Source organism: Salvelinus namaycush, chromosome 31 (assembly GCF_016432855.1).
Source record: "Salvelinus namaycush isolate Seneca chromosome 31, SaNama_1.0, whole genome shotgun sequence".
NCBI lineage: Eukaryota > Metazoa > Chordata > Actinopteri > Salmoniformes > Salmonidae > Salvelinus > Salvelinus namaycush.
The window spans coordinates 10,643,459-10,715,043 of record NC_052337.1 but is presented as its reverse complement, the minus strand read 5'-3'; the positions used below and the strand labels follow the sequence as shown (position 1 = coordinate 10,715,043).

The 71,585-nt window shown below is 42.8% G+C and overlaps 4 protein-coding genes and 2 pseudogenes across 5 annotated transcripts; 3 read left to right on the top strand and 3 right to left on the bottom strand.

The window, feature by feature from the left end:
- The first annotated feature begins 12,564 nt into the window (after nt 1-12,564).
- On the top strand, nt 12,565-15,438 carry LOC120026202 (annotated as a pseudogene).
- Nucleotides 15,439-15,808: 370 nt separating this feature from the next.
- LOC120026199 (ribosome biogenesis protein NSA2 homolog) lies at nt 15,809-17,697 on the bottom strand. The gene is made up of 3 exons (XM_038971023.1): nt 17,688-17,697; nt 16,607-16,891; nt 15,809-16,175 (listed from the first exon to the last, which is right to left on the bottom strand). Exons 1-3 carry the CDS (start codon nt 17,695-17,697, stop codon nt 16,108-16,110), a joined length of 363 nt encoding a protein of 120 aa, XP_038826951.1. The 3' UTR covers nt 15,809-16,107.
- A 6,532-nt stretch (nt 17,698-24,229) lies between these two features.
- LOC120026198 lies at nt 24,230-27,103 on the top strand (annotated as a pseudogene).
- A 370-nt stretch (nt 27,104-27,473) lies between these two features.
- LOC120025894 (ribosome biogenesis protein NSA2 homolog) lies at nt 27,474-34,768 on the bottom strand. The gene is made up of 6 exons (XM_038970609.1): nt 34,613-34,768; nt 33,925-34,112; nt 33,556-33,706; nt 33,068-33,247; nt 28,272-28,464; nt 27,474-27,840 (listed from the first exon to the last, which is right to left on the bottom strand). Exons 1-6 carry the CDS (start codon nt 34,613-34,615, stop codon nt 27,773-27,775), a joined length of 783 nt encoding a protein of 260 aa, XP_038826537.1. The 5' UTR covers nt 34,616-34,768; the 3' UTR covers nt 27,474-27,772.
- Nucleotides 34,769-38,200: 3,432 nt separating this feature from the next.
- Nucleotides 38,201-51,837, bottom strand: LOC120026090 (beta-hexosaminidase subunit beta-like). Of its 2 annotated transcripts, XM_038970892.1 has the most exons (14): nt 51,439-51,837; nt 50,792-50,943; nt 49,531-49,596; nt 47,466-47,512; nt 47,049-47,159; nt 46,790-46,891; nt 46,333-46,465; nt 45,909-46,089; nt 45,566-45,652; nt 45,307-45,379; nt 44,598-44,772; nt 40,504-40,594; nt 40,255-40,359; nt 38,201-38,612 (listed from the first exon to the last, which is right to left on the bottom strand). In XM_038970892.1, exons 1-14 carry the CDS (start codon nt 51,699-51,701, stop codon nt 38,549-38,551), a joined length of 1,650 nt encoding a protein of 549 aa, XP_038826820.1. In that variant the 5' UTR covers nt 51,702-51,837; the 3' UTR covers nt 38,201-38,548. The 2 variants fall into 2 exon arrangements, with proteins under 2 accessions (XP_038826820.1, XP_038826821.1); XM_038970893.1 differs by lacking the exons at nt 47,466-47,512; nt 51,439-51,837 and having other exon boundaries at nt 50,792-50,824.
- Nucleotides 51,838-53,979: 2,142 nt separating this feature from the next.
- Nucleotides 53,980-64,505, top strand: LOC120025712 (ectoderm-neural cortex protein 1-like). The gene is made up of 4 exons (XM_038970290.1): nt 53,980-54,377; nt 56,071-56,298; nt 56,442-58,051; nt 61,763-64,505. Exons 2-3 carry the CDS (start codon nt 56,077-56,079, stop codon nt 57,993-57,995), a joined length of 1,776 nt encoding a protein of 591 aa, XP_038826218.1. The 5' UTR covers nt 53,980-54,377; nt 56,071-56,076; the 3' UTR covers nt 57,996-58,051; nt 61,763-64,505.
- The last annotated feature ends 7,080 nt before the right edge of the window (nt 64,506-71,585 follow it).

The window sequence follows — 71,585 nt, the reverse complement described above, 5'->3', positions numbered from 1 at the left end:
GTTTGAAACCTGTGATGAAAATGGCAATTGCGGGGTTGTGGATGAAATAGAGCAAGATGTTTTGAGAGTGGAATATAACTCCGCTCACTTCGCAGGCGTGTGAGGGGTTAACTTCTTACGGCTAGGGGTTCCGCTAGGGGTTAACTTTCATACATTCACAAGTGCAATACACCAAATTAAAACTTCTTGTTAACAGACTTTTACTCAAATATAATTTTTCTGTGTGACTTTGATTTAATAGAAATTCATATGATTTATATGTTTATGGTAATGTTAAGATAATGACTAAATTATTTATATGTTTAAGGTAATGTTAAGATAATGACAAAAAATATTCCACCCTGAAACCATATAATTGTATGAAATGTATTAGAATCATAAAACTATAATCTGATGATGTGTGTAGTTTTAGTCAGAATTAGAACAAGGACCTTTTGTTCCTCTTTAGTATGTAAGCAGGGTGCAAGTGGGAAACAAATGATAAGAGGAGCTATCGACCGACAAATTGTACTACTGTGTGCCTTACAGTACATTCTGTCTCCACCCGTGGAGGGGAGAAACTGTTAGGCTTGCAGAAAATTATGAAACATGTTGCAGATTAAACAACGTATCTGTGTAGTGGAAAAACACAGACTGTCTAAGCAAGGCGTAGCTTAAGATTTGAACTTGTTTGTGTGTGTTATAAAGACTGTTTGCATTTTTTATTTTGGAGCGCTCTCGTGAATAAACATTCTGACTATTGTAGGCTGTGACTCTTGTCTGTTTCATTCAACCAGAATTGTACAAACTCTGGGTTGCAGACTGAGTAGTTTAATTGAAGTTCAGTTTAACCTCTAATTCCTCCCAATCCCGGATCCGGGAGCACCCCCATCAGTAAAAAAGCTGACTAGCATAGCCTAGCATAGCGTCACAAGTAAATACTAGCATCTAAATATCATTAAATCACAAGTCCAAGACACCAGATGAAAGATACACATCTTGTGAATCCAGCCATCATTTCTGATTTTTAAAATGTTTTACAGGGAAGACACAATATGTAAATCTATTAGCTAACCACGTTAGCAAAAGACACCACATTTTTTACTCCACCATTTTTTTCCTGCATAGGTAGCTATCACAAATTCGACCAAATAAAGATATAAATAGCCACTAACCAAGAAACAACTTCATCAGATGACAGTATGATAACATATTTATTGTATAGCATATGTTTTGTTAGAAAAATGTGCATATTTCAGGTATAAATCATAGTTTACCATTGCAGCCACCATCACAACTCTCACCAAAGTGACTAGAATAACTACAGAGAGCAACGTGAATTACCTAAATACTCATCATAAAACATTTCTGAAAAATACACAGCGTACAGCAAATGAAAGACAAACATCTTGTGAATCCAGCCAATATTTCAGATTTTTTAAGTGTTTTACAGCGAAAACACAATATAGCATTATATTAGCTTACCACAATAGCAAACCACACAACAGCATTGATTCAAGCCAAAAATAGCGATAACGTATAACCCAGCAAAATATATTAATTTTTTCACTGACCTGCTCAGAATTCTTCAGATGACAGTCCTATAACATCATATTACACAATACACATAGAGTTTGTTCGAAAATGTGCATATTTAGCGGCACAAATCGTGGTTATACAATGAGAAAAGTAGCCAAGCTGCAAAGAAAATGTCAGGAGAAATCTTGGGAGAGGCACCTATTCTAATCGATAACTAATCATAAACTTGACTAAAAAATACAGGTTGGACAGCAAATGAAAGATACATTAGTTCTTAATGCAATCGCTGTGTCACATTTTTAAAATTAACGTTACTACGACATACAGCGTGCGTTAAAGCGAGACCGCACGGAAATTAATGGCGGAATATGCATTTTACATTTTTCAACAGAACAACGAATTAACAGCATAAATAGTTCTTACTTTTTGATGTGCTTGCATCAGAATCTTGGGAAAGTTGTCCTTTGTCCAAAAGAATCGTTGCTCGGTTGTAGAATGTAGTCTTCAACGTTGCAATTAGCAGTAAACATTAGCCATGTGGGCCAGACATCACCAACTCCCTAGAACGCAACACTAATAAATATCCGAAAATCGCAATATACTGACATAAACTGATATAACTCGGTTTAAAATAACAACATTATGATGTCTTTAACAGCTATATCGAATAAAAACAGAGCCGGATATATCTAAGAGCTATAACCGGAGCTTTCTACTACGACATGCCAAGGTCCTTCCTGCGTCAGAGCGAAGTGAACAAAGACAGGACCCTCCGTTCCCAAGCTATTTATAACCTCTCAGATCTGCCTAGAGACTCCATTTCAAATCTCACTATTCGCTGACATCCAGGGGAAGGCGTATGCAGTGCATCTCAACCAATAGAAGACAGGCAAATTAATAAACTGACCTGGGAACAGCTTGCATAATTCTGCATTCTCACATCCTCATAGGAAAAATGCTCTAACTCGAGTTCTGTTTAACTCACAGATATAATTCAAACGGTTTTAGAAACTAGAGAGTGTTTTCTATCCAATAGTAATAATAATATGCATATTGTACGAGCAAGAATTGAGTACGAGGCAGTTTAATTTGGGAACGAAATTATTACAAAGTGCAAACAGCACCCCCTATTGAGAAGAAGTTTTAAGAACATTGAGAACAAAATTCTCGTAACAATTTGGTCCTTCAAGCCGGATTCCAATACCTGTCCCTGTCGTCCGAAGGTAACACGCCTTAAACCGTGCACGGGCGGGTTGTTGACCCGTAAATTAAAGACCTGTCCCCTGACATTGGGGTTCCATAACAGGCCGTTATATATCTAAGGTCGACAGAGACAGTGACGGAATCCAACCGACATTGCTTTTCCCAGCCTACAAGATAAGGTCAGTAAATCTTTATTCACAAATTTGGGGGAATATTTTAAGACATCTTGGACTTGATATTTTAAACACCTAGAATTAATCAAGGATAGGAACTTAGGTATTAACGAAATCGATAAGGGAACAGGTCCGCAAAAGATCTGAGGTACATGTGCACTACAATAAATAAAACTAGCTTAATAATTGAGGTCTGTGAGAAAAGGCCGAGAGGTTATTAAGAAGGGATATAAAATAGGTGCTGTGCGATAGGATGCTGTGCAAATAGGATAACTTAAATGGTTAATTAACATTATAAATTAACCATAGATCCGAATCAAAAGCCATACCTAAATAAAAGTTCTAAATTGAGGAGAGGCGAGGATATAAAATAGGGTTTGTGAGAACTTAAATGGTCAATTAACAAGAGTGAATTAACCATAGATCCGATTCAAAAGACAATACTGAAATAAAGTCCAAAAAGGAGAGGCGAGAGATTTGAATTAAACGAAACAAGGTAAATTAATCATAGATCCAAATTGATTTGAATTAAACGAAACGAGGTAAATTAATCATAGATCCAAATTAATTGATTTGAATTAAAATAGTCATAACATAACAAAACCAAGTTAAAATGGCAAGTAAAGGTTCTAAGGGATGTGGAGAACTCATGGGTGATGAACGATATATGGAGTTAAAAGATCAACGAAATGTAGATTATGGCCTAAAATGGAGAAAGAAATATGGGTTTGAAGGTTGCCTGGACGTGGGGAAATTGGAATCTATGATTACACAAATGCATTAGGAATGTGGAAAGGATGAGAATAAGCAGAGAGAACAAGGTTTAAACACAGCTAGGGTCTGGCCTTCAGAAGCAAGAAAGAGGGAGGAAGGAGAGAAGAAAGTCAGGAAAGTCAAGAAAAGAAAGTCATAGAGAGTCAAGAAACACCACCCTCTGCTCCTCCAGCCGGAAAAGTAAGCCGTGGGGTCAAAAACTATATCCATCTATGGTAGACCAAGCGTGGAGGGGAAATCCCGACGATGAGATGGTGGTGGTTCGGAGAAGGGTGCAGTTGCCGCCCCAGGCAGAGCCTCCCCCAGCTTATGATCAGGGTGCGGGTGGTGTAGAGCTAGAGAGAGAAATAGAGAGGGAGAGGGAGCAGGAGCTGATTGTTGCAGCATTGAGGAAAGTGGAGTTGAAAGAGCATGGGCCGAGGCTCAAACAGTAAAGGATAGAGACAGGTAGTTGAGGGGAAAATATCAGGCACATTCTCCAAGACAGAATCGATCAGGACTACTCAGGAGAACATCAGACACAGGAGAAAGAAATAGACTAAAACCAAGGAGAGAGTTTCAGTATTATAGTGGGGAAGAAGACGGTGAGGAGAGAGAAGAGCAGTATCCCCTGATAGAACTACACAATCCCCAAGCTGGGGTGGGGGATAACGAACCTACAGTTCGGGTCTACAGGCCCTGGACACAAGAGGGATATAGAGAAAGCAGTAGAAGGGATCCTGTTAGAGGAATTTAATTCCTATGAGTTCGTTAACCAATTCAATTATATCAAAGCAAACACTCTGTCCGTTTCTAAGAATTTGTAAGGTTCTTATTTGCATAAAATAGACAAAGACCAGTCTCCAAATTAATCAATAGCGTTTATTCTCGAGCGCTCTGTTTATCATTTCCGGTACATTGGTCTATATACCTCACATTTCGTCATAAACGTCCCTCCTCCTCTCAGATACAATGGCAACATAGTTCACAAGTCTTCTTCACATACATTGTCCGCCACCTATTATACAATCTACTACAAGGCCAAGGTCTCTCCCCTCCCTGGGTGGGGAGACTTCCATCCCTGTTATCAGTTTCACAGTGGTCACAAGTTGTCTGCCACAGTTCCTTGCCTACCAACAGTCCCTCTTTCTTATGGACAAACATTCTTCATCAGACAGGATATAATTCTGTTAGTTATAATTCTACGTTAAATGTATAAATCCTTTAGTCATTATTCATAAAATTCCCATAACAATCCAGACTTTGACTAAATATTATACATACGAACACACATCTATTTTTATTAGATAACAATCCACACTTTGACTAAATATTAAAAACCACACATATATTTTTATTGGAAATATCTATGGTTATCCAAAATCAACCTAATTATAACAATATATGCATTTACACTGACTGTTCTAGGGCTACATCAGAATCATAACTCTTCTTATCAGGATTTTCGTTATGATCTTCATCAAAGAAACAGTCTAAATTGCTAAACAAGGAAAACTCCTAAACATTAAAAATGGTCTCGTCCAGCATAGGCTCCTCGTATGTGAAGGAGCCGGATCCATCCGCTAGGTCTGGGGGCATGTATTCATCATTCCACTGGTCAGAGCTTGGGATCGGTCCGTATCTCACCATCTGTTGTGTCATCGATTTCTCCAGAGTCCTAGAAATGAGACCTCTCACGCACGGAATAAAGCAACAGCCGCACAAAACTAACACAGTCACACAGGTGAAGGTAGCCCACAACACAGTGATTATGACAATTTTCCATTTCCCAAACATACTGTCAAACCAATTTGTCAGAGAATTATCCACCCCCATAGTTCTCTGCCAGAGCCTTGGTCACTGATCCGTCTGGAGCTGTGTTATTTAAAAAATAAATATACAGCAATGAACCCCAATCATTCTACATACTGTTTTAGTTTCCCTTTTCTGCCAATTTACATATCGAGAGTCAGTCTATTTTCCCAGGAGGTGGCGGATAATTGGTCAGATAACGAACCTACAGTTCGGGTCTACAGGCCCTGGACACAAGAGGGATATAGAGAAAGCAGTAGTAGGGATCCCCACCCAAAGAAAGGAATGGCTGGATTTGAGAGAGATTTGAGCGGGCTAGCGTCCAGTTTCAGAATAAACACAGGGAAAATAGAGAGAGCAGTCAGAACTATTGTAGGGAAGGATTGGTTCGCTGTGCGCCTGGCTTGGGTGCCAACGGGGCAGGACAGGAATGTCATTCAGTGGACCGAGGGGCTAGGGGATCCCTTCAGAGCTAAAATTACAGAATTATGCACTAACCTGACTGAACATTATCACCGACATGCCGATTTCTCCAAGGTAACTGAATGCAGACAGGGAGATAGCGAGACAGTCAGTCAGTACCTAGAACGTTTAAAATATGTATTTAAGGCCAACAGCGGCACGCCAGAACCTCCTCTCGGGGGAGACCAAAACACCCCTTACCACCAGCAATTAAAGATAGCCTTTTTGAGAGGAATGCGCACTGAAGTTAGTAAGGAGGTAAAAAAGAACTTAGTAGGATGGGGATTGGCTACCCTGGCCGAGGTAAAAAGATATGCTGTCCACCATGAACAGCATGTGCAGACAGAAAGAAGAAAGAAAACAGGAAAGATGAGTTTCTAATGGCAGTTCTAGAAGACAGGGCCACAGGAGGAAAAGACAGAGAGGACAGGACTAGGTCAGACAGAAAGGGAACGTCAGGGGAGGGGAGGAAGGGGGGGCTAAAAGTTTACAATTGTCAGAAAAAGGGACATTTTGCTACAGATTGCGAGGCCCCATGTGAACATTGTGATAGGAAGGGACATAATCACCACGATTACAAACAGAAACCAAAGGGAAAGGGGGATAAAAAGGAAAAGAGAGAGAGGCGCCCAAAACCTGACTCAGAGGATGAAGACGATGAATCCTGAGTAGAAACTAAAACAGCCAAAATAGTCAGGGAGGATTTAGAAGACTGGTACGGTAAACATGACAGTGACCATAGTGATGATAAAATAGACATGTAGGACAGCTATATGTTAGCAAGGATGCACCGAAAGGGATTCAATCTTCTGGGGAAAAAATTATTGTTCGTTCCGCGTCTGGCCATCATTGTGTTGAGACTCTCGACACCCATAAGCCTCATACATGAAATGACTGAGGGGAAGGCGACAGTACCAGTACTCAGTATACCAGTATATCAAAGCTGTGCCCTGTTAATCTATTGGGGAGGGATGTGATGAAACTCTTGAATATAGCAGTAACACCTACAGACAAAGGTATGAAAGCCCAGGTTGTCAAGAATAACATGGTAATCTGTGGGGAAGGGGATCCATGTTACTGGTATAGTCAGGACTTAATGAGGGGAGGTTTGACCGACATACCCAAAGCATTAATGGAACTAACAGATTATGTAATATCAGGACCCACAAAAATGTCCCCAGATGACTTACACTGTACTCTGTGGTATAACAGGCAACCTGGACCCGACTCTGTATATGAGAAGGCACTTCTAAACACCACTGAATGCACAATAGGTCTAAAATGGTTTCACTATGATTCCACTCATGCGGCCGTGGAAGTGGAATTACCTGCTCCTATCCAGCAGTTTTACAGAGAAAAATGGAGCCCACATGTGTCCCTTGCTAAAGAGCCTTCCGAGAAGTGGAAGGATATGGGATATTGGGTAACAAAGGGGAAACGACTAGCAGACTGGGTCACGGGGGAGGGGGGTGTACAACATAGCCCATCCACAGACAGATACAGACGCAAATTAAACTGGAGAGCTAACAGTGCCCCAACAGTGCACATTAGTGATTGTGGGGGGGGCTTCTAAGAAGCAGAGTACCTGTTGACAGAAGAACAGGAGACAGATTTAAAAGGGATACCCGAGTATTTGTGGTCTCAGGGTCCCGCTGATGTAGGATTAATTCACTTATTTGGGACAGGGGGGCAGTATTGAGTAGCTTGGATAAAAAGGTGCCCAGAGTAAACTGCCTGCTACTCTGTCCTAAAAGCTAGAATATGCATATAATTGGTAGATTTGGATAGAAAACACTCTGCAGTTTCTAAAACTGTTTGAATAATGTCTGTGAGTATAACATAACTCATATGGCAGGCAAAAACCTGAGAAAAAATCCAACCAGGAAGTGGGAAATCTGAGGTTTGTAGTGTTTCAACTCTTTGCCTATCCAAGATACAGTGGAAATGGGGTCATGTTGCACTTCCTAATGCTTCCACTAGATGTCAACAGTAATTAGAACCTTGTTTGATGCTTCTACTATAAAGGAGGGGGGAATGAGAGGGGATTGAGTCAGAGGTCTGGCAGAGTGCCACGAGTTGGCCACGCGCATTCACATGGTAGCTTGCGTTCCATCGCATTTCTGAAGACAAAGGAATTCTCCGGTTGGAACATTATTGAAGATTTATGATAAAAACATCCTAAAGATTGATTCTATACTTAGTTTGAAATGTTTCTACAGACTGTAATATGACTTTTCGTCTGAACTTTCGCCTGGAACTGCCAGCGCGTCGTCAGTTTGGATTGTGTACTAAACGTGCGAACAAAAGGAGTTATTTGGACATAAATGATGGACTTTATCGAACAAATCAAACATTTATTGTGGAACTGGGATTCCTGGGAGTGCATTCTGATGAAGATCATCAAAGGTAAGTGAATATTTATAATGCTATTTCTAACTATGTTGACTCCACAACATGGCGGATATCTCTTTGGCTTGTTTGGGCTCTGAGCGCTGTACTCAGATTATTGCATGGTGTGCTTTTTCGGTAAAGCTTTTTTGAAATCTGACACAGCGGTTGCATTAAGGAGAAGTTTATCTAAAGTTCCATGCATAACACATGTATTTTCATCAACATTTATAATGAGTATTTCTGTAAATTGATGTGGCTCTCTGCAAAATCACTGGATGTTTTGGAAGCAAATCATTACTGAACGTAACGCGCCAATGTAAACTGAGATTTTGGGATATAAATATGAACTTTATCGAACAAAACACATGTATTGTGTAACATGTAGTCCTATGAGTGTCATCTGATGAAGATCATCAAAAGTTAGTGATTAATTTTATCTATATTTATGCTTTTTGTGACTCCTCTCTTTGGCTGGAAAAATGGCTGTGTTTTTCTGTGATTTTGCGGGGACCTAACATAATCGTTTGTGGTGCTTTCGCTGTAAAGCCTTTTTGAAATCGGACACTGTGTGGGATTAACAAGAAGTGTATCTTTAAAATGGTGTGAAATACTTGTATGCTTGAGGAATTTTAATTATGGGATTTCTGTTGTTTTGAATTTGGCGCCCTGCACTTTCACTGGCTGTTGACGAGGTGAGACGCTACCGTCCCACATACCCTAGAGAGGTTAACGCAGCAATATGTAACTTTTTGGGCGACCCGACCAAATTCATAGAAATACGTTAAAGATATGTCATTCTCATTGAAAGTTAGAACAGAGCTACCTCTTCTTAGACTATGTGCACAATTTCTTAATTTTCGGTTCTGTACATCAGTTTCAAACAGCAGAAAATACAATATTTCACAGCGGTTTAGATGGTACAATGATTGTTTACGCCAAGGTTTCCCAACCTCGGGCCTGGGCCTGCCCCAGCGTGCTCGTTTTGGTTTTTGCCCGAACACTACACAGCTGATTCAAATAACCAACTAATCATCAAGCTTTATTTGAATCAGCTGTGCAGTGCTAGGGCAAAAACCAGGACCGATTTAAGGAAACCCTGCTCTACACTATACATGCTTGTTTTGTCACAAACTGAAATTAGGCACGCTATTAGAATTTTAGTATCCAGAAAATAGTGGAGTAGTTTTTGCATAGTGCATCTTTGTCCAGTGATTTAAAAAAAAACTTTTTTTAATCGACATTTAGAAAGTTTGCATAGAAAATATACGAAATTGCGCATTAATAAATTGGCGACAGCCTGTATGCCCTTCCACTTAAATGTTTCATGTTTTAGGTAGTGGGAAGCCAGCATGGAAATAATACATTACACAAATACATAATTACTATTTGCTGTGATTCTAATGATTTCTCTTAATTTAAAGACTCAATCATGGACACTTTACTGACAGTTGTGGCTGCTTTGCGTGATTTATTGTTGTCGCTACCTTTGTGCTGTACAAATCAAATTGTATATGTCACATGCGCCGAATACAACAGGTTTAGACCTTACAGTGAAATGCTTACTTACAAGCTCTTAACCAACAATGCAGTTAAGAAAAATACCTAAAAAACAAGAAATAAAAGTAACAAATAATTTAAGAGCAGCAGTAAAATAACAATAGCGAGGCTATACAGGGGGTACTGGTACAGAGTCCATGTGAATGGGCACGGGTTAGTCGAGGTAAGTACGGTCACCATGGGGACAACGTCATCGATGCACTTATTGATGAAGCCAGTGACTGATGTGGTGTACTCCTCAATGCCATCGGAAGAATCCCGGAACATATTCCAGTCCTGTAGCTTAGCATCTGCTTCATATGACCACTTTCTTATTGACCGAGTCACTGGCGATTCCTGCTTTAAGAAGGAATCAGGAGGATAGAATTATGGTCAGATTTGCGAAATGGAGGGCGAGGAAGAGCGTTGTACGTGTCTCTGAGTGTGGAGTAAAGGTGGTCTAGAATTTTCTTCCCCCTCTGGTTGCACATTTAAAATGCTGGTAGAGATGAGGTAAAACTGATTTGAGTTTCCTTGCATTAACCTTTCTAGCCCAGGGGTCCCCCCCCCCCCCAACATTCCGCTGAAAAGGCAGTGCGCGAAATTCAAAAATATGTTTTAGAAATATTTAACTTTCACACATTAACAAGTCCAATACAGCAAATGAAAGATAAACATCTTGTGAATCCAGCCAACTTGTCCGATTTTTTAAATGTTTTACAGCGAAAACACAACATATATTTATGTTAGCTCACCACCAAATCCAAAAAACACACAGCCATTTTTCCCAGCAAAGATAGCTTTCACAAAACCCAGAAATAGAGATAAAATTAATCACTAACCTTTGAACATCTTCATCAGATGACACTCATATGACATCATGTTACACAATACATTTACGTTTCGTTCGATAATGTGCATATTTATAGCCACAAATCTTGGTTTTCATTGGTGCCATGTTCAGAAATGGCTCCAAAATATCCGGAGAAATTTTAGAGAGCCACGTCATCTAACATAAATACTCATCATAAACTTTGATGAAAGATACATGTTTTACATATAATTAAAGATACACTGGTTCTTAATGCAACCGCTGTGTCAGATTTAAAAAAAAAACTTTAGTAAAAAGCACACCATGCAATAATCTGAGACGGCGCTCAAATATAAATAACATTTCTCCGCCATGTTGGAGTCAACAGAAATACGAAATTACATCATAAATATTCCCTTACCTTTGAATATCTTCATCAGAATGCAATGCCAGGAATCCTATTTCCACAATAAATCGTTTTTTTTGTTCGACAATGTCCATTACTTATGTCATTTTAGCAACTTTATCTAGCATGTGTAGTACACGTGTCCAAACACCGGCGCATTGAAGGCAAACGTCGGATGAAAACTTCAAAAAGTTATATTACAAGTCGAATAAACTGGTCAAAATTAGTAGAGAATCAGTCTTTAGGATGTTGTTATCATATATATCCAATAACGTCCCAACCGGAGCATTTCTTCATGTCTGTATAACTCATGGCACACATGGACATCGCATGGCTAGCGTGCGTGGCCAGGAACTGGAAATCTGCCAGACCAATCACTCAAATAGCTCCCATCCAGCCCCACATCACACTAGAGGCTTCATTCCACGTTCTGTTGACATCTAGTGGAAGGCGTATGAAGTGCAAACAGATCCATAAATTACAGAGATTTGAATAGGCGATGACTTTCACATCGACCCTTTTCAGATTTTTCACATCCTGTTTGGAAGTTTGCCTGCCAAATGAGTTCTGTTATACTCACAGACATAATTCAAACGGTTTTAGAAACTTCAGAGAGTTTTCTATCAAATAGTAATAATAATATGCATATGTTATCATCTGGGACAGAGTAGGAGGCCGTTCAATTTGGGCACCAATTCATCCAAAAGTGAAAATGCTGCCCCCTATCCCAAACAGGTTTTAAAGTCCCCGGGCCACTAGGAGCGACATGCTGTGTTGTCATGTGTTACTGCCTTGCTATGTTGTTGTCTTAGGTCTCTCTTGTCGTGGTGTGTTTTTTTCCTATATATGTGTATGTATGTGTGTACTGTATATATTTCTTATCCCAGCTCCCGTCCCCGTAGGAGGCCTTTTGCCGTCATCGTAAATAAGAATTTGTTCTTAACTGACTTGCCTAGTTAAAGGTTGAATAAATGTTTGTACCATGTTGTGTTTTCATGTTTTCTTAGGTCTCTCTTTATGTAGTGTTATGGTGTCTCTTTTGTCATGTGTGTTTTGTCCTATATTTGTATTTTATTTTTAATCCCAGCCCCCGTCCCCGCAGGAGGACTTTTGCCTTCTGGTAGACCGTCATTGTAAATACGAATTTGTTAACTGACTTGCCTAGTTAAGAAAATGGATGGTGAAACTTGCCAGCCAAACAGAAAAGCAAGGCGAAGCAATTCAAGCATTCATGAAAGTCATATTGAAAAAAAGTATTTTATAAGGCGTGAAGACACAATTATTAAGTGGAACTTTATAGTTACGCGGTAACATCACGTGCCCGGCATAGTCCTACCTTCAAAATGATTCGGCAATCATTATTTATTCGAAAAACACAGTTACCATCATTGTCGAAATAAGAAAGTTAGACAGAAAAAAAATCCACCCGTTGGACAAATAAAAATGCTTTGCATTAGAAAATGTCTCATATCTGCCGTTTCCATTACACATATCATATCATGAACAATAAAACCCCTAAAGAGACCCTGGTGCTTTCTCTACATGGCTGGACTGGCACAGGGAAGAACTTTGTCAGCCAGCTGATAGCTGAAAACATCTATAAGGAGGGCATGGCCAGCCGTTTCATCCACCAGTTTGCATCTACAGTTCACTTCCCCCCATCAGAGATTGAGAACTACAAAGTAAGATATAGGACGTAAATGTATTTTGTGGCTATGCTGTAAGTTATTCTTCACAGCTCTAGTCTGTGTTTAATACTGTTGTGTTTATCCCCATTATCCAGTCAGAGCTGCAGCAGTGGATCAAAGGCAATGTCACCAACTGCCCACGCTCAATGTTCATCTTTGATGACATGGACAAGATGGACGCTGATCTGATCGACTGTATAAAGCCCTACCTGGACTACTATCAAAAACTGAACGGGGACTCCTACTGCCAAGCCATCTTCATCTTCCTCAAGTAGGGGAGACAGACCAGCAGTGTGTGTTTAAGAAATAACTTTAGTATTTTCTTCAACTAGATCTACGGTTGTGGCCAAAAGTTTTGAGAATTACAGAAATATTAATTTCCACAACGTTTGCTGCTTCAGTGTCTTTAGATATTTTTGTCAGATGTTACTATGGAATACTGAAGTATAATTACAAGCATTTCATAAGTGTCAAAGGCTTTTATTGACAATTACATGAGGTTGATGCAAAGAGTCAATATTTGCAGTATTGACCCTTCTTTTCAAGACCTCTGCAATCCGCCCTGGCATGCTGTCAATTAACTTCTGGGCCACATCCTGACTGATGGCAGCCCATTCTTTCATAATCAATGCTTGGAGTTTGTCAGAATTTATGGGTTTTTGTTTGTCCACACGCTTCTTGAGGATTGACCACAAGTTCTCAATGGGATTAAGGTCTGGGGAGTTTCCTGGCCATGGACCCAAAATATCCTTGTTTTGTTCCCCGAGCCACTTAGTTATCACTTTTGCCTTATGGCAAGGTGCTCCATCATGCTGGAAAAAGCATTGTTGGTCACCAAACTGTTCCTGGATGGTTGGGAGAAGTTGCTCTCGGAGGATGTGTTGGTACCATTCTTTATTCATGGCTGTGTTCTTAGGCAAAATTGTGAGTGAGCCCACTCCCTTGGCTGAGAAGCAACCCCACACATGAATGGTCTCAGGATGATTTACTGTTGACATGACACAGAACTGATGGTAGCGCTCACCTTGTCTTCTCCAGACAAGCTTTTTTCCGGATGCCCCAAACAATCAGAAAGGGGATTCATCAGAGAAAATGACTTTACCCAAGTAAAGCAGTCCAATCCCTGTACCTTTTGCAGAATATCAGTGTGTCCCTGATGCTTTTCCTGGAGAGAAGTAGCTTCTTTGCTGCCCTTCTTGACACCAGGCCATCCTCCAAAAGCCGTCACCTCACTGTGTGTGCAGATGCACTCACACCTGCCTGCTGCCATTCCTGATCAAGCTCTGTACTGGTGGTGCCCCGATCCCGCAGCTGAATCAACTTTAGGAGACGTTCCTGGCGCTTGCTGGACTTTCTTGGGCACCCTGAAGCATTCTTCACAACAATTGAACCACTCTCCTTTAAGTTTTTGATGATCCGATAAATTGTTTATTTAGGTGCAATCTTACTGGCAGCAATATCCTTGCCTGTGAAGCCCTTTTTGTGCAAAGCAATGATGACGGCATGTGTTTCCTTGCAGGTAACCATGGTTGGCGAGGACGAACAATGATTCCAAGCTTCCAGTCTGTTATTCGAACTCAATCAGCATGACAGAGTGATCTCCAGCCTTGTCCTTGTAAACACTCACACCGGTGTTCATGAGAAAATCACTGACATGTCAGCTGGTCCTTTTGTGGCAGGGCTGAAATGCAGTGGAAATGTTTTTGGGGATTCAGTTCATTTGCATGGCCAAGAGGGACTTAGCAATTAATTGCAATTCATCTGATCACTCTTCATAACATTCTGGAGTATATGCAAATTGCCCTCACACAAACTGAGGCAGCAGACTTTGTGAAAGTTAATATTTGTGTCATTCTCAAATTTTGGCCACAACTGTACAGGCATCCATTATCCTATCTTTCCCACAACTAAGTGACCTGTAGTGACTAGTATTTTACTTAGCTGAAAGTCAGCTGTCAATAAGACATTTAATCATACAAAATTAAAGTTATTTCTGATCCCTTAATATTTACTGTGTGTTGCTCATCTCCATAGCAACGCTGGAGGAGATAAAATAGTTCAGGTGGCCCTGGACTTCTGGAGAGCAGGGCGAGACCGAGCTGAAGGATTTGGAAACACCGCTCTCCTTGTCCGTGTTCAACAACAAGCAGAGTAAGCCAGCTGTTCACTATCACGCTTTAGATGCACTGTTGTAACTCATTCTCGTATTTAACAAATCATGCATTGAAAGATCAAATCACACGTCTGTCTAATGTTAAGATTCATCCCTTTTGTTTATAATCCTGGAATTAGAAAACAAGGCGTTTTAGACCTCAAATACAAAATTCCTGTTTTATTCTGTCCATCCTTGTTTCTTCTCCCTAACCCATCTTATTACTGTCTCGTTCTCACCTTCTCTGTAAAGGTGGGTTCTGGCACACTAGTCTGATGAGCCTGGTGGACTTCTTCGTCCCCTTCCTGCCTCTGGAGTACAAACACGTTCTGATGTGTGGCATGGTTGAGATGGCTGCCAAGGGCCTGAAGCCCAACCAGGAAGTTGCTAACCAGTATGCCAGAGAAATGATTTACTTCCCCAAAACAGAGAAGCTCTTCTCCGTAAAGGGCTGCAAGACCATCAGCAAGCTGGCCCACTACACAGCATTGCAGTTGCGGAATGAACGATCTACGAATCATAATGAGTACTAATTTATGATGAAAGGTGATTTTGTAGGTCTGATAAATTGGTCTGCAGTTCCCGACGGCAAAGAAAAAGGGAACATCTACCGCCTACTCTACTGTGGGGACTTTCTTAATGAGAACATCTCCGCCAGTCAGTGACAGAAAGTGGATGACACCTCAGGTATCCGGACATCAACGGGCTTGCCTGCTGTCAGACCTTTCTGAGGAGTGCAGGACACTTGTATAGGCTGACTTTCTCCCTTTCTCACACCATCCTTTTTCACAAGCATTGATCTTAATCAGTTTTGAAGGACACCCCCTTCTCAGAGCGCAGTCACATATGAATCTTGTTGTGAGCCAATATGCAACCAAGAAAATCAGAAAAACAAATGACAACTGTATTTGACAAACATTTTTATTCACAGTCCAGAATTTAGTTACGACACCTTGTTGCAAAATATGCCATCTGATGTTTTCTCCATCTCCAACACACGGTTTAACCACAGATGTCTGTTATTCCATGCCAGTCCCAACTCTGGCTGTATCTTACAGGCACAGTCTGTATAGAGGAGCGGTTTCCCGGACACAGATTAAGCCTAGTCCTAGACTATTAAACAAGGTCAATCTCCATAAATGCTTTAGTCCAGTACTAGGCTTAATCTGTGTCCGGGAAAACGTCCCATAGAGTTCTTCATTTTACACCAGCAGTACAGCATTAATGCAGCCGTCGTTCTCTGGGTTATTTGTCACCTGGGCGTATTTACCTGAGGAAGAAGAGACATTTTAATCCCTACATTTCAGAAATTGAATTACACTGAGATTGTATGCAGTTTTATATAGTGTTGTCAGGAGTGAGATCAATCTAATACATTGCCATCACTCACTATTCTTTACTTTGGCCACACCCGTCTTATAATCAGACATTTCTGCACCGTTTAATAAAAGTATACATTCTCCTGTAGCAATGCCGGACTACACCAACCCCCAAAATTCTGCAGCCCTCTGATTAAATAAATAACATATATAGGGCCGGGTTCCCAGACAGTCTAAGCTTAGTCGTGGACTAAGCATGTTTAATGGAGAATCTCCATGGAAAGTGCTTTTTAGTCTAGAGCTAGGCTTAAATTGGTATCCGGGAAACCGGCCCATACTGATCCAGATAAATATCCATGTGAGAGGACAGGAGCTGACTCACCCCAGATGACCTTTCCCCCCTGCGTTACCAGGCCCAGCTCGCTGACGTTGACCTCTACTACGGTTCCCTTGGTGATGACCCCCAGGGTGGTGTAGAGGGGTGACGAGGGGTTCTTCTTCACACCCAGGATGGGAAGACAGAATGTGGCCTTCAGCTCCGGGTGGGTCACATGGGCCTTTTTGAAGCGTAGACCCTGAAGAGAGGAAAGGGCAGAGGCAGGTAGGACATTTATTTCAGGGTTTTTTGCCTCTTCACTAGGAACATCATTGAAAGAAGTGGAAAACTCTGTTCAACACTGAGCCCACTGGAGGAAGTTTGCCAATGGTCCCCAAAGAGCAAAAAGGTTTAAGTCAAGTCAATTTAAGTTGTTTTACGTCATTTAGTTGAATGCACTGGTTGTAACTAAGTTGATCTAGACTGATACATTTGTAAAATGTAGTTGCTCACACAGTGATGAGGGTGTTTACACGTCAAAGTTTCAAACACTGCAACTAACTGAGAAAAGTGTCAACATGCCAAATACTGTATATTAGAGGACATACACATTAGGGCTGGGGGATACATTCAAATTAATTCTCTTTTTGCGTGATATTCCAAAATGCCTGTATCGCATAATTTAGTTTTGTATTTGTGTGTTTATATCCACTTGTTCTCATGTCTTTTTGGTCTTGTCTCGTTCGCTCCATCTGTGCACCTTTCCATTCACACCAGAGATCTGTATATAATGACGAGATGCTCATGTCTCCGCCCTAACAATGGGAGTCGTTGTCCCAAAGGCGGGAAGGCAAGTGACAAGCTTAGGATAAAAATAAGCCCATAGAAAGGTATTGGGCTTAATTTGGACAGATTTTGGCGAGAGTGAAAGCTCTGATTCGGCTCTTTCTCCCAAGCTCCTCCCCCTACCACTCAAACAGTTTCAACTTGCATTTGAGGTTTGGTCCAACAGAAATCGGTCATATGGACATTCGAAACACATGGAGACATTTTACTGTAGGAGGATAAATTAACCTTTCGAACCATACCCTGTTGATGTTTCAACTCAAATCTTGAGCAGAGCATACACTACTAAAAACAGATGTACCAATTTTCATTGTGGAAAATTAATGCTCAGTTTCACACGCATTACTGCAGCATTTTAGTCAAATAAAGATTGCTATACAGGCCGTTTAGTCGGTTTTATAAAATGTGCAATAAGCATTAAACAATTATATGGAATTGGCAACTCGTTCCCATTCTGAGAAATAAGGTAGGCCACTTAATTTCAACATGTGAACAAAGTGGACAGGCTAGCATGCTGTTCAAACAGGTGGAGACGGACAGAAGGTTGTGTTCCATAACAATTCAATTGTTTTGCCTTGTTAGCTGAATTCAGAGCTTGTGAAATTATACCTAGATCAAAGAGAGGACAGGACTAGGTCAGACAGAAAGGGAACGTCAGGGGAGGGGAGGAAGGGGGGGCTAAAAGTTTACAATTGTCAGAAAAAGGGACATTTTGCTACAGATTGCGAGGCCCCATGTGAACATTGTGATAGGAAGGGACATAATCACCACGATTACAAACAGAAACCAAAGGGAAAGGGGGATAAAAAGGAAAAGAGAGAGAGGCGCCCAAAACCTGACTCAGAGGATGAAGACGATGAATCCTGAGTAGAAACTAAAACAGCCAAAATAGTCAGGGAGGATTTAGAAGACTGGTACGGTAAACATGACAGTGACCATAGTGATGATAAAATAGACATGTAGGACAGCTATATGTTAGCAAGGATGCACCGAAAGGGATTCAATCTTCTGGGGAAAAAATTATTGTTCGTTCCGCGTCTGGCCATCATTGTGTTGAGACTCTCGACACCCATAAGCCTCATACATGAAATGACTGAGGGGAAGGCGACAGTACCAGTACTCAGTATACCAGTATATCAAAGCTGTGCCCTGTTAATCTATTGGGGAGGGATGTGATGAAACTCTTGAATATAGCAGTAACACCTACAGACAAAGGTATGAAAGCCCAGGTTGTCAAGAATAACATGGTAATCTGTGGGGAAGGGGATCCATGTTACTGGTATAGTCAGGACTTAATGAGGGGAGGTTTGACCGACATACCCAAAGCATTAATGGAACTAACAGATTATGTAATATCAGGACCCACAAAAATGTCCCCAGATGACTTACACTGTACTCTGTGGTATAACAGGCAACCTGGACCCGACTCTGTATATGAGAAGGCACTTCTAAACACCACTGAATGCACAATAGGTCTAAAATGGTTTCACTATGATTCCACTCATGCGGCCGTGGAAGTGGAATTACCTGCTCCTATCCAGCAGTTTTACAGAGAAAAATGGAGCCCACATGTGTCCCTTGCTAAAGAGCCTTCCGAGAAGTGGAAGGATATGGGATATTGGGTAACAAAGGGGAAACGACTAGCAGACTGGGTCACGGGGGAGGGGGGTGTACAACATAGCCCATCCACAGACAGATACAGACGCAAATTAAACTGGAGAGCTAACAGTGCCCCAACAGTGCACATTAGTGATTGTGGGGGGGGCTTCTAAGAAGCAGAGTACCTGTTGACAGAAGAACAGGAGACAGATTTAAAAGGGATACCCGAGTATTTGTGGTCTCAGGGTCCCGCTGATGTAGGATTAATTCACTTATTTGGGACAGGGGGGCAGTATTGAGTAGCTTGGATAAAAAGGTGCCCAGAGTAAACTGCCTGCTACTCTGTCCTAAAAGCTAGAATATGCATATAATTGGTAGATTTGGATAGAAAACACTCTGCAGTTTCTAAAACTGTTTGAATAATGTCTGTGAGTATAACATAACTCATATGGCAGGCAAAAACCTGAGAAAAAATCCAACCAGGAAGTGGGAAATCTGAGGTTTGTAGTGTTTCAACTCTTTGCCTATCCAAGATACAGTGGAAATGGGGTCATGTTGCACTTCCTAATGCTTCCACTAGATGTCAACAGTAATTAGAACCTTGTTTGATGCTTCTACTATAAAGGAGGGGGGAATGAGAGGGGATTGAGTCAGAGGTCTGGCAGAGTGCCACGAGTTGGCCACGCGCATTCACATGGTAGCTTGCGTTCCATCGCATTTCTGAAGACAAAGGAATTCTCCGGTTGGAACATTATTGAAGATTTATGATAAAAACATCCTAAAGATTGATTCTATACTTAGTTTGAAATGTTTCTACAGACTGTAATATGACTTTTCGTCTGAACTTTCGCCTGGAACTGCCAGCGCGTCGTCAGTTTGGATTGTGTACTAAACGTGCGAACAAAAGGAGTTATTTGGACATAAATGATGGACTTTATCGAACAAATCAAACATTTATTGTGGAACTGGGATTCCTGGGAGTGCATTCTGATGAAGATCATCAAAGGTAAGTGAATATTTATAATGCTATTTCTAACTATGTTGACTCCACAACATGGCGGATATCTCTTTGGCTTGTTTGGGCTCTGAGCGCTGTACTCAGATTATTGCATGGTGTGCTTTTTCGGTAAAGCTTTTTTGAAATCTGACACAGCGGTTGCATTAAGGAGAAGTTTATCTAAAGTTCCATGCATAACACATGTATTTTCATCAACATTTATAATGAGTATTTCTGTAAATTGATGTGGCTCTCTGCAAAATCACTGGATGTTTTGGAAGCAAATCATTACTGAACGTAACGCGCCAATGTAAACTGAGATTTTGGGATATAAATATGAACTTTATCGAACAAAACACATGTATTGTGTAACATGTAGTCCTATGAGTGTCATCTGATGAAGATCATCAAAAGTTAGTGATTAATTTTATCTATATTTATGCTTTTTGTGACTCCTCTCTTTGGCTGGAAAAATGGCTGTGTTTTTCTGTGATTTTGCGGGGACCTAACATAATCGTTTGTGGTGCTTTCGCTGTAAAGCCTTTTTGAAATCGGACACTGTGTGGGATTAACAAGAAGTGTATCTTTAAAATGGTGTGAAATACTTGTATGCTTGAGGAATTTTAATTATGGGATTTCTGTTGTTTTGAATTTGGCGCCCTGCACTTTCACTGGCTGTTGACGAGGTGAGACGCTACCGTCCCACATACCCTAGAGAGGTTAACGCAGCAATATGTAACTTTTTGGGCGACCCGACCAAATTCATAGAAATACGTTAAAGATATGTCATTCTCATTGAAAGTTAGAACAGAGCTACCTCTTCTTAGACTATGTGCACAATTTCTTAATTTTCGGTTCTGTACATCAGTTTCAAACAGCAGAAAATACAATATTTCACAGCGGTTTAGATGGTACAATGATTGTTTACGCCAAGGTTTCCCAACCTCGGGCCTGGGCCTGCCCCAGCGTGCTCGTTTTGGTTTTTGCCCGAACACTACACAGCTGATTCAAATAACCAACTAATCATCAAGCTTTATTTGAATCAGCTGTGCAGTGCTAGGGCAAAAACCAGGACCGATTTAAGGAAACCCTGCTCTACACTATACATGCTTGTTTTGTCACAAACTGAAATTAGGCACGCTATTAGAATTTTAGTATCCAGAAAATAGTGGAGTAGTTTTTGCATAGTGCATCTTTGTCCAGTGATTTAAAAAAAAACTTTTTTTAATCGACATTTAGAAAGTTTGCATAGAAAATATACGAAATTGCGCATTAATAAATTGGCGACAGCCTGTATGCCCTTCCACTTAAATGTTTCATGTTTTAGGTAGTGGGAAGCCAGCATGGAAATAATACATTACACAAATACATAATTACTATTTGCTGTGATTCTAATGATTTCTCTTAATTTAAAGACTCAATCATGGACACTTTACTGACAGTTGTGGCTGCTTTGCGTGATTTATTGTTGTCGCTACCTTTGTGCTGTACAAATCAAATTGTATATGTCACATGCGCCGAATACAACAGGTTTAGACCTTACAGTGAAATGCTTACTTACAAGCTCTTAACCAACAATGCAGTTAAGAAAAATACCTAAAAAACAAGAAATAAAAGTAACAAATAATTTAAGAGCAGCAGTAAAATAACAATAGCGAGGCTATACAGGGGGTACTGGTACAGAGTCCATGTGAATGGGCACGGGTTAGTCGAGGTAAGTACGGTCACCATGGGGACAACGTCATCGATGCACTTATTGATGAAGCCAGTGACTGATGTGGTGTACTCCTCAATGCCATCGGAAGAATCCCGGAACATATTCCAGTCCTGTAGCTTAGCATCTGCTTCATATGACCACTTTCTTATTGACCGAGTCACTGGCGATTCCTGCTTTAAGAAGGAATCAGGAGGATAGAATTATGGTCAGATTTGCGAAATGGAGGGCGAGGAAGAGCGTTGTACGTGTCTCTGAGTGTGGAGTAAAGGTGGTCTAGAATTTTCTTCCCCCTCTGGTTGCACATTTAAAATGCTGGTAGAGATGAGGTAAAACTGATTTGAGTTTCCTTGCATTAACCTTTCTAGCCCAGGGGTCCCCCCCCCCCCCCCAACATTCCGCTGAAAAGGCAGTGCGCGAAATTCAAAAATATGTTTTAGAAATATTTAACTTTCACACATTAACAAGTCCAATACAGCAAATGAAAGATAAACATCTTGTGAATCCAGCCAACTTGTCCGATTTTTTAAATGTTTTACAGCGAAAACACAACATATATTTATGTTAGCTCACCACCAAATCCAAAAAACACACAGCCATTTTTCCCAGCAAAGATAGCTTTCACAAAACCCAGAAATAGAGATAAAATTAATCACTAACCTTTGAACATCTTCATCAGATGACACTCATATGACATCATGTTACACAATACATTTACGTTTCGTTCGATAATGTGCATATTTATAGCCACAAATCTTGGTTTTCATTGGTGCCATGTTCAGAAATGGCTCCAAAATATCCGGAGAAATTTTAGAGAGCCACGTCATCTAACATAAATACTCATCATAAACTTTGATGAAAGATACATGTTTTACATATAATTAAAGATACACTGGTTCTTAATGCAACCGCTGTGTCAGATTTAAAAAAAAAACTTTAGTAAAAAGCACACCATGCAATAATCTGAGACGGCGCTCAAATATAAATAACATTTCTCCGCCATGTTGGAGTCAACAGAAATACGAAATTACATCATAAATATTCCCTTACCTTTGAATATCTTCATCAGAATGCAATGCCAGGAATCCTATTTCCACAATAAATCGTTTTTTTGTTCGACAATGTCCATTACTTATGTCATTTTAGCAACTTTATCTAGCATGTGTAGTACACGTGTCCAAACACCGGCGCATTGAAGGCAAACGTCGGATGAAAACTTCAAAAAGTTATATTACAAGTCGAATAAACTGGTCAAAATTAGTAGAGAATCAGTCTTTAGGATGTTGTTATCATATATATCCAATAACGTCCCAACCGGAGCATTTCTTCATGTCTGTATAACTCATGGCACACATGGACATCGCATGGCTAGCGTGCGTGGCCAGGAACTGGAAATCTGCCAGACCAATCACTCAAATAGCTCCCATCCAGCCCCACATCACACTAGAGGCTTCATTCCACGTTCTGTTGACATCTAGTGGAAGGCGTATGAAGTGCAAACAGATCCATAAATTACAGAGATTTGAATAGGCGATGACTTTCACATCGACCCTTTTCAGATTTTTCACATCCTGTTTGGAAGTTTGCCTGCCAAATGAGTTCTGTTATACTCACAGACATAATTCAAACGGTTTTAGAAACTTCAGAGAGTTTTCTATCAAATAGTAATAATAATATGCATATGTTATCATCTGGGACAGAGTAGGAGGCCGTTCAATTTGGGCACCAATTCATCCAAAAGTGAAAATGCTGCCCCCTATCCCAAACAGGTTTTAAAGTCCCCGGGCCACTAGGAGCGACATGCTGTGTTGTCATGTGTTACTGCCTTGCTATGTTGTTGTCTTAGGTCTCTCTTGTCGTGGTGTGTTTTTTTCCTATATATGTGTATGTATGTGTGTACTGTATATATTTCTTATCCCAGCTCCCGTCCCCGTAGGAGGCCTTTTGCCGTCATCGTAAATAAGAATTTGTTCTTAACTGACTTGCCTAGTTAAAGGTTGAATAAATGTTTGTACCATGTTGTGTTTTCATGTTTTCTTAGGTCTCTCTTTATGTAGTGTTATGGTGTCTCTTTTGTCATGTGTGTTTTGTCCTATATTTGTATTTTATTTTTAATCCCAGCCCCCGTCCCCGCAGGAGGACTTTTGCCTTCTGGTAGACCGTCATTGTAAATACGAATTTGTTAACTGACTTGCCTAGTTAAGAAAATGGATGGTGAAACTTGCCAGCCAAACAGAAAAGCAAGGCGAAGCAATTCAAGCATTCATGAAAGTCATATTGAAAAAAAGTATTTTATAAGGCGTGAAGACACAATTATTAAGTGGAACTTTATAGTTACGCGGTAACATCACGTGCCCGGCATAGTCCTACCTTCAAAATGATTCGGCAATCATTATTTATTCGAAAAACACAGTTACCATCATTGTCGAAATAAGAAAGTTAGACAGAAAAAAAATCCACCCGTTGGACAAATAAAAATGCTTTGCATTAGAAAATGTCTCATATCTGCCGTTTCCATTACACATATCATATCATGAACAATAAAACCCCTAAAGAGACCCTGGTGCTTTCTCTACATGGCTGGACTGGCACAGGGAAGAACTTTGTCAGCCAGCTGATAGCTGAAAACATCTATAAGGAGGGCATGGCCAGCCGTTTCATCCACCAGTTTGCATCTACAGTTCACTTCCCCCCATCAGAGATTGAGAACTACAAAGTAAGATATAGGACGTAAATGTATTTTGTGGCTATGCTGTAAGTTATTCTTCACAGCTCTAGTCTGTGTTTAATACTGTTGTGTTTATCCCCATTATCCAGTCAGAGCTGCAGCAGTGGATCAAAGGCAATGTCACCAACTGCCCACGCTCAATGTTCATCTTTGATGACATGGACAAGATGGACGCTGATCTGATCGACTGTATAAAGCCCTACCTGGACTACTATCAAAAACTGAACGGGGACTCCTACTGCCAAGCCATCTTCATCTTCCTCAAGTAGGGGAGACAGACCAGCAGTGTGTGTTTAAGAAATAACTTTAGTATTTTCTTCAACTAGATCTACGGTTGTGGCCAAAAGTTTTGAGAATTACAGAAATATTAATTTCCACAACGTTTGCTGCTTCAGTGTCTTTAGATATTTTTGTCAGATGTTACTATGGAATACTGAAGTATAATTACAAGCATTTCATAAGTGTCAAAGGCTTTTATTGACAATTACATGAGGTTGATGCAAAGAGTCAATATTTGCAGTATTGACCCTTCTTTTCAAGACCTCTGCAATCCGCCCTGGCATGCTGTCAATTAACTTCTGGGCCACATCCTGACTGATGGCAGCCCATTCTTTCATAATCAATGCTTGGAGTTTGTCAGAATTTATGGGTTTTTGTTTGTCCACACGCTTCTTGAGGATTGACCACAAGTTCTCAATGGGATTAAGGTCTGGGGAGTTTCCTGGCCATGGACCCAAAATATCCTTGTTTTGTTCCCCGAGCCACTTAGTTATCACTTTTGCCTTATGGCAAGGTGCTCCATCATGCTGGAAAAAGCATTGTTGGTCACCAAACTGTTCCTGGATGGTTGGGAGAAGTTGCTCTCGGAGGATGTGTTGGTACCATTCTTTATTCATGGCTGTGTTCTTAGGCAAAATTGTGAGTGAGCCCACTCCCTTGGCTGAGAAGCAACCCCACACATGAATGGTCTCAGGATGATTTACTGTTGACATGACACAGAACTGATGGTAGCGCTCACCTTGTCTTCTCCAGACAAGCTTTTTTCCGGATGCCCCAAACAATCAGAAAGGGGATTCATCAGAGAAAATGACTTTACCCAAGTAAAGCAGTCCAATCCCTGTACCTTTTGCAGAATATCAGTGTGTCCCTGATGCTTTTCCTGGAGAGAAGTAGCTTCTTTGCTGCCCTTCTTGACACCAGGCCATCCTCCAAAAGCCGTCACCTCACTGTGTGTGCAGATGCACTCACACCTGCCTGCTGCCATTCCTGATCAAGCTCTGTACTGGTGGTGCCCCGATCCCGCAGCTGAATCAACTTTAGGAGACGTTCCTGGCGCTTGCTGGACTTTCTTGGGCACCCTGAAGCATTCTTCACAACAATTGAACCACTCTCCTTTAAGTTTTTGATGATCCGATAAATTGTTTATTTAGGTGCAATCTTACTGGCAGCAATATCCTTGCCTGTGAAGCCCTTTTTGTGCAAAGCAATGATGACGGCATGTGTTTCCTTGCAGGTAACCATGGTTGGCGAGGACGAACAATGATTCCAAGCTTCCAGTCTGTTATTCGAACTCAATCAGCATGACAGAGTGATCTCCAGCCTTGTCCTTGTAAACACTCACACCGGTGTTCATGAGAAAATCACTGACATGTCAGCTGGTCCTTTTGTGGCAGGGCTGAAATGCAGTGGAAATGTTTTTGGGGATTCAGTTCATTTGCATGGCCAAGAGGGACTTAGCAATTAATTGCAATTCATCTGATCACTCTTCATAACATTCTGGAGTATATGCAAATTGCCCTCACACAAACTGAGGCAGCAGACTTTGTGAAAGTTAATATTTGTGTCATTCTCAAATTTTGGCCACAACTGTACAGGCATCCATTATCCTATCTTTCCCACAACTAAGTGACCTGTAGTGACTAGTATTTTACTTAGCTGAAAGTCAGCTGTCAATAAGACATTTAATCATACAAAATTAAAGTTATTTCTGATCCCTTAATATTTACTGTGTGTTGCTCATCTCCATAGCAACGCTGGAGGAGATAAAATAGTTCAGGTGGCCCTGGACTTCTGGAGAGCAGGGCGAGACCGAGCTGAAGGATTTGGAAACACCGCTCTCCTTGTCCGTGTTCAACAACAAGCAGAGTAAGCCAGCTGTTCACTATCACGCTTTAGATGCACTGTTGTAACTCATTCTCGTATTTAACAAATCATGCATTGAAAGATCAAATCACACGTCTGTCTAATGTTAAGATTCATCCCTTTTGTTTATAATCCTGGAATTAGAAAACAAGGCGTTTTAGACCTCAAATACAAAATTCCTGTTTTATTCTGTCCATCCTTGTTTCTTCTCCCTAACCCATCTTATTACTGTCTCGTTCTCACCTTCTCTGTAAAGGTGGGTTCTGGCACACTAGTCTGATGAGCCTGGTGGACTTCTTCGTCCCCTTCCTGCCTCTGGAGTACAAACACGTTCTGATGTGTGGCATGGTTGAGATGGCTGCCAAGGGCCTGAAGCCCAACCAGGAAGTTGCTAACCAGTATGCCAGAGAAATGATTTACTTCCCCAAAACAGAGAAGCTCTTCTCCGTAAAGGGCTGCAAGACCATCAGCAAGCTGGCCCACTACACAGCATTGCAGTTGCGGAATGAACGATCTACGAATCATAATGAGTACTAATTTATGATGAAAGGTGATTTTGTAGGTCTGATAAATTGGTCTGCAGTTCCCGACGGCAAAGAAAAAGGGAACATCTACCGCCTACTCTACTGTGGGGACTTTCTTAATGAGAACATCTCCGCCAGTCAGTGACAGAAAGTGGATGATACCTCAGGTATCCGGACATCAACGGGCTTGCCTGCTGTCAGACCTTTCTGAGGAGTGCAGGACACTTGTATAGGCTGACTTTCTCCCTTTCTCACACCATCCTTTTTCACAAGCATTGATCTTAATCAGTTTTGAAGGACACCCCCTTCTCAGAGCGCAGTCACATATGAATCTTGTTGTGAGCCAATATGCAACCAAGAAAATCAGAAAAACAAATGACAACTGTATTTGACAAACATTTTTATTCACAGTCCAGAATTTAGTTACGACACCTTGTTGCAAAATATGCCATCTGATGTTTTCTCCATCTCCAACACACGGTTTAACCACAGATGTCTGTTATTCCATGCCAGTCCCAACTCTGGCTGTATCTTACAGGCACAGTCTGTATAGAGGAGCGGTTTCCCGGACACAGATTAAGCCTAGTCCTAGACTATTAAACAAGGTCAATCTCCATAAATGCTTTAGTCCAGTACTAGGCTTAATCTGTGTCCGGGAAAACGTCCCATAGAGTTCTTCATTTTACACCAGCAGTACAGCATTAATGCAGCCGTCGTTCTCTGGGTTATTTGTCACCTGGGCGTATTTACCTGAGGAAGAAGAGACATTTTAATCCCTACATTTCAGAAATTGAATTACACTGAGATTGTATGCAGTTTTATATAGTGTTGTCAGGAGTGAGATCAATCTAATACATTGCCATCACTCACTATTCTTTACTTTGGCCACACCCGTCTTATAATCAGACATTTCTGCACCGTTTAATAAAAGTATACATTCTCCTGTAGCAATGCCGGACTACACCAACCCCCAAAATTCTGCAGCCCTCTGATTAAATAAATAACATATATAGGGCCGGGTTCCCAGACAGTCTAAGCTTAGTCGTGGACTAAGCATGTTTAATGGAGAATCTCCATGGAAAGTGCTTTTTAGTCTAGAGCTAGGCTTAAATTGGTATCCGGGAAACCGGCCCATACTGATCCAGATAAATATCCATGTGAGAGGACAGGAGCTGACTCACCCCAGATGACCTTTCCCCCCTGCGTTACCAGGCCCAGCTCGCTGACGTTGACCTCTACTACGGTTCCCTTGGTGATGACCCCCAGGGTGGTGTAGAGGGGTGACGAGGGGTTCTTCTTCACACCCAGGATGGGAAGACAGAATGTGGCCTTCAGCTCCGGGTGGGTCACATGGGCCTTTTTGAAGCGTAGACCCTGAAGAGAGGAAAGGGCAGAGGCAGGTAGGACATTTATTTCAGGGTTTTTTGCCTCTTCACTAGGAACATCATTGAAAGAAGTGGAAAACTCTGTTCAACACTGAGCCCACTGGAGGAAGTTTGCCAATGGTCCCCAAAGAGCAAAAAGGTTTAAGTCAAGTCAATTTAAGTTGTTTTACGTCATTTAGTTGAATGCACTGGTTGTAACTAAGTTGATCTAGACTGATACATTTGTAAAATGTAGTTGCTCACACAGTGATGAGGGTGTTTACACGTCAAAGTTTCAAACACTGCAACTAACTGAGAAAAGTGTCAACATGCCAAATACTGTATATTAGAGGACATACACATTAGGGCTGGGGGATACATTCAAATTAATTCTCTTTTTGCGTGATATTCCAAAATGCCTGTATCGCATAATTTAGTTTTGTATTTGTGTGTTTATATCCACTTGTTCTCATGTCTTTTTGGTCTTGTCTCGTTCGCTCCATCTGTGCACCTTTCCATTCACACCAGAGATCTGTATATAATGACGAGATGCTCATGTCTCCGCCCTAACAATGGGAGTCGTTGTCCCAAAGGCGGGAAGGCAAGTGACAAGCTTAGGATAAAAATAAGCCCATAGAAAGGTATTGGGCTTAATTTGGACAGATTTTGGCGAGAGTGAAAGCTCTGATTCGGCTCTTTCTCCCAAGCTCCTCCCCCTACCACTCAAACAGTTTCAACTTGCATTTGAGGTTTGGTCCAACAGAAATCGGTCATATGGACATTCGAAACACATGGAGACATTTTACTGTAGGAGGATAAATTAACCTTTCGAACCATACCCTGTTGATGTTTCAACTCAAATCTTGAGCAGAGCATACACTACTAAAAACAGATGTACCAATTTTCATTGTGGAAAATTAATGCTCAGTTTCACACGCATTACTGCAGCATTTTAGTCAAATAAAGATTGCTATACAGGCCGTTTAGTCGGTTTTATAAAATGTGCAATAAGCATTAAACAATTATATGGAATTGGCAACTCGTTCCCATTCTGAGAAATAAGGTAGGCCACTTAATTTCAACATGTGAACAAAGTGGACAGGCTAGCATGCTGTTCAAACAGGTGGAGACGGACAGAAGGTTGTGTTCCATAACAATTCAATTGTTTTGCCTTGTTAGCTGAATTCAGAGCTTGTGAAATTATACCTAGATCAAAGTTGGCTGAACTTGCAATATAAATATTAGGGATGCACAATATAAAAAGTGAGCATATCGGAATTGAGCGATATTAGCAAAAAACGCCAACATCGGTCCGATGTCTAGTTTAACACCGATGTGCAAAACCGATGTCAAAGCTGATGTGCATACCTATAACGTCACTACGTCATCTACCTATGCCATGAAAAATACAGCGCTACACAGAACCAAAGCAGAAAAATACTAAGCGCACACGTCCAACAACTAAACAAGTTCAAGTCGAGCAGTCATTTGAAAGAGTAAGAACATTTCAGCGAGACAACTCAAAAGGCAAAATCCATTAAAACGCCAAGATAATGGAATTCATTGCCCTTGACAATCAACCTTTCTCTGTTGTGGATGATGTTGGCTTTCCCCGACTCGTCGAGCACCGGTACACACTACCAAGTAGGCGCTATTTTTCAGATGTTGCCCTACCGGAGTTACAGTATTGTTGAAACACATCCATGAGCTACTTGCTATGGGCACCACTGGTATTAGCTTCACGACTGACATTTGGACCATCGATGTCAGCCCCATGAGCATGCTGAGTCTAACAGCACAGTGGGTCGATAAGGATTTCGTACTGAAGAAAGCCGTATTGCATGCTCAAGAATGTGCTGGTTCTCATACTGCTGCTGCCATTTCAATGGCATTTGAGAACATGAACACACTCCTTGCTCCATTCGAACAACTGAATCAAGAAATAAGCTAATCAACTGCGTCAGCAGACGTGATACCCTCGGTCATGGCATTGAAGCGCCTGCTCAACAAAACTGCCGACACAGACCGAGGGGTTAAAACTTACAAAAGTACTCAAGGCTGTGAACAAACGATTTGGCGGCATTCTCTCTCTGAGCCTCTTTACTGTGTTGCCCCCATGCTCGATGCTAGGTACAAGGACCGTTACTTCGATGCAGACAAGAAACAGGGTTTACGTGAAATGTTACATACACAGCTGGACAAGATGGAAACGGACACAGTGACAGTGCACACCGAGGAATAGAGGCCACGGACAGACAGAGCTGAAACTTCACTGCTTGACATGGATGATGAAATCCTGGTTGAGAATGAAATGACTTAACAACGAAACAGCAAAAAATATGTTTTGATTACGTTTTACTGGTAATGGGACCACGTAAATGCCAACAAAATAACTTTTTGGTCACTGCAGGAGGGACTGGTGCACTTCACAAAATAGATGGCATCATGAGGTAGGAAAATGATGTGGATATATTAAAGCAACATCTCAAGACATCAGTCAGGAAGTTAAAGCTTGGTCGCAAATGGGTCTCCAAATGAACAATGACCCCAAGCATACTTCCAAAGTTGTGGTAAAATGGCTTAAGGACAACAAAGTCAAGGTATTGGAGTGGCCATCACAAAGCCCTGACCTCAATCCTATAGAAAATGTGTGGGCAGAACTGAAAAAGTGTGTGCGAGCAAGGCCTACAAACCTGACTCAGTTACACCAGTTCTGTCAGGAGGAATGGGCCAAAATTCACCCAACTTATTGTGGGAAGCTTGTGGAACGCTACCCAAAACGTTTGACCCAAGTTAAACAATTATAGGCAATGATACCAAATACTAATTGAGTGTATGTAAACTTCGAACCCACTGGGAATGTGATGAAAGAAATAAAAGATGAAAGAAATAATTATCTCTACTATTATTCTGACATTTCATTCTCAAAATCTGACTTCAACTGTATGTATGTATATATACATACGTGTGTTTGTGTGTGTGTGTGTATGTATACACAATTAGTATTTGGTATCATTGCCGTCGACCGATTAATCGGAATTTCAAGTTTTCATAACAATCGGTAATCGGCATTTTTGGACACCGATCATGGCCGATTACATTGCACGCCACGAGGAGACTGCGTGGCAGGCGAACTACCTGTTATGCGAGTGCAGCAAGGAGCCACGGTAAGGTGCTAGCTAGCATTAAACTTATCTTATAAAAAACTATCAATCTTAACATAATCACTAGTTAACTACACATGGTTGATGATATTACTAGTTTATCTAGCATGTCCTGTGTTGCATATAATCGATGCGGTGCCTGTTAATTTATCATTGAATCACAGCTTACTTCGCCAAACGAGTGATTTAACAAGCGCATTCGTGAAAAAAGCACTGTTGTTGCACCAATGTATACCTAACCATAAACATCAACTCCTTTCTTAAAATCAATACACAAGTATATATTTTTAAACCTGCATATTTAGATAATATTGCCTGCTAACATTAATTTCTTTTGACGAGGGAAATTGTGTCACTTCTCTTGCGTTCTGTGCAACAGAGTCAGGGTATATGCAGCAGTTTGGGCCGCCTGGCTCGTTGCGAACTGTGTGAAGACTTTCTTCCTAACAAAGACAGCCAAACGGGGGATGATTTAACAAAAGCGTATTTGCGAAAAAGCACAATCGTTGCACGAATGTACCTAACCATAAACATAATTATGACATAACATTAAAGGTTGTGCAATGTAACAGCAATATTTAGACTTATGGATGCCACCCGTTAGATAAAATACCAAACGGTTCCGTATTTCACTGAAAGAATAAACGTTTTGTTTTCGAAATTATAGTTTCCGGATTTGACCATATTAATGACCTAAGGCTCGTATTTCTGTGTATTATTATATTATAATTAAGTCTATGATTTGATATTTGATAGAGCAGTCTGACTGAGCGGTGGTAAGCAGCAGCATGCTCGTAAGCATTCATTCAAACAGCACTTTCCTGCATTTGCCAGCAGCTCTTCGCTGTGCTTCAAGCATTGCGCTGTTTATGACTTCAAGCCTATCAGCTCCCGAGATTAGGCTGGCAATACTAAAGTACCTATTAGAACATCCAATAGTCAGAGGTATATGAAATACAAATGGTATAGAGAGAAATAGTCCTATAATAACTACAACCAAAAACTTCTTACCTGGGAATATTGAAGACTCATGTTAAAAGGAACCACCAGCTTTCATATGTTCTCATGTTCTGAGCAAGAAACTTAAACGTTAGCTTTTTAACATGGCACATATTGCACTTTTACTTTCTTCTCCAACACTGTGTTTTTACATTATTTAAACCAAATTGAACATGTTTCATTATTTATTTGAGACTAAATTGATTTTATTGATGTATTATATTAAGTTAAAATAAAAGTGTTCATTGTTCATTCAGTATTGTTGGAATTGTCATTATTACAAATATATATATTTACTGATACTGATTAATCGGTATCGGCTTTTGAAAAGTATCGGCTTTTGAAAAATCATAAATCGGTCGACCTCTAATATATACACACACAATAAATATATATATATTATACACACACACACAGTATGCTAGTGAGTAATGGCACCATCCTTCTTACCATGGGTCTGATGAAGCGTTCATATTTGGGAGGCTTGCGGGTGAAGTTGTCACCTACGAAGCACACTTTGGTCACCATCCTCTTCCAGGCCTTCTTCTGCCTCTTGCCTGTACGGATTACTTTGAGCACCTCTGTCTCCCCCTGGGCCCGAACCTTGGGCAGGGGCACCTCCCATTTACCCTACAGGGAGAAACAGAATATCCGATCAGAGACCATTTCAGGACACCTTTAAGAACCTGTTTTCAACTAAACTGGCTTGGGCTTTGCACACGTAGGTCCAATTTCATTGAACGTGCATTTAAGTTAAGGACTAGGCTTAATATGGGATTGTTGGAAACCAACCCATACAGTTTTATGTTGACATTTGAAACAATTAGTCAGCTAGGTATTGTTCCCTTTTATACAAGATAATCTGTCCAGACATACACTGTCTTCGGTGAGACATGACGAAAACACAAACAAGTAAAAGAAAGGCATCGAATACTCACAGCCTTCTCCTTCCTCTTCTGTTTGATCATGTTGGAGAGGATCTTGGCGCGTGACTGTCCCTCTCTGTCCAGCAAGTAGGCTGGTACTGCTCCCTCAGGCGTCTTGTCGTCGTTCTTCTGCTTGGTCTTCCTCTGTTCGTGCATTTTGAGGCTGTGGTGAGACAGGTTGTGGTACATAGCTGTCAACAAACAGCGGCAATGGCAAATCAAAGGAAACATTTGTTTGCCCGCGCTAGACAGCTATATTGGTCTGTTAATACAGGACTAGTAAAGGCCCAGTACACTACTTTCATTATAATAAAACAATTTATGTTATTCTGATTTTTCAGAGGGTGTTGCAGCATGGTAGTGTACGACATATATACTCACGTCTTCTTCATCTGGATCTTCTCAGAGTGCCTCTGTTTGTGGTAGAGTTTGGCCTTCAGACCAATCATCTTCCTGGCTTTGTGTGAGCGCTCATGGGCCTCACGGCTCTCCTTCTTCCTCTTCCTCTCCTGATGGTCCAGGCGCTGGCCATGGCGCTTGCGATGTAACTCAATGTGTTCGTTCTGGGGCTGGGGTAAGAGGCAAAAAAGGATTACAGTTCGACTTATTTTTTAAAGGGTTGGGGCTTTCTGAATGTGTGCTAAGTAAACAAACATCACAAATCATTTATGATTTCTGAATATATAAAGGTCGGCTTACTTGGCTCAAGCATCCTCAAAATATGTTTGGAATGATGACCATTAAAGTAACTTAGTTAGCTAATTGTTGATTGATTAGCGTTAGTTACTTGAGGTAAGGCAAGATCAAAACAATTCAGTTCAGCGGGCGTATTCCTAAAGTATGTTTCATAGTAATTTCAAATGATATTAACTATTGTGCATCGGATTTGCAAATATGTATCTGAAACAAGCCGTGGTTTTATATCTAGAGCAGTTCGACCAACAAAACACATTTGAGACACTGTCGTCAGGCGTCTGCCACATGTTAGCTAGGCAGCTAGCTAACTTTGCATGCTAACACGTTTTCCTATCAAATATGTTATATAGAACGTGAAACGTGGATATCTTACCATTTTGTGTCTTGAATGTTACGTGTTCAGGTACAATACTTATTTGATTGAACTGGTTGTTTCAAATATGTTTATCTTTCGTTGTTTTGACTTAAGGCTTGGGTCGTTGGTGTTTATTTTCCCCGAAGCCAGAATTTTAGAGGAAGTACGTAATTGGAGTGTCCTCAAACAAATTCCGGAATGAAACCTGGTGCGAGGGTTCAGGAACTGTCCCGTTGCACACTATAAACTGTACTAAATTGACGAGTTACCTATAAATTAATAATAAAAAATAATAAAAATCAGGCCAGTTTTAATACTCATTACACTTATCTTTTTAAAATGTAAAACCGGAAGTGAAATTCTGATGCGAATGTATTTTGAAGGTTGCTTTCATGAGGAAAGTGTGAGGAAAATGTGGATAGATTTCTTATAGTTGCATCATTGAGATATAAATACATTACTGTTTTTGATTATTGTTATCATGAAAAATGATTTCCGGGCATTTAAAGAATGTGTTTAGCCTATTTTACAGCCAGTTCAAGGCCAACAGTAGGTGCTAAGTTTAGAGTTGAGCAGGGGCGAAATTGCCAGACCATGTGGACTATTCCTACTTCTATAAGCATAATCAGGTGCGCGTCCTTACTCAACATTGACAGGAGCGTTTTGAACAAAAGATATACAAATTGACAAAACTCAAATTGAATGAAAAAAAAAATGTGTTTCTCACAAGTGTGCATAGGTTGTGAGTTCTGCAAAACACATGTCCAATCTGACAATGAGAACTGTAGGCCTAAATGACTAAGAATCATGCAGGGCCTAAAATTAACACCACCTGCCAAATGCGGGTCGATTTTGGCACTGGCGGGTAAAATGTCCATTTCCCCAGCCACGTTGGCAGGTGGTCAAGGCTCGACAGTGTGAGCATTTCACTCACATTTGAGAATAAAAATAGTGAAGTATGCTCATATTTATAGCAAAGTAAATGCTGCAGTAGCTGTTTTATAAATGAGAAACTACCTGTTGCACATATTCCAATTGGCAGCGGGAAGAGCTTCACAGGATTGGTCGACTTGATTACCAACCAGAGCAGAGGATGGCCATTTGTTTGAAATCAAACCCCTCAGCCAATTAGATGACCAGGAACTTCTACAGGAGGCCAGGGAAGCTCTGATAGAACAGGTAATGGAAATGACATCATCATCCCAACTCAACGAAACCTCAATTAGTAGATCACTAAGCAAAACGTTTGGGAACCCCTGATCTAGTGTGGATGTAGGAAGATACGCCTACTGATAGCTAACATCACTTTACAAATAAGAGTATCAATCAAATGTATTTATAAAGCCCTTCTTACATCAGCTGATGTCACAAAGTGCTGTACAGAAACCCAGCCTAAAACCCCAAACAGCAAGCAATGCAGAAGCACGGTGGCTAGGAAAAACTTCCTAGAAAGGCCAGAACCTAGGAAGAAACCTAGAGAGGAACCAGACTGAGGGGTGCCAGCCCTCTTCTGAGTACAGCACAAAGCTGTGTAAAAGCTATGAGCTGAACCACCCAGAGATTCTACAGTTGGTATTTAAATTGTTCTCCTTCACAGGTCTGACACAGAGGGGGAGAGGAAGGGGGAGAGGAAGAGTGATGGTTTCATATATGTTACGAATCCAATTTGTACAATGTTATGAATTTGTGCTTATCTTCAGAAACTGCATAGGGACACCGTTTGATAGTGCTGTGTACACAATGAGATCTCTGCCTATGTACTGTACCGTAGTCTCGTCATGGATTTGTGAGTGTCCACAGAAATACAGTGTTCATAGAAGAAGACATTATTAGCAATACAGTAGTGGGTTCGTTGGTGATAGTAGTACTACGGTAATAAAAGTGACCCTAATTGCAATACTACAGTAGTAACAGTGTCCCCATTAGTAATACTACAGTAGTAAGTGTTGTTTGTCTCTCTCTGTAGGCTCTGGGGGGGGGGGGGGGGATGATGCTGGGTGACCTGGCTCAGAAATGAGGGGCTAGCCGGGACATCCAGAGTTGCCATGACAACACCCAGGCTGAGAAGAGGTACTTTAATATCGCCGGGGCGGCAGGTAGCCTAGTGGTTAAGCGTGTTGGGCCAGTAACCGAAAGGTCGCTGGTTTGAATCCCTGAGCTGACTAGGTGAAAAATCAGTAGATGTGCCCTTGAGCAAGGCACTTAACACTAACTTCTCCTGTAAATCGCTCTGGATTAGAGCGTCTGCTAAATGACTAAAATGTAAATGAAACCTCACATAGTGACAGACCATCTTCTACTTATACCAATCCACAATGAAAGTAAATAGCAATTTCTGAAATGAATCATGTCATTATTGGAGACACTTAAGGGCATTGTGAATTGTACTATTCGTTTTGCTGTTTGTCTTGCTCATCTCCAGTGGGTCTTGTTGCCAGCGAATGACAAATCCCTTTCATCACTATTCTAAATGCAGATCATAATATAACTGTATCAGAGACAAATAGTAGACTCATCAGTTAGCACCATAGAGAAAGATAGGATTCTAGTGCCCAAAAGCCTGTTATAGCATGGGCAGCGCCATTGAGGAATTTCACTATTTTGAAGTAGTCAACTGGGTGGGACTTCCTATGGGACTTCCTAAGGAAGGATCACATAATTCCATCCAGATCACCAGGAGGGATCAGCCAATAATGTATACCCGTGAGTAAACATTCCATAACTGCAAGTAGCAGTAAATCGCCAACCTTGACCTTATACCCGTTCAAACAAACTAGGTGGCAGTGTGCACCCTTTCAGTTTGTTTGCCAACTCACAGAATTTGGACTACAAAATGGAGACGGTCTCCATGGCGCCGCCCATGTTCTCACAGACGCCAGAATGGGACAGATACAATGACGCGATGTCTAAGTCCATGTTTAGCACCTTTTACCAGGGTCATATTCACTTTTTTCTACAGTGTGAGCTAATAAATATGTCCCAGGTCGTAATGAATCGAATCTTTCCTCCTCCTCGGTTTCAGGGCTACTCTACCGCCCTGCGAACTCTGACAACGCCACCTTCTCCTTCCAGCTGGACAGCTACGAGGCCATGAACCTCCAGCACCAGAACACCCTGCTCAACAAGATGGCTGGCCTCGCCTGATGACGTCACCTCCTGTTCCTAAACTACAAGAAATGGCTAGAGGATTTGAGATTGTTGCACTTCGAAACTGAACAGTTATGGTTTGACAAATCTCAGCATCCAGTTCAAGCATGTGGCATGGGCATGTCACAAGAGACTAGGATTGGACTAATGGACTCTTGTACCGAACAAGAGCACAATTCAGTTGTTATAGTATGTTTCTGTGGAATATACATGATGTTTGAATGTAAATGTAAGCCAGGAAAGCCACTGTCAATACTCTTGTAAGGGTGTTTGCTGTGCAAACAGATTAATCAAGAACATGGTAGTCCGTGTATGAGGGCATATAGTAGTGCTGCTGAACATATTGTAGTAAAATGTATAGACATTGTATGAAAGATGATCTTGTGATGAAATGTGTCATTTCCATGAGTATATAAAACTATCACACTTCAGGTGTCCACAGCACTGTACACAGACAACTGACCTTGCAAAGGTTTATTATTATGATTAAGTCCCATGTGGCTCAGTTGGTAGAGCATGGAGCTTGCAATTTCAGAGTTTGAATCCCACGGGGGACCAGTATAAAAAAAAAAATGAAAATGTATGCACTAACTACTGCAAGTCACTGTAAGAGCATCTGCTAATTGACTAAAATGTAATTATTAATCATTTGAATCATACATTCATATAAAAATAAATGGTTTTCTAAAAACAAGATCAATGTGACATTACATGGAATGAGGATTGTTCTGGAAAACATTGTTTAAAAAAATCCATTTTGGCTCGTATCAGTGCATCAATGAAGTCGATCACAGTGGTCTTCACATTTCATACCTCTTTGTACTCATGTGCACAGTAACCTGTAAAGAGAGGCTCAGCTGGGATACCACGTCTGGGGAGGGAGAGAGAGTTACCAGTCAAGAGAGAGGACAGGAAGAGACAGTTACCACATTGTATACTACCGTCAAGAGTTGATCATTCTTTTTACTACAACTGGGGGGTCACCATGGAATTAAATAGAACAGTAATACAGAGATGTAAACTCAGCAAAAAAAGAAACGTCCCTTTCTCAGGACCCTGTCTTTCAAATATATTTGGATTTTTACGAATTAACTTCACAGATCTTCATTGTAAAGGGTTTAAAACACTGTTTCCTATGCTTGTTCAATAGACAATTCATGAACATGCACCTGTGGAATGGTCGTTAAGACCCTAACAGCTTACAGACGGTAGGCAATTAAGGTAACAGTTATGAAAACTTAGGACACTAAAGAGGCCTTTCTACTGACTCTGAAAAACACCAAAAGAAAGATGCCCAGGGTCCCTGCTCATCTGTGTGAACGTGCCTTAGGCATGCTGCAAGGAGGCATGAGGACTGCAGACGTGGCCAGGGCAATAAATTGCAATGTCCGTACTGTGAGACGTCTAAGACAGAGCTACAGGGAGACTGGATGGACAGCTGATTGTCCTCGCAGTGGCAAACCACGTGTAACGACACCTGCACAGGACCGGTACATCCGAAACATCACACCTGCAGGATAGGTACAGGATTGCAACAACAACTACCCGAGTTACACCAGGAACGCACAATTCCTCCATCAGTGCTCAGACTGTCCGCAATAGGCTGAGAGAGGCTGGACTGAGGGCTTGTAGGCCTGTTGTAAGGCAGGTCCTCACCAGACATCACCGGCAACAACGTCGCCTAAGGGCACAAACCCACTGTCGCTGGACCAGACAGGACTGGCAAAAAGTGCTCTTCACTGACGAGTCGCGGTTTTGTCTCACCAGGGGTGATGTCGGATTCGCGTTTATCGTCGAAGGAATGAGCGTTACACCGAGGCCTGCACTCTGGTGCGGGATCGATTTGGAGGTGGAGGGTCCGTCATGGTCTGAGGCGGTGTGTCACAGCATCATCAGACTGAGCTTGTTGTCATTGCAGGCAATCTCAATGCTGGGCGTTACAGGGAAGATATCCTCCTCCCTCATGTGGTACCCTTCCTGCAGGCTCATCCTGACATGACCCTCCAGCATGACAATTCCACCAGCCAAACTGTTCATTCTGTGCGTGATTTCCTGCAAGACAGGAATGTCAGTGTTTTGCCATGGCCAGCAAAGAGCCCGGATCTCAATCCCATTGAGCACGTCTGGGACCTGTTGGATCTAGGGCTAGGGCCATTCCCCCCAGAAATGTCTGGGAACTTGCAGGTGCCTTGGTGGAAGAGTGGGGTAACATCTCACAGCAAGAGGTGGCAAATCTGGTGCAGTCCATGAGGAGATGCACTGCTGTACTTAAATGCAGCTGGTGGCCACACCAGATACTGACTTACTTTTGATCCCCCCTTTGTTCAGGGACACATTATTCCATTTCTGTTAGTCACATCTCTGTGGAACTTGATCAGTTTATGTCTCAGTTGTTGAATCTTGTTATGTTCATACAAATATTTACACGTTAAGTTTGCTGAACATAAACGCAGTTGACAGTGAGGACGTTTATTTTTTTGCTGAGTTTATGTATCTCTATGGGCACGACTTACTGGACCATGCGGCAGCGGTGCTTGGCTAGACGACTGTAGGCATCATTTAGGTCCCTCACATCCCCGTCACTCCACAACCGCTCCCCCACAGCACTGGCACGGGGCCTGAGCATAGGAAACACATTATGGGACCAACAGACTTCTTAGTAATAATCTGTAGGCTATAACATTGCTGAACATATGTGTGAGATAGATGAGAGAAAGGATGTTTCATTATTATTATTATTGATGTGGCGTTGCCTGGTGTACCAGAGTCTAGGGGTCAGGTTGGTAGCATCCACATATTCTCCCCACAGACATGCCTCTCCTCCAATCACCAGCTTTTTCTGGGCATCTGTGCCTGGGTTCAAAGGGTAATTTAGTGGTCAGGGGGTAATCACATTCACATAAACATCATATATGTAAACATTTATGTATGCCAATTTCTGTATTTAATCTTACCATGTGAACACAGTTTTTGGAGGGACATTTTTCTGCTACTTCAGTCAACAGGTTTGCACTTAGTTGCACAGAAATCCAAACCGTGTGACCATCGGCTCATTAGAAAAAAAAGCAGATGGCTTTTGGCACGGAGGGGGTTTTCCCTATTCAGACTCAGAAAGTGGGTGACCTCAGAACTGTGTCACATGAATCCACTAGCACTCTAGAACAGCAGGGCCAGGCAACGTCTTTCTTTAATCACAAACCATAAAGCAAGTCAATCACTGTATTGGTCTTTGCTGCCCTACTGTTAATATTGAGTGAGGTATTGTCAGTGGTGGAAAAAGTACCCAATTGTCATATTTGAGAAGTAAAGATACCTTAATAGAAAATGTCTCAAGTAAAAGTGAAAGTCATCCAGTAAAATACGACTTGAGTAAAAGTCTAAAACTATTTGGTTTTAAATATACTTAAGTATCAAAAGTACATGGAATTGATCAAATGTATCAAAAGTAGAAGTATAAATAATTTCAAATTCATTATATTAAGCTAACTAGGCAGCACGATTTTCTTGTTTTTTCATTTACCGATAGTGTGCCCCTGGCTAACACATAATTTACAAACGACACGTGTTTAGTGAGTCCGACCAGATCAGAGACAGTAGCGATGACCAGGGATGTTCTCTTGATAAGTGCGTGAATTGGACCCTTTTCCTGTCCTGCTAAGCATTCAAAATGTAACAAGTACTTTTGGGTGTCAGGGAAAATGTATGGAGTAAAATGTACATTATCCTTCTTTAGGGATGTAGTTGAGTAAAAGTTGGTAATACTATTTATATTTAAGTACAGATACCAACAAAAAAAAGAGACTTAAGAAGTACTTTAAAGTATTTTTACTTAAGTACTTTACACCACTGGGTTTGTGATGAGTGTTGTGGCCAGTGTGCAAAACGACAAACTAAGGAACCTTAAAATGAACAAGCACCAAATAAGTTGGACATTGTACCAACACAGAAAAGACAAGTAAGAGCCAAGGAATAGTACTTTCCAAGAAATAAAGCCTCTGTCCAAAGCATCTAGATGGGCTGCCTGTGTAAACACAGCCTAATTCTGATTGTTTTTTCCTGTTTTTTTTTTTTTAAATTAGTGGAGAACAATATCAGAATTTATCTGCCTGTGTAAACACAGCCATATAGGACACACACCATTGAAGTTCTGTGGGTCGGCCTTGTAAGTGGCCTGCCAGTCTTGGCCGTAGGAGATGCGGTTGAGGTACCAGGGTGTGGAGAGCAGGGTCTGGTAGCCTGATGCTGTGACCCTCGTCATCTCAGCCTTGTACTGCTGCTGGTTGCCTTTCCACATGTGGATTAGTGAGTCTGCCTTCAGCTACATACAGTAGACACACACAGATACACATGCAACATGTGATTGAGAAATAGCCTTAGCAATTAGGGGAATTATTAGTACTAATTAGGGTAGAGTGGTATTTTTTGGAGAAAACCATGAAATAGAAAAACAAAAATGCCACAGCAGCGCTCTCGTGGATAAGCTTACATCATGGTACATTCAAGATGCAAAACAACAGAGCAGTGACCAATAGAAGGAGCGGTCCTCTTGTCAGATGCTTCCGGTGGGGTGGTTTTCATCAGTGCATTGGCATTCGTCTCTCTTCGAGGGTAGACATCACAATACAGATGGAGCAAAGTCCAAAGCTGCCTGCATTTGCAAGGTTTTACAGTGCATTCGGAAAGTATTCAGACGCTTTGATTTCCCCCAAATTTTGTTACAGCCTTATTCTAAAATAGATCAAATAGTCCCCCCCCCCCTCAAACTACACACAATACCACATAATGCAAAGCAAAAGCAGGTTTTAAGCAATTTTTGCATTAATTAACATAAGTATTCAGACTCTTTACCCAGTACTTTGTTGAAGCACCTTTGGCAGCGATTACAACCGAGACTTCTTGGGTATGACGCTACAAGCTTGGCACACCTGTATTTGGGGAGTTTCTTCCATTCTTCTCTGCAGATTCCTCTCAAGCTCTGTCAGGTTGGATCGGGAGCGTCGCTGTACAGATATTTTCAGGTCTCTCCAGAGATGTTTGATCGGGTTAAAGTCTGGGCTCTGGCTGGGCCACTCAAGGACATTCAGAGACTTGTCCCGTAACCACTCCTGTGTTGTTTTGGCTGTGTGCTTAGGGTCGTTGTCCTGTTGGAAATTGAACCTTCGACCCAGAGGTTCTGAGCGCTCTGGACCAGGTTTTCATCAAGGATCTGTACTTTGTTTCGTTCATCTTTCCCTCGAGCCTGAGTCTCCAATTCCCTGCCGCTGAAAAACATCCCCAAAGCTTGATGGTGCCACCACCATGCTTCACCGTAGTGATGGTGTCAGGTTTCTTCCAGATGTGACGCTTGGCATTCAGGCCTAAAGAGTTCAATCTTGGTTTCATCAGAGCAGAGAATCTTGGACTCTCAGACTATGAGAAACTTTAGGTGCCTTTCGGCAAACTCCAAGCGGGCTGTCATGTGCCTTTTACTGAGGAGTGCCTTCCGTCTGGCCACTCTACCATGATGATCTAATTGGTCGAGTGCTGCAGAGATGGTTGTCCTTCTGGAAGGTTCTCCCATCTCCATAGATGAACAATGGAGCTCTGTCAGAATGGCCATTGGGTTCTTGGTCACCTCCCTGACAAAGGCTCTTCTCCCCTGATTGCTTAGTTTGGCCAAGGGGCCAGCTCTAGGAAGAGTATTGGTGGTTCCAAACTTCTACCATTTAAAAATGGAGGCCACGGTGTTCTTCGCGACCTTCAATGCTGCAGAATTTTTTTGCCACCCTTCCCCAGATCTGTGCCTCAACACAATCCTATCTCATAAATCTACGGACAATTAATTTGACCTTATGGCTTGGTGGGACCTTATATAGAAAGATGTGTGCCTTTCCAAATCATGTCCAATCAACTTGTAGAAACATCAAGGATGAATAATGGAAACAGGATGCACCAGAGCCCAATTTCGAGATATATATTTTTATACATTTACAAAAATGTCTAAAAACCTGTTTTCGCTTTGTCAGTATGGGGTATTGTATGTAGATTGATGAGAATTTTTTATTTATTTAATCAATTTTAGAATAAGGCTGTAACGTAACACAATGTGGAAAAAGGGAAGGGTTCTGAATACTTTCTGAATGCATTGCATGTCAACTTCTTGCTCATAATGTTTAACATGTTACAGTGTTACTGGTCTTGAATGTAACGCTGATTTAAGAGAAGCATTGTACAGCTGAAAAACAACGCATCCTGAATGCCAAGTGAACATTTATAGAAAGGAAAATAACTGACAATGTAGGAATTGTCAGGGATAGTATTTGGAAAGTAATACACTGCAACAAGCCATGAAGATGTATACTTCAGGCCACCTGTCAACATTGTAATACAGTGTTTCTCAATAATGGTCCTGGGGACCCAAAGGGGTATTTTAACTTTTTGCCCTAAAATTACACAGCTGATTCAAATGATCAACTCATCATCAAGCTTTGATGATATGAATAAGGTTTTTAGTGGTAAGGCAAAAACCAAAATACCCCTTCGGGACCCCAAGACCAGGATGGAGAAACATTTGTAATAGACACTTTTTTAACTGAATAGGCTGCTCTCAAAACCAGCAAGAGCTAATGGCACAACATAGAGCCAAACCCACCTTCCAACAGTCACCATCTCCCTACAACACAACTTCCTTCCAGAGAGCAGAGATTTCGATACAGCTGTGCAATATTAAAGCGCAAACCTGTTGAGTGAGGTCTTAGTTTTGAATCACTATTTTGGCATTTTCAGCCTTGGCGTGTTAGGCCAAAACACAGGGCAATTTCCATATATTTTACACACGTTGAGAGTATAAAAACACCATCTGATGAAGCCAACTGACCCTTGAAGCTGAGCGGCTCGGCTCTGTAGTACTTCTGCCAGTCCTGTCCATAGCTAATGTAGTCTAGGTACCAGGGGGCGGAGAGGATGGTGGTGAAGCCTGCCTCCGTCACCTTCTGAAGCTCCTCCTCCACCTTGTTCCCCATCCACACATGCACTACCGTGTCCGACTTCAACTGCAAGTATTACACTGATTTGTTAGACTCAGAAAACATGTTTGTCTGTGTATTATTTGTGGATGTGGTCGTCAGACTTGGGTTTCAAATGGCCGATCGATTCAAATACATTGAGCGTTTGCTTGAGTCTGATGGGAATTTGATTAAGCTTCCTCGAATCCCTTCTCTGCCGGGAGGGCCAGATGGGTGGTATTTTCAGTTTTGGGACATTTCTATTGGTCTATTAATCCAGGCAAGCTCAAACAGACACAGATAGACTTATGTGTGTGAACCAAGTTCTGTTGGTTATCTGATAGAGTTGGAAAGGAAAAGCTAATACTAACAGGGGGAAACTATAGAAGCTAAATGTACTACTATGTAAACACCAGGCAAGAAGTGAGTAGGGTAACTGAAGATATTTTGATTAAAGAAATATCCGAATTTGAATTTATAGAAAGGAAAATAACTAATTCAGAAAATGACCCTTTGAATTCTAGACATTAGAGTGGCTGCTTTTCACTCTGCCAGTGCTGATAACTGCTGTTGTTCTGCTACCTTAACACCGTTGTCAAAGACCTCCTGCCAGATCATGTAGCCCTTGTTGATAGTGGTGACGATATCCAAGAGCCTATCATGTAACAGAAAATAACCCCATGATAATGTGAATAATTAAGCTTCAGAAAAGAGTGGAAATCAAGGAGAGGAAATCATTGAGAATATATGGATAAGTTACGGTTTCTCAGGTTGGCCGAATGACTGATCAACGTAATTTGTTTCACTTTAAGGCCATCCAGAGGTCTGAATGAAGCCACACCTCTGGATGTAGAAAGACTCCAGCTTGCTGTAGTCCGTCCCAAAGCCTTGCTGCTCCATGAACTTCTGGATGTCAGGGTTGGACTTCCTGTGGATCACAGAGGCAGAAAGTAGAAGTGTTTTTATTGATGTGCTTGATGTTGGCCAAGACATGGCCTACAGTACGGTTTCTGTGATTTCATTTCCATTGAGTGTCAAACAAGCCAGTGTCACATGGCTGTTGGCTATTGACAATTAGTGTGGTCATACATTTGTAGTGGATGAGGAGTCTGTGGTTAAGTGGGTGCTGAATATGTTAACTGTAACTCCCATTGGAAAATGCATGTTAAATGTCCCTGTCTCACCAGCAGCTGAAGTCGACCTCGTCTCCTCCCAAATGGACGTAGGCATCAGGGAACACTGTGCTGACTTCCTTGAAGAACATTCTCATAAAGTCATAGGTGGTGTTGAGCATGGGGTTGACCGGTCCGAAAGAACCAGAGGGGCTGGCTCCAGAGTAACAGGGGGTCAGCAGGTCCTTCTGCCCTGGAAGGGGTGAGCATGAGGGGGAGGGAAGCATGAGTGAGAAGGGTGCATTCGAGAGGAAAGAGTCGTCATTTGGTGCAGATAAAACCAATACAATATCAGGTAGCTGCATATTTCAGTTAAATTCTTACAAAAAGATTATGAAAATGTGCATGTCTAAAGGACAAAAGACAACCCTGACCCCCTAGAAATGAACCCCTCGATACAGCCAGAAAATGTTCATCTGAATGACCCCACATTCACCTTTGCCCCATGACTGAGTGTGCCCAGGGGTGTCAAACTCGGGGACAACCCGAATGCCCCTTAGGCGAGCAAACTCGATGATCATCTTCACATCAGAAGGCGTGTACACATGTGTGTACGGGTGGTATGCTCCCTGCAGTCACAGGATAGAAAAAGTTATCTACACACATTTTACATTTATATGAAACATGCATCATTTATGCACATCCTGTACTTCATGAACACAATGAAGTTTAGACTGGTTATATATCCCTACATCTATGATTACAGATGTGTTAGCAATATGACGGCTCTACCTAGCCCTCCAATAGGCCTTGTGAAGCACCGACCATATTCTTTTCACAATTCACTTTCGCCATATCCCCTTCACCCATCTAGTCCTTTCAGGTGTGTGAAAACTGAAAGCATAGCAGCTGAAATGGGACCAGGATATCAATAACAACGCCCATCCACTCACATGTTGACTCAGCTGGGGGAAGGTACGGCTCAGGTAAGGGAAGGAGGGGTCATCTACTATGTGCCAGTGGAACACATTGAATTTGTTCCACGCCATGGCTTCCTGTGTATGGATTGGGGGAGAACATGATGTTTGTTATGAGTATGACGTTATGTTATGCCATTATTAGAAATTGAAAATGATTTGATCATACGGCCAACGCAAACATTTAACCATAACGAAGTGAACTGAAATCAGGATCCATGTATCGTCCTCTCACCAGATTGGCTAAAATGACTTTGATGGGCAGGAAGTGACGAGAGGTGTCCAATAAGAGGCCTCGATGTGCAAACCGTGGGAAGTCGTGAATGTCTGTCCTATTGATGCTTTTCTGTGAAAATAAAACAATTTTAAAATGAAAGTATTATTGAAATATTGGTACAATTTAAACTATTTACATATAATGAATACTGAGTCACTGAGGCCAAAACCACAATGTTGGATTGAAAATAGCTTGCTAAATTGAGGGCAACTGAATGTCCAAATGTGTTGATGCAATACAAAACACTTAGAATAATAACAAATGAAAACCGGTGAGGTAGTTTACTTCCGCAATCATACGACTGGTGTTCAGACATGGGTGAGGCCTCCTGGTTGAATGTAGCAAACTATTCACATGGCACTAACGCAAACTTACTGCTCCATATTCATCCTTATACACCAACTGGCTAAAAGTCTCCAGACCTAGCAATTAGGAAACGAGACACAGACAATGGTTAATCAACAGAGTCACAATCGCAACGATTGCAAAGACATGCTTTACAACTAGGGATGTGCACCTTACCATTTCAAGAGGATTCGATACGTACCTAGATGTTTGGGCTCCGATACCATATAGGAAAGATACGTTTTAGTTTAGTTTGAAACGATTCGTGAGAGTCGGTTTGATATGTGGTGTGTGTGTGTAAATGATGTATGTCTATAGTGCATGTACTATGTAGGCTCCTGAGTTGAGCCATAAGGGAGACTAGGCATCTACCATCTCATTACCACTATCAAATTAGGGGGGTGCACTGTAGCCTGTTTTTGGTCCCCCCACTTTGGTTATGAAACCACAATCACACACACTTGTCATTTTTGCAGATTAAATGTTTGAGCTAGTATCAATATTTATCGTTTAGAAATTAGCTATGACAAAGCCAATACATAGCACAACTTTGGATTTCACCCCACCACATGTCAAAATCAAATGGGTTTGATCGTTTGGAAGTTAACAGAGTGATCTTCTCTTCTCTCGCTTCTGCCACACAGTTCTCCTCGCAAAAGTGATTGCTGTCCTCGTTATGAACTTTACCCTGTATATCAAAAAACGACCAAATAGTCTGATTGTTTAAAGCAAAACTACCAACACTATTGTAGACGCTCTTATCCAGAGCGACTTACAGGAGCAATTATGGTTAAGTGCCTTGCTCAAGGGCACATCAACAGATGTCACCTAATCATCTCTGGGAATCGAACCAGCAAGCTTTCGGTTACTGGCCCAACCTCTTAACCGCTAGGCTACCTGCCGCACAGTGCGCAGTTTGACTAGGCTTCTGATATCGCCTTGAGTTGTTCTGCATTCAAAATGACTTGTAGATCAACAACAAAATAGTTACATGCAGTTTGACACTGAAGGATAGGACTTCAGTTGTCACAATAGATGGTCTTTTCGGAAGGTATGAAGAACGTAATATGAGCAAAATATGAACAACAAATTGAACTGCTGATTCAGAACGTTTGAATAGATTTTCTGACCGATGCATGCTACATTTCGGTCAGTTTGGGGTCCGCGGACCAATGCACTTGTATATTTTTTATTTATTTATTTATTTCTATTTTTTTTATTTTACCCCCTTTTCTCGTGGTATCCAATTGCTAGTAATTACTATCTTGTCTCATCGCTACAACTCCCGTACGGGCTCGGGAGAGACGAAGGTCAAAAGCCATGCGTCCTCCGAAACACAACCCAACCAAGCCGCACTGCATCTTAACACAGCGCGCCTCCAACGGAAGCCAATGTGTCGGAGGAAACACCGTGCACCCGGCTCCCTTTGTTAGCGCGCACTGCACCCGGCCCGCCACAGGAGTCGCTGGTGCGCGATGAGACAAGGATATCTCTACCGGCCAAACCCTCCCTAACCCGGACGACGCTAGGCCAATTGTGCGTCGCCCCACGGACCTCCCGGTCACGGCCGGCTGCGACAGAGCCTGGGCGCGAACCCAGAGTCTCTGGTGGCGCAGCGATGCAGTGCCCTAAACCACTGCGCCACCCGGGAGGCATGCACTTGTATCTTAAACATTTTAATCTGTGACCAATGGGTATCGTGAATTGTTACATCCCCATTTACAACACACTGCTGCAAACCTGGATATGTCTCAAATCAAAGTTAGCCATATGCACAGGATACAGTGTAGTGTTGTAAACAGTACAATGAAATGCTTACTTGCAAGCTTCCTCTCAGGACAACAGTACTATAGAAAGTATAAGTCTCAAAGATCAGGTTATGGAGTTAGTACTTTCTGTAGCTCTCAAGGTCTAGACACAAGAAACTCTAAAGGCAACCACAAAAGTTGCACATGGGTTATGAAAACAAGTGAAATGTTATAAGCATGCAGAACAATAAAGGGTTATTATAGTATGAAAATAGAGGATGTCGTGACGGAACAAACCTCTTCATCAGAATATAAACAGTGTGTAGAATAAAAGCCATGACCCCTACCTCTCAGAGCTCCCCACACCTTAGGTGCTTTCAGCACAGCAACAGGAGAGTCCACTGACAGTTTGTCTGTGGAAAGGCAGAGAGAACACAGTCAGTCCTATGTTTTGTTTTAAAATGTGTTAACATCCAATAATGCATATTGATTCAAAGACATGCATTTGTCATGGTTACCCATCTAGGTAAGTGAATGTTTCTTCTTTGATGTGTAAGTAAATACGTTCATTTCTCTATTAGTTTGGGGCCTTGAAACTCGTCCACGACCAAACTTGCATGTGTACTACTGGTGTGCATTCATGAAACAGTAGCTAAGGGCCTTCACAACAAAGATCTGACCGTAGAATAAATCCATTATCTCCAAGACAAGCTAGGTAATCCCTCTGTGGGATAATCTCAATTGATTCTTGATTCCTTGCGTCTGCTCTTCTCGACTCCATCTCAAAACCAATTGGATGAGAAGGTCAGAGGTCCCACCCTTCTGACCATCTCATCCAATGGGTCTCCCTCTTGGTCTACTACTGACGTAAAATATACTGGCAGACGTAAACCGCACCAGAGGATAATACTCCCCTAAGCACTGGTGTGGGATGATGAGACCCCGATCCCTCTGGGGAGGCCCCTCCACTATACGACTGAAGTCTCTTCCATTTGCATATATCCTGCTCCAGTCCCAAACTTGAAAACATGTGCCCATAGTCACAGAGTCTCAGGAGGGCTGATCTGGGATTAGGTCCCCCCTGACCATATGCTTTAGAAATCAGATCCTGTGTTAGCACACTCTGAAAGTCTTTGTGCATACGGACCCTGTTTTACAACACCAGCACCCGTCTTTTCTTACTAGCACTGACTTTGCTGACAGCGGTTTTATTGTGTTAAAATGTACATATTATGACTGAGATATGTAATTGTCTCTCCTAGCTACCTTAAGATGAATGTGTAACAGTATAGCTTCCGTCCATCTCCTCGCCCCTACCTGCGCTCGAACCAGGGACCCACTGCACACGTCGACAACTGCCTCCCACGAAGCATCGTTACCCATCCCTCCACAAAAGCCGCAGCCCTTGCTGAGCAAGGGGAACAACTACTTCAAGGTCTCAGAGTGAGTGATGTCACAGATTAAAACGCGGTTAGCGCACACCCCTCTAAATAACTAGCCATTTCACATCAGTTACAAATGCACTAAATTGTAAGTGGCTCTGGATAAGAGTGTCTGCTAAATGACTAAAATGGAAACGTAAGACAAACCCCATGCCTGTGCACTCACATGACTCATCAGATGTCACACTGGGGTAGCTGTCACACTCGGAGTCAGCTGATGTGATCCACACCTGTAATTCAGACATGTCAGAGGACAATGCCTTTTTGCTCTTGTTTTTCCCTTGTTTTCTGGAACTGGTAAAGATGTACTCATCATACCTGAAGGAAGGAGGAACAAAACCAGTGTGTCATGTTCGTGTGACAATTGGTCTAGAACCCCAGGAAGAGAAGGAATGTAAGTAGAATGTCTATCCATAATACACTTCAGCAACAAGCCATTTGTATTTATACATTCATTTATCTCGTACTTTTGAAAAACGTTCAGATTGATACATCTGTAAGCCTAATTAAATTAAAATTGACTACAGGCATTTAAAGCAAACGTTATTCAAATGGTACATCTGCAGTTTAAACAATAAGCGACACCTTTTGGGGTAAACAGTTTAGGGTTGGGGCTGGAGAAATGTAACGCCTCATTCATAAACTCATGAGGCAATTAATTTATATTCTTCAAGAGTCAATGGGTACATTCATTTAAAAGTAAAACAACTGATGTAGCAACCGCATATTGCCACTTTAAAAGGAGCTAACGCAAAACAAACAAATCATGAAAGCATGCTGATACCTGTTATTTACATGACTCAGTCGTCTTACCTTCGATATGCATTTTGAAGAAGTCTGCAGCTCGCACCAGAAGACGATTCTTTAGCGTCGAATATATGGAAGCTAGCACCGCTGAGTTTGAATACTACCGTGGATATTTGGACTTTCTGAGGCAACGGCCAAAGAGATCCATATGGAGAATCACCCAGGGTAGGCTCCTCGTCTATTTCAGCGTCATCATAGTCATAATCTTGCGTTGCCCAGCAGACAACAACCGCGAGCAACAACGCTGCAAACTTCAGCGTCGCAAACATGATGTGCTATGGTGTTGCCAGTCAGCTGACAACTGGCAAGACTGCATTAGCCTCGAGCGGGTGGGGCTTGAATCAATGTGGAAATAGGACGAAATCTAATCTAGCAAATCATATAAGACATGTCTTTATTTATATATTGAGCCATGAGACAGTACATCACTGAAAATCGAGCATTTGTTTGGTTAATGGTCAAGCAGCCAGTGTAATATGTGACCATAGGGACTGGCTAGATGACCTTTCAATCTAGCTATCTGAGGACTTTCAACTCATAAATAATGTAAAGGAAATATAAATACATTATTTATGAGTTAGATGTCCTCAAGATAGCTAGGCTATTTATTGTAAATACCTACTACAAGTATGAATGTCTAGAATATCTCCACAAACACATTACAACATGATTATGTTCATTTGCTCTCATCCCCACCGGATGGATTAAAGTCTTATTGCCACATAAATAGATCATGGTTAAAAAAAGCATATGGACAAAATACATAAGGTTGAGGGGTAATCTAGCCAGTACCTATGGTCACATATTACACCGGCTGCCTGAACATTGACCAAACGAATGTTCGATGTTCAGTGAGTGAGTAAGAAGACTTGATAATATGACTCCTTGCTCTTTGAACGTTCTAGAATCAACCTTTTCTCAAGCTTTAATTTTCTCCAGCAAGTGGCGATGTTGTCACAAAAACAGTCATGTTTCACAAAGTTGTTTCAGACTCTCTAATGAAGTTTTCATTCAGTATCACATCAATCTCAACAATATCTCACCATTTCACAATTTTTAAGTGGATTCATTATTTGTGACAATATGTTTCGGCAGTAAAACTTTTGGAATTTTGCCAATGTTGCATGCCAAAATGACCTATATCCATCTAAACGTACTGTCCCGTGTCTGTCGGTCCATTATATTTTACAAATATGAACACATTTAGGTGTAAAGACCCTGGCAGGCAAAATGTATATTCCACGTAATTTGTACACTAGACTATGTTGGGTCATGGCCAGGCCTCTGGTCACGTGTATATTGACACACGTACAGTGCGTCCAGAAAGTATTCATACCCCTCGTCTTATTCCACATTTTATTGTGTTACAACCTGAATTCATCATGGATTAAAGCAACAAAACACATTTCACCCCTCTACACACAATACCCCATAATGACAAAGTGATTTTTTTTTTTGAAATGTTGCACATTTATTGAAAATGAAATACAGAAATGTCTCCCTGAAATATTCATATCTCTGAGTCAGTACATGTTAGAATCACCTTTGGCAGCAATTACAGCTGTGAGTCTTTCTGGGTAAGTCTCGAAGAGCTTTGCACACCTGGATTGTACAATATTTGTCAATTATTATTTTCAAAATTCTTCAAGCTCTGTCAAATTGGTTGTTGATCATTGCTAGACAACCATTTTTAAGTCTTGCCATAGATTTGAACTGTGAGTCAGTCTTTTTGGTAAGCAACTCCAGTGTAGATTTGGCCTTGTGTTTTAGGTTATTGTCCTGCTGAAAGGTGAATTAATCTCCCAGTGTCTGGTGGGAAGCAGACTGAACCAGGTTTTCCTCTAGGATTTTGCCTGTGTTTAGCCCCATTCCGTTTCTTTTTTTTAATCCAGAATAGAGATATATGATAGAGGAATATGTGATTCCAATGACATCATCAACCAATTAGTAGACAATTAGTAGGCAATACCTACTCACAATTGATCAAAATCACATGATGCACACCTATGATGTCATTGGAAACGCTTATCTTCCTCTATGTTTTAGTACAACACGTAGAAATGCACCAATTTCACATGTTGATGTTGGGATGGTGCTGGAGATGATGACGTTTCCCATTAAGGAAGTTGACTTCATGGAAATCAAATGTAGCCTAATATAAATCATATTTTGTGCATTTTATCATCCAGTAGGCCTCGTATGGTGTGCAAAAAAATCTGAACTCACATCTACATTACAGAGTGTAGGTAGGCTATATAGGCCTTCTGACGGATCAGGATACACTTTGTCTGTTGAGCGTCTGTCTGTTTGTAATAAAGGGCACAGTTCTGCAGGTGAGTAAATTGTACTACTCTTAGATTTGAGACGGCAGACTCTCTCTCACTGACTATTTTACCGTTTTATTACTTCTCCCTTCCGTTGTTATCCTACCGCCTCTGCTGCTGCTGCTCCGTTCCCATCACACTAGGCTACTTTGCATAGCTTACCTCTCCCACTCCGCTTCCTCGACACGAGGACGTTCCTCCCCCTTTCTCACTATAAACACACCCATTGATTTTACCGAGGGAAGACCCGACTCAACCGAGCGCACCGTATGCACTATCGACATAGAACTCCTACAGGATCAGAAGCAAGTCTGGAGTCAGTCCGCGAGCGCAAACCTTTATCTGTATTCCTTCAAACTGGACGGAACGACGAATGTTGAACTGGAGATCTCATCACTGAACGACACATTTAGATGAGTCGCGTCCAATGACATCTATATATGGATAGAACTATTGTCCAGATCCTTTCCAAATAAGGCTATTCCTTTTTGAGGAACCCAAGACGCGCATTCTCCCAAGCACAAGTGGCTTGCTTGAACCAGCATCGTGGCTACTCTTCCAGCCGTGGCATGTTCGAGGGATAAAGCAGACAAAATTGAACTCCTACTTTCACCCAAAGAGGTAGGAATGGCACATAGTCTATTTGTATTTTTCACATTTGAGAATTGTTATTGCCATTATTGTTGATGTTGTGATATAGGCTCCATGCATGGAGGAGCTCTGATGGGGCATTTGAGAGGATCACATCTACCTTTATTGTGTCTTTTTGTGGGAAACGCCTAATTTAAGAACATAGCCTAAAGACACCATCCTGTAATGGATTTTGCAGCATGCCACTTATTAAAGGAATTCCTCAAACATCTGTCTAGGAGATACCATATTAGAATAATTTAGAGGACAATATTCAGAGGGAACGTTGTGTTTTTGCATTATCATGTTAATTGACTGCATATATTCTAGTATACTTTAACGAGAGAAGCAAGACAAAGCAAAGATTGAGATCATATAGCCTAAAATGTGTTATTTTTAGGGCATGAAGAGGACTTTTAGCATGTGTACGTCTTTTATAAATATATTCAAGCCAATCTCATCTAGAAACACTGAGGCGATTTTTTTTTTTTTTTTAAGAAATCATCCCTTGCAATTGTAACCCTTATATTGTGTTGTCTTCTCATTGATTAAACCCGGTCTATTCTGAATGGTCTCCCTGGGTGCCCTTCACAGCTGCTCCCGGTGTAACGAGATTAACGGAGGGCATCAGGTGTGATATAGTGCCAACATAGCTGCTGATGTGTCATTAATGTTCCTTATTTGGTTAAATTCGGCAAGGAACACAATTTTAGTCCCGTGGAGCGTTGGGTTTAACAACACAATTAACCTCTCGCGCAGAGACGATGACAGCCAGTCGGGGACCGCCGGCATTGTATTGGTTACAATACAATTAGGACTGATTGGATTTGAATATACACTCGCAGATGACGGCTGTTTACAGTGACGGGTTAAATTGGCATTTTGCCCAGTGATAGGGTTTATTTTTCCTGCAGGGATTGGACAGTTATAGGATACACATGCCTTGCTGTTTACTTTTGCAAGTTTTCTCCCTGCCTAGCCCCCCCACCTCTTCTCTCTGTATCCCTGGTCCACTTTGAACACCTGGCAATGATTTGACAGATTCCAGCCAGCCCTAGACATCAGATCAGACAGGGTCTGTGTGTGTGTGTATGTGTCATGACATCATCCAGCACAGCAGCTATCTGTCTGCCTGTCCCAGTCATATCAACATCTCTGGTAGACAGGCATTGCTTTCTTGATCCCAGCCCAGGGAGCGACCCTGCTGATATTGATCATATCACACACCCTGCCTGAAATCAAAATGAGACTGAGAGGTTGCATTCCAAATGGCACCATATTCTCTATATAGTGCACTACTTTGACCAGCAACCATAGGGCTCTATAGGGAATGGGGGCCAATTGGGATGCATCCTGAGAATGTGATGGAGACTCACTACCCTTCCTTAGGACTGTGTAGAGATGAGTAATACACTCTTACAGGGCTTGGCTTGGCTTGGACTAGCTTCCAGTTATATTCAGGGTTTCTGGTTAGAAAAATTACTTTGAACAGTAGGCTACATCCCAATGCTTTAAATATATTATCATGCATTTTTCTATGATGTGTTTGTATGGGTTTCCATATGTTTGTATGGGTTTTCTTTTTAGAATCACTCATGCCACTGGCTATGTCTATTACTTGATTATTATACAGTATAATAATGCAAATGCAAATACAATTCATCATTTTGTTCTCCTTATCCAGGATTCAATGAAAATGTCTGTGTGCGTCCATGAGAACCGCAAGTCGCGTGCCAGCACTGGCTCCATGAACATCTACCTGTTCCACAAGTCGTCGTACGCCGACAGCGTCCTGATGCACCTGAACACACTGCGGCAGCAACGTCTCTTCACCGATGTCCTCCTCCACGCCGGGAGCCGCTCTTTCCCCTGCCACCGTGCCGTGCTGGCCGCCTGCAGCCGCTACTTCCAGGTAAAGACACTGTCACCCAAGGCAGGGTACTGTTAGTGTTTGCCATTGGAAAACAAGTCATGTTTAGCTGCCATGCTAACACTAGCTGGACTAAATGCTAATGCGCTAACTCTTGGTTTCCCACCCCCTTGTTTGTCTGTCAGGCTATGTTCTCTGGAGGTCTCCGGGAAAGCCAGGCCAGCGAGGTTGACTTCAGGGACTCCATCCACCCTGAGGTCCTGGAGCTGTTATTAGACTACGCCTACTCCTCTCGCGTGGTCATCAACGAGGAGAATGCAGAGTCTCTCCTGGAGGCCGGGGACATGCTGGAGTTCCAGGACATCCGGGACGCCTGCGCCGAGTTCCTGGAGAGGAACCTGCACCCGTCCAACTGCCTGGGCATGCTGCTGCTGTCCGACGCCCACCAGTGCACCAAGCTGTCTGAGCTCTCCTGGGGCATGTGCCTCAGCAACTTCCCCGCCATCTGCAAGACAGAGGACTTCCTGCAGCTCCCCAAAGACATGGTGGTGCAGCTCCTGTCCCACGAGGAGCTGGAGACAGAGGACGAGAGACTGGTCTATGAGGCCACCCTCAACTGGGTCAACTACGACCTGGAGAGGAGGCACTGCCACCTGCCGGAACTGCTGCAGACCGTCCGCCTGGCACTCCTCCCTGCCATCTTCCTCATGGAGAACGTGTCCACGGAGGAGCTGATCAACGCCCAGTTAAAGAGCAAGGAGCTGGTGGACGAGGCCATCCACTGCAAACTGAAGATCCTCCAGAACGACGGGGTGGTGAACAGCCCCTGCGCCCGGCCCAGGAAGACCAGCCACGCCCTGTTCCTCCTGGGAGGACAGACCTTCATGTGTGACAAGCTGTACTTGGTGGACCAGAAGGCCAAGGAGATCATCCCCAAGGCGGACATCCCCAGCCCCAGGAAGGAGTTCAGCGCGTGTGCAATCGGCTGTAAGGTCTACGTGACCGGCGGGAGGGGCTCGGAGAACGGTGTGTCCAAAGACGTGTGGGTCTATGACACCGTGCATGAGGAGTGGTCCAAGGCAGCGCCCATGCTCATCGCCCGCTTCGGCCACGGTTCAGCCGAGCTGAAACACTGCTTGTACGTGGTTGGAGGACACACGGCCGGCACCGGCTGCCTCCCCGCCTCGCCCTCGGTGTCCCTGAAACAGGTGGAGCAGTTCGACCCGGCGGCCAATAAGTGGACCATGGTGGCGCCGCTGAGGGAAGGCGTGAGCAACGCGGCGGTGGTCAGCGTCAAGCTGAAACTCTTCGCCTTCGGCGGCACCAGCGTCACCCACGACAAACTTCCCAAGGTGCAGTGCTACGATCCGCAGGAGAATTGCTGGATGGTTCCCGCCTCCTGCCCGCAGCCCTGGCGCTACACTGCCGCCGCCGTCCTCGGCAATCAGATCTTTGTGATGGGCGGGGACACAGAGTTCTCGGCGTGCTCGGCCTATAAGTTCAGCAGCGATACCTACCAGTGGACTAAAGTGGGAGACGTGACGGCTAAGAGGATGAGCTGCCAGGCCGTAGCGTCAGGAAACAAACTGTATGTGGTGGGGGGCTACTTTGGCACACAGCGGTGTAAGACTCTGGACTGTTATGACCCAACGCTGGATGCTTGGAACAGCATCACTACCGTACCCTACTCCCTCATCCCCACTGCCTTCGTCAGCACCTGGAAACATCTCCCAGCCTGACCTGCATGGCATTCTGGGATAGCCCCACACCTCCATCCCAACCCCCCTCTCATGAGGTATGGAGATCTGTCTCTCTCTCTCTCTCTCTGTGTTGTTGTCTGTTTGTTACTATCTGTCAGTAGGGGAATGAGATGGAATGCATAATGTATTAGTGATACTCTGGGCAGTCCAGACTGGAGAGTCCAAGCGATTTCAAGTATTCTCAGCTGAGCTGAGTGCATAAGACAGTTTCTTGTTGTCAGTTTTTCTAATAAACACTCTTCGTCACATATCTACTGGGCTGTGTTTTGAGCTCTCATTGTCACATATCTACTGGGCTGTGTTTTGAGCTCTCATTGTCACATATCTATTGGGCTGTGTTTTGAGCTCTCATTGTCACATATCTACTGTGCTGTGTTTTGAACTCTCATTGTCACATATCTATTGGGCTGTGTTTTGAGCTCTCATTGTCACATATCTACTGGGCTGTGTTTTGAACTCTCATTGTCACATATCTACTGGGCTGTGTTTTGAGCTCTCATTGTCACATATCTACTGGGCTGTGTTTTGAGCTCTCATTGTCACATATCTACTGGGCTGTGTTTTGAGCTCTCATTGTCACATATCTACTGGGCTGTGTTTTGAGCTCTCATTGTCACATATCTACTGGGCTGTGTTTTGAGCTCTCATTGTCACATATCTACTGGGCTGTGTTTTGAGCTCTCATTGTCACATATCTATTGGGCTGTGTTTTGAGCTCTCATTGTCACATATCTACTGGGCTGTGTTTTGAGCTCTCATTGTCACATATCTATTGGGCTGTGTTTTGAGCTCTCATTGTCACATATCTATTGGGCTGTGTTTTGAGCTCTCATTGTCACATACTGGGATGATATAAGTAAAATTCCCAGCTCATAGGTTAAAGACAGCTGTTTTCATTCAGTAGCCAGTAGATAAAAATCCTGTTCTTCCTCCGTCACCCTACAAAGATCCTGATTGAATCAAGCACAAATGGACTATTGATAGAGTAATTAGATTGCCATGCGATTTTGGCCAGGGCTGAACTGCATGCTTTGAATACTAACCAAGCAGCCGCCGCTATTTGATTTGTGTCTGTCGATACCAGTGAAAACCACAGATACAGGGCGAAACAAAATACACCAGACCACTGTGTGGAGAGAGGGGAGTGAGTGGTAGGATGGCGGATTGTATGTGTAGGTCATGAGAGTTATGAGACCGCAGGTTTGGGGTGAGACAATTTTGACTTTGCGGCTGGCCTAAGGGGAAATCACTCAGTTCTGCCTACAGGACAAGACTCATGACAATAAACTTCAACCTGCACGAGGCAGTGAAGGAGGAGGCACACAGGGGGTAATTGAAACAGAATAAAATACTTTTATTGTCCCTGTGGGGGAAATTTGTCTGAGGGGGTTGAGAGGGGGGAGGCCAATTAGACAAGTTACATGCCGACAAGCTACAACATCCTGGTGAAGCTAATCCACTCTCAATTGCCTCTTTTTGATGGGTTTATGGGGCTCTGGGTGGGAGGTGAGAGAGAGAGAGGCAGTCTGGAGTTACTGAGATGAGGAGAAGGCAGAGGGTGGTAACAGGGAGTAAGGCTTTGGTGCCTGTCTTTCAGAGAGAACGCGGCTGCACAGCCATGCAGACAAGCAAAACACAGCCAGTACACACACACTCCGGCCCTGACAAATAACAGTGCCTGGACAGGAAGTGAGTGTTTACTGTTTCTCTGAGCAGCCCCAGTCTCCCCCACCTCTCCCCTGTTCCCTGTGTCTGTGTGTCTGTGTGTCTGTCTGTCTGTGTGTATCTGCAAAGCCTTATAGTAACCACTCTCTGTCTCCTTGACGATAAGCAGGCCAGACAGATGTAGAGCACAGACCATTGGCAACCCTGCTCATTCTGAACACTGGAGACCCTGGTGTCATAATCCGACTCTCTCTTTCACACTCACACACGATCGTATAAAGGCAGACACACATGCACACACGCGGACAGATGCGCACACACACACACGCATGCAGACACACAATTGGCAGACCTTCTCATTTAGCAGACCTTGGTGAAATGGCTGTGTGCCCTCAGCTCATGAGCCAAAGAGGGGAGAGGCAGAGAGGGAAGGATAGATAAATAGATTGATCGGCCTGGGATACTGATGCGCCTCTCCGCTCCACTATTCTTTGCTCTCCTTTGATGAAATGCTCCCTGACTTAAGTGCAAATTTTTCTTCAATGACTCATCTCTGAAACAGAGACTGCAGTGAAAGCTTTAACCCTCTAGACTAAACCAATGCAACATACTGCTTTTGGGTGTACAATTATTTCAGATTTCAGTCACTGAGGCCTGATCCTCTCTTTTGCGTAGGTGCCCATTTTTCTGTAAACAGTCATAGTGTGGAGTGGTGACTCCACACAGAGACACAGTGACACTGATGTATTACTGGCCACTAAATAGTGGGAGGGGAGGAGAGAAGGGTGAAAAACAGATCTCTCCTCTTCAGTCTGTTTTCACACTTTTTTGGTTGCTCAACACTCCCCTCTACACTTCCCCCTCCTCTCTCTTCATCCCTCCCTTTTCCCTTCCTCTCTCTCCCTCTATTAGGTCTAGTCCGTCCTGCTGGCTTGTACTGTTTAAAGCCACACTAGGTATCTGGTGTCAAGCCAATTTATGCTTTTGTTCAGAGATCTGCTTTAGTCTCGCAAGGGTGCCATACTGATCAAATCCAATTTTCCAATCATTCCATTTTGTAACTTCCAAGGTTGGTAAGGACTGGGGAACTCCAGGGTATAGAATCCTCCAAAATCTGAAATGAGGATTTCATTATCAGTCAGCTAGCTCATTCCACTCATGCGTTGGAGAGGATAGAGATGCTTGCTTATTGTTATTCATCCTTTGCTATGCAATGACCTCCAGGCAGATATCCCCATCACTAGGCCAGTAGAACTGGATCTTTTCTGGAAGCCTAATTGAGAAAGGCCTCTTCTGGGAGGCAGAGTTGGCTGATCGACCGTTATGCACTCATCTGTGTGTGTGTGTGTGTATGTCTGTGTGCGACCGTGTGCGTGCGTGTTTGCATGTGTGTGCCTGTATGTGCGTTTCCTCTAGCTACCACAGCCAGTTGTAAGATTGGGCTTCCCCCTCAAGATAGGGCCACATGGGAAGAAGGCGAGAGAGATGGGGGAGGAGGATTTGTATTTAAAATGGATATTAGACTTGCGTTACACATGGGGCCTTCCCAAGGCTTTAAACCATCTGTGGTGTAATGCTGAAAAAAATAAAGCTTTTAAAACCGAGAAGTCAGATTAAGATGCAGAGCAGAAGTCAAAGGCCATCAGATTTGAAATATCTATCTGGATTTAGATTTGGGGGAGCGATAAAAAGAACCCTAACTGTGTCGGGGGAATGGCAGTAAAGTGGATGAATTTCACAAAGGAGTCCATTAGCCTTCTAGCCTAATGCATGATATCTCTGACAAGTCTCTAGAGAAACAGGTGCAAATGCCACGGCAGGCAAGGCAGTGTCTGTTTAGTTTTTTTTTTTTTACTGAGGGGAGAAAGAGAAGGAGTTAGGGGGGACAGTAATGGAGTGAAGATAGGGTCTGGAGTCTATCTGAGGGATTTTTCTGTCCCTGAACTTTTGAATCTTAGCAAATATGTTAAATTGTCTACTTTTGAGCCTTTTTTCGAGGCGCAAAAGCAGAGATATTTTCCATGACCTCTTAAACACTGTTTGTCTAATGGGTAATTTTTTTCTCTCTCCTTTTTCCTCAGATTTCTCTGTTTTGCATCATCCACTGGATTTCAGCTGTGAAGATAGAATCACACTCTTTAACTTCCTGTCTGTGCAATAAAAAAAAGACTTTCTAATTTTCTTCATGAAAAAAACTGAACCATTGTATAAGTGTGAAAACACACCTTGATCCACCCTAATGCTACTGTGAGTTTACAGACGTTTAAAGAACCATCAATGCTCCTGAGAGGACCTTGTACACAGAATGATGTCAATGATGTCATATCGTTTCTGAGAGAGAGGTTTGGACGTTATTCATGCAAACAAACCCAACAACCTGCTGCTTGTACTGTACGATCCAACAACCTGCTGCTTGTACTGTAAAATCCAACAACCCCCCAATCCCAGTGTACTATCGGCATACCGCGCCTGTGCTTCTCAGCCTTCCATGAAAGACCCATCAACATATCAGTCAGTTACACACTCACACAGCCTGGATTTCTTTCCATTCAATCATGAAATACTTGTACTACAGACTATGTCTTTGCTCTTCTCACTCTGATAATTCTGTGATATGAAATGTTAAAAAAGAAGAAGAAACATCCTCTGCACAGGGCCTTTAATTGAATAGCATGAAGGAGGACCTGTTTGGACATAGGATACATATGAGGGGAGAGAGGAAAGTGACCAGAGACGGACTCCTCTTCAGCTTGATTATAACCAACTGATCCATCAACAGTTTTCTCTCCCTGGTGTATCTGAGACTTTAGACTCTTCTAGTTCCAGTCGTTCTGCCCTCGCCAAGAGGAGAGAGACAGAGATTGACAACCTCCTCCCCTCCTCTTCCTGTCCCCACCACCTAGTAGGCGTTTGGGGTTTAAAACGTTTTAATGGGTGTTGGAAGTTCCTCTTTGGCAGTTTGCTGTGAGACCTGGCTCTAGCTGTCACTACGTGTTGTGAGGACTTGAAGTGCCAGCACCAGCTGAGTCTGAGAGCGGAGTTTGGGAGAGGGTGAAGGAGGGTCAAGTCCTGACATGTCTACCGATATAAAGTTACCACCCCCTTTAGCCCTGCCTCCCCCAACCCCATTCTTGCAGTAGGTCACTACACTCCTGATCCAAAATAACAATAATCCAAGAAGAGAAGTGGACAATGCAACACAGAACTGAAGAAAATGCTAATCCAAGCTCAGTTGGACACTAAGGGCTCGATTCAATCTGTAGCGCTGAATATCAGGATTACAGCGTGATTGAAATTGAAAGGCAATGTTTCCACGTTCGCGGAGACTGCATTCACGGTAATAGCTGCATGTCGGCTCAATCGGAAATGACCTTTAAAATGTTAAGCTTCCTATACGGATTGCATCCAGCCCTGAAGGGTTTGCTCTTGCACACTATTTACTGTTTGTTCTGAAGTCATTCCAATGAGCAGTATTGTTTTGTTGGATCACCGATGGATAGATTTTCTACTTTGCCTAGAAGATTATTCTGAACTCTTCAGAGCATGTACCATGGATATGGGGACTCAAGTAAGATTGGCATGATGAACTTCTCTGGTCAAGAGCATCTTGTTACCTTCCTAACCAAAACTGAAACTTAATACATTCTTGTCTTATCTTGCTCCAGTGTATCATGTTTCATAAGTCTTAATTTATACAAAAATGACTTTACTTTCTTTATTGTTTCTCTCCCTGCATTAATTTCCAGGTAAATTAATGTAGATCTTTTTAAGGGTAAATCATGCATGACCCTTGTTATAGATGCTCTATTTTATTGTTTATCCTTTGGTCTGCTTTTTTTTGCACTGTTCAGTTTCTCCCAAAGTGCAACCTGTTCCAACCATATGGTCAGTTAGGTGAACAGGTCAGAGGTCTGGGGTTAGGAGTCAGTGTAGGGATGGACACTTAGATTACCTAGATTGCAAGTGGCCTGTGGGTGGGCCTTGCTTAGAGAATGTGTCTGTTTTAGAGGTGGACTTTGGGTAGAGTAACATCTCACATTTAAATGTTGACTCTGCTATGAGGCATATCTGCTTTATTCTAAGTCCCACACTCAAATATTCAATATTATGACTTGAGATGAGCGTATGTAGCTCAGACTTCTGTGTACATCATTTATCAATGTCAACGGGAGACTTGCATGAAAAATACAAGCTAAGCATGTAGATCTCAAGTCAGAATATTGCCATTTTAGTATAGTGTGCGTGTGAAGATGAGGAGGAGGAAGAGGATGTGTAGTTAACTGAATCCTGTACATTTAAAGGGCAGGCAGACACCGCAGTGCTCTTCACCATATGGGCACTGATGTATGGGAGGGAATATGACAGGGGAGAGTTCCAAAGACCAACAAAAAGAATGTCTTAAATACTTGCATCCAAAATGTTGTATCAGTAGTTGATTTCTTGATGTTTTTGTCTGTTTGTCTGTCTGGGTGGCCAGAATATTGACATGTACAGTTTAGCATGATGAAATCATTGTCAAGGTCAACATAAAAGCTAACAGTTGTATAGATTTTCCCAGGCAGGATGTGTTCTGGATGGATTCGGTGAATGGCCTCAATCCCTTGTATTCCACATTCCTGTTTGATTATTTGAGCCACCCACCTCCCAGTCCTCCTCCCAGCCCAACTTCCACCTCCCAGCCCAGCTCCCAGCCTACCTCCCAGCCCAACTCCTAGCTCCCAGCCCACCTCCCAGCCCACCTCCCAGCTCCCAGCCTACCTCCCACCTTCTAGCCATCCTCCCAGCCCACCTCCCAGCCCACCTCCCAGCCCACCTCCCAGCCCACCTCCCACCTCCCAGCCCACCTCCCACCTCCCAGCCCACCTCCCACCTCCCAGCCCAGCTCCCAGCCCACCTCCCAGCTCCCAGCCCACCTCCCACCTCCCAGCCTACCTCCCACCTTCCAGCCATTCTCCCAGCCCACCTCCCAGCTCCCAGCCCACCTCCCAGCCCACCTCCCAGCTCCCAGCCCACCTCCCAGCCCACCTCCCAGCCCACCTCCCACCTCCCAGCCCACCTCCCACCTCCCAGCCCACCTCCCAGCTCCCAGCCCACCTCCCAGCTCCCAGCCCAGCTCCCAGCCCACCTCCCACCTCCCAGCCCACCTCCCAGCCCAGCTCCCAGCCCACCTCCCAGCTCCCAGCCCACCTCCCACCTCCCAGCCCAGCTCCCAGCCCACCTCCCAGCCCACCTCCCACCTCCCAGCCCAGCTCCCAGCCCACCTCCCAGCCCAGCTCCCAGCCCACCTCCCACCTCCCAGCCCACCTCCCAGCCCAGCTCCCAGCCCACCTCCCAGCCCACCTCCCAGCTCCCAGCCCACCTCCCACCTCCCAGCCCTCCTCCCAGCCCACCTCCAACCCCCTGCCCACCTCCCAGGCCTACAAAAGCACAAACTGATGAAGGAATTCTATGGAGAACTCATTTGCTCCTTGATGTCGACCCCCTAACCAACCCGCCCACAGAACACTGCACGTTTCTCCTCACCAATCAGATAAGAGGGTTCCTTTTAGAACATAAGTTACCCTGGCAACGGTCAAGCAGTGAGTGCCCCTCCAATTTACAAGTGATTGTTCAGTGTCATTTTCTTCCCTCTCTCATTTCTCTTTTTGCCCCCTCTCTCTTCCCCCTTTATTGGGATTCAGCTCGCTTACGTCCGCTTACGTGTAGTGTGTTCTCCCTGACTGGCTTGCTGTAGGCATTCACCAAAATTATGTAAAATTCTTTATAAACACTTTCAATGTGCATTTGCTTTCATTTTTTCTGTCATGTTTCAATTTTTTTATAACATTGTTTTGTACATGTGACAGATTTTTTTTCACAGTGTGAAATTCATGGCAAAATAAATGAGTTTTTCCTCTTTACTGTAATCACTTGCCTTACCTGTCTTTATTTGCAATTGAGCTTTGATATATTGCAACTATTTGTGTAACTATTTGGTGTACACACACAATGACCTCTAAAGAAATGTATTTTAACACTATGCTTAAACCAACATCCAATGTCTTTCCCAGGCTAAACTCATGAAGGCACGTGACGGTTTTGCATACAGGCTATCTATCATTCCTAAGACCAACTTTCCCTATAAACCTCCTGCAAATATTTTGACATAGCTCTTGAGTAGTAGAAATGAGGAAAAATACAACCCACTCATTCCAGCAGTAGCACCATAGCCTGGGTTCCGGAGGCCTAGCAAGCTCATTATTGCATGTTTCACATATTTAGGCAGCTTTAGAGGGAATGTAGTTCACTTTAATTGTCCCACAGTATTAAAGCCCACTGTATTATCCCTCCACACAGCCTTTTGTTCTGTTAGAGGAGAGACTAAAATAATCCTATCTACTGTATGCCTGTGGCTTTCCATCTCCGCTCTGTTCTGCTCTCACTCTGTTCTCTCACTCTGTTCTCTCACTCTGTTCTCTCACTCTGTTCTCTGTTCTCTCTGTCTGTTCTCTCACTCTGTTCTCTGTCTGTTCTCTCACTCTGTTCTCTCACTCTGTTCTCTGTCTGTTCTCTTCTCTCACTGTTCTCTCTGTCTGTTCTCTCACTCTGTTCTCTCACTCTGTTCTCTCTGTCTGTTCTCTATGTTCTTTCTGTTCTCTCACTATGTTCTCTCACTATGTTCTCTCTGACTGTTCTCTCTGTTCTGTCTCTGTCTCTCTGCACTCTCTGCTCTCTTTCTGTACTCTCTCACTCTGTTCTCTCTTTGTACTCTCTCTCACTCTGTTCTCACTATGTTCTCTCACTATGTTCTCTCTGACTGTTCTCTCTGTTCTGTCTCTGTCTCTCTGCACTCTCTGCTCTCTTTCTGTACTCTCTCACTCTGTTCTCTCTTTGTACTCTCTCTCACTCTGTTCTCACTATGTTCTCTCTCTCTGTACTCTCCCTGTTCTCTCTGCTCTGCTCTCTCTGCTCTCTCTCTCTGCTCTCTCTCTGTTCTCTCGCTGCTCTCTCTCTCCTCTCTCTGTTCTCTCTCTCTCTGTTCTCTCTCTCTCTGCTCTCTCTCTCCTCTCTCTGTTCTCTCTCTCTCTGCTCTCTATCTCCTCTCTGTCTGTTCTCTCAGTTCTCTCTCTCTGTTCTCTCACTCGACTCTCTCTGTTCTCTCTCTCTCTGCTCTCTCTCTCCTCTCTGTCTGTTCTCTCTGTCTGTTCTCTCTGTTCTCTCTCTCTGTTCTCTCTCTCGACTCTCTCTCTGTTCTCTCTCTCTCTGCTCTCTCTCTCTCGACTCTCTCTCTGTTCTCTCTCTCTCTCTGCTCTCTATCTGTTCTCTCAGTTCTCTCACTCTGTTCTCTCTGCTCTCTTTCTGTACTCTCTCACTCTGTTCTCTCTCTGTTCTCTTTCTCACTCTGTTCTCTCTCTCTGTGCTCTCTCTCTCCTCTCTCTCTGCTCTCTCTCCTCTCTCTCTGCTTTCACTCTCTCCTCTCTCTCTGCTCTGCTCTCTCTCTCTGCTCTCCCCTCTCTCTGCTCTCTCTCTGCTCTGCTCTCTCTCTGCTCTGCTCTCTCTCGACTCTCTCTGTTCTCTCTCTCTCTGCTCTGCTCTCTCTCGACTCTCTCTGTTCTCTCTCTCTCTGCTCTGCTCTCTCTCGACTCTCTCTGTTCTCTCTCTCTCTGCTCTGCTCTCTCTCTGCTCTCTCTCTGCTCTGCTCTCTCTCGGCTCTGCTCTCTCTTTCTCTATCTGCAGCTTGGGAAGGAATAAGGCGAAAAAGACTGCCCAGATACTTTCCCTTTTTCTGCCATGTCACCTAGGCAACGGTGACCTTTATCTGCTGAAAACTGTGGGGGCTGAGGAAGGAAAAAGGAGAACTCTCTCCCTCCCTTCCCTCATATCTCACTTCCTACACCCTCCACTCGCTCTTTCCACATGAGACAGTGCAGAGAATACGGTACATATCTGCTTGCCAACTGTGGACTCACTGTGTTTAATGTTTCCTTGTCTCTCTAACAAGTTTAATATCCCATTAGTGTGGAGACTGCAAAGCAGAGAGCACAGCACAGCACAGCACAGCCCAGCTGCTTAATAAGACAGCATCCCAAATGACCCTATTTAGTGCACTACTTTTGACCAATGCCCTATGGAGTTAGGGTGCAATTTGGGACTCAACATAACACTGCATTCCTCTAGCACTGTGGAGTCCAACTCCTCTCCTTTCTGCTCTGCTTAGTGATTGGTGATTGGTGACAGCAGGTTCTGAAACACCAGTTTAACTGGCTCCAGTCCCGACCCTCACCATAGACAAACACAACACACGTACCCTTTCACAGAAAGATGGGGAACGCGACTAAAAGAGACATTCTTCAAGTTCATAGGTTGGACATGTGCTATTATTCAGCTTCACTTGCGACGCCCAGGCTTTTTTGAGGTGTATCTGTCAGATGGAATGAATTTTCTTCCCTCTTTACTTTCCTCCTCATGGGACAGGGCACAAGATTTGGCCAAAGACAGACTCCAGTGGTAGAATATTGTTGCTGCCTTATGTCCCACCCGGGACAAAGAGAACTGAGTAAGTGTTTATTTTCCCCCAGCGGCAATGCTGTATAACAAAGATACACTGATTAGCACTTGAGTTGAAGTTTTGGTCTGTGTGTGAGGGACTGGGAGGCTCCTCTAGTGCCCCTATGTGAGTTAACAGTCCCTTATTAATCAAAGGAAATGGAATATCCTGTCTAGCAGGAAATGGCTCCTGTTTCCCTTAACATAACATTACCAATGATAAGTTGACCTCCAGTGATTACTGGGAAGTCTGTCCTCACCAAGTTCAGTTCAAATCCCTGCTTTGTGCTGCAGATGGAGGGAGGGACAGAGAGAGTGACAGAGACAGAGAGAGAGAGAGAGACAGAGAAAGAAATAGAGAAAGAGACAGAGAGAGAGACGGAGAGAGAGAGTGAGAGAGAGAGAGATAGAGAGAGAGATGAAACATATTCAGATTTAGAAAGACTGCTTTTAAAATATAACATGGACAGAATGATTGCCCACCCAGGCAGCCACCTACGCTCTGGCAGCATGTACTACGTGCCCACAGGCGATAAAAACAATGTTCCTGCATGTCACCGTTGCCTGGCAACACGTTTGGCAGCTCTCTGATTCAGCCTTACCAGTTCTCTCGCACGCACGCACGCACGCACGCACGCACGCACGCACGCACGCACGCACGCACGCACGCACGCACACACACACACACACACACACACACACACACACACACACACACACACACACACACACACACACACACACACACAGTCCTGTCAAAGTAGAGTTGAAAAGAGAGAGAGGTCCTTTGAGATGTGCCAGCCCTTACTCCCCTTTTACATCACCAATAAGATAGACAGAGAGAGACCAGGGAGCTTCAGGCCAAGTAAATATCACAGCAGAAAAGACATGTACCCCCGGAGGGGTTTTAAGTGACAAAGTAAAATATTATCTTCATGGTGGGGTCATTTTTATGTTGAATTTAGGGCCACCTTTCATTTCCAGTTGTGCTGCAGGTTTGCAGATCTGTGAGACAGGTGGGGAATGATCAAGAGCACACTGTATGTGTAGTTTATGAACTATTAATAAGAGGTAACATAAGCCTCTCATTGAGGTAACACAAGCCTCTCAATGAAGTAACATAGGCCTCTCAATGAGGTAACATAAGCCTCTCATTGAGGTAACACAGGCCTCTCAATGAAGTAACATAGGCCTCTCATTGAGGTAACATAAGCCTCTCATTGAGGTAACACAGGCCTCTAAATGAGGTAACATAAGCCTCTCATTGAGGTAACACAGGCCTCTAAATGAGGTAACATAGGCCTCTCAATGAGGTAACATACGCCTCTCAATGAGGTAACATACGCCTCTCAATGAGGTAACATAAGCTTCTCAATGAGGTAACATAGGCCTCTCAATGAGATAACATAGGCCTCTCAATGAGGTAACATAAGCCTCTCAATGAGGTAACACAGGCCTCTCAATGAGGTAACATAGGCCTCTCAATGAGGTAACATAGGCCTCTCAATGAGGTAACATAAGCCTCTCAATGAGGTAACATAGGCCTCTCAATGAGGTAACATAAGCATCTCAATGAGGTAACATAAGCCTCTCAATGAGGTAACATAGGCCTCTCAATGAGGTAAAATAAGCATCTCATTGAGGTAACATAAGCCTCTCAATGAGGTAACATAAGCGTCTCAATGAGGTAACATAAGCGTCTCAATGAGGTAACACAGGCCTTTCAATGAGGTAAAATAGGCCTCTCAATGAGTTAACATAAGCCTCTCAATGAGGTAACATAGGCCTCTCAATGAGGTAACATAAGCCTCTCAATGAGGTAACATAAGCTTCTCAATGAGGTAACATAAGCCTCTCAATGAGGTAACATAGGCCTCTCAATGAGGTAACATAGGCCTCTCAATGAGGTAACATAGGCCTCAATGAGGTAACATAAGCATCTCAATGAGGTAACATAAGCCTCTCAATGAGGTAACATAAGCCTCTCAATGAGGTAACATAAGCATCTCAATGAGGTAACATAAGCCTCTCAATGAGGTAACATAGACCTCTCAATGAAGTAACATAGGCCTCTCAATGAGGTAACACAGGCCTCTCAATGAGGTAACATAAGCATCTCAATGAGGTAACATAGGCCTCTCAATGAGGTAACATAGGCCTCTCAATGAGGTAACATAAGCCTCTCAATGAGGTAACATAGGCCTCTCAATGAGGTAACGTAAGCCTCTCAACGAGGTAACATAAGCTTCTCAATGAGGTAACATAGACCTCTCAATGAGGTAACATAAGCTTCTCAATGAGGTAACACAGGCCTCTCAATGAGGTAACACAGGCCTCTCATACAGCACAGCATGTGCCTTGATGTATTAGTTTTTAGCCCACGGATCCTGGTCTGTGTCCGAAACAGCACGCTACTCTCTTTATAGTGCACTTTTTTTGGCCTATGGGCTCTGGTCAAGTAGAGACCTAAATAGGGAATAGGGTGTCATTTTAGACACAGCCCTCAACTGCTGTATAGTAATGAAAGTGTGCAGCAGTCTCTGCCTCTCTTTGCCCTCCAGCTGATCTCTGGCTCTCTGCTGACCTCTGGCTCTCTGCTGACCTTTGGCTCTCTGCTGATCTGGATCACCTGGCAGTTAGACACACAGGAGATAACACATGATGGAAGAAAGGGTAGAGAAAGTTAACTAGCTAACATATGCTGGACTTACTGCAGCAGAGAAAGATAGGAGAGGAGGGGCTCAGCAGGCCTACTGTAGGTCTGGACCACACAAGACTATCTAAACCCAGGTCAGGTCCTGTTCTCGTTGTGTTATATCAGAAAATAAAAAAGAAAGAGTATCTTTAACTCTTAGGTTGGAGATTTTAAATCTGATTGCACAGCGATTGCACTTCCCTTGCTGAAAGAGAGTGATTGTCGATTGCTGCATCATAAGAGAACATACAGAGAAAAGAATGAGAGCATAAGTGTTCTGTTTGAATCAGAAATGTCCCAATGTTTCCATGGAGTCAGAGAGGGGAGACGGTTCATTGGTTCTTCCCAGGTCCAACACATCTGCTTCTGTCTCCTCTGCAGCATGATTGAACGAACAGGGAAATTAAAATGGATTCAATTAGCTCCTCTCTCTACCAAAGGAGGCTGGTGGGAGGAGATATAGCAGGACGGGCTCATTGTAATGAATGGAATGGAATCTTTGGAACGGTGTAAAACACATCAAACATATGGAAACCACATGTTTGACTCCATTCCATCAATACCATTCCAGCCATTACAATGAGCCCATCCTCCTATAGCTTACCAGCCTCCTCTGCTCTCTACCCCTCTTACAGTTCTCCCCCCCCTCTCTCTCCCTCTATCCCTCTATCCCTCTATCCCCC

What these genes read in the sequence shown, in the direction of transcription:
- LOC120026090 (XM_038970892.1), bottom strand. Translation starts at nt 51,701, where the DNA reads ATGTTTGCGACGCTGAAGTTTGCAGCGTTGTTGCTCGCGGTTGTTGTC. An exon ending in GGTGTGGGGAGCTCTGAGAG is followed by an intron (nt 47,513 to 49,530) that starts GTAGGGGTCATG and finishes CCTAATTGCTAG; the next exon opens with GTCTGGAGACTTTTAGCCAG. An exon ending in ATAAGGATGAATATGGAGCA is followed by an intron (nt 47,160 to 47,465) that starts GTAAGTTTGCGT and finishes TTATTTTCACAG; the next exon opens with AAAAGCATCAATAGGACAGA.
- LOC120025894 (XM_038970609.1), bottom strand. An exon ending in AACGCTTCATCAGACCCATG is followed by an intron (nt 28,465 to 33,067) that starts GTAAGAAGGATG and finishes TCCTCTCTTCAG; the next exon opens with GGTCTACGCTTCAAAAAGGC. An exon ending in GGGGGGAAAGGTCATCTGGG is followed by an intron (nt 27,841 to 28,271) that starts GTGAGTCAGCTC and finishes CTTCTTCCTCAG; the next exon opens with GTAAATACGCCCAGGTGACA.
- LOC120025712 (XM_038970290.1), top strand. Translation starts at nt 56,077, where the DNA reads ATGAAAATGTCTGTGTGCGTCCATGAGAACCGCAAGTCGCGTGCCAGC. An exon ending in CCTGCAGCCGCTACTTCCAG is followed by an intron (nt 56,299 to 56,441) that starts GTAAAGACACTG and finishes TTTGTCTGTCAG; the next exon opens with GCTATGTTCTCTGGAGGTCT.
- LOC120026199 (XM_038971023.1), bottom strand. An exon ending in GGGGGGAAAGGTCATCTGGG is followed by an intron (nt 16,176 to 16,606) that starts GTGAGTCAGCTC and finishes CTTCTTCCTCAG; the next exon opens with GTAAATACGCCCAGGTGACA.